General features: G+C 55.6%; 4 protein-coding genes and 1 long non-coding RNA gene across 12 annotated transcripts in view; 4 read left to right on the forward strand and 1 right to left on the reverse strand.

Annotated features, from left to right (window-relative positions):
* The first annotated feature begins 10,723 nt into the window (after window positions 1-10,723).
* Window positions 10,724-13,534, forward strand: SLAMF9 (SLAM family member 9). 2 transcript variants are annotated; one of them, XM_036922707.2, is made up of 4 exons: window positions 10,724-10,886; window positions 11,342-11,683; window positions 12,478-12,750; window positions 13,145-13,534. In XM_036922707.2, exons 1-4 carry the CDS (start codon window positions 10,841-10,843, stop codon window positions 13,342-13,344), a joined length of 861 nt encoding a protein of 286 aa, XP_036778602.2. In that variant the 5' UTR covers window positions 10,724-10,840; the 3' UTR covers window positions 13,345-13,534. The 2 variants fall into 2 exon arrangements, with proteins under 2 accessions (XP_036778602.2, XP_057350908.1); XM_057494925.1 differs by having other exon boundaries at window positions 10,884-11,001; window positions 11,346-11,683.
* Window positions 13,535-17,685: 4,151 nt separating this feature from the next.
* IGSF9 (immunoglobulin superfamily member 9) lies at window positions 17,686-35,727 on the forward strand. 3 transcript variants are annotated; one of them, XM_036922701.2, is made up of 21 exons: window positions 17,686-18,202; window positions 20,132-20,378; window positions 20,581-20,769; window positions 25,479-25,631; window positions 26,358-26,512; window positions 26,727-26,844; window positions 28,309-28,450; window positions 28,556-28,701; window positions 28,791-28,933; window positions 30,299-30,439; window positions 30,934-31,050; window positions 31,245-31,395; window positions 31,601-31,724; window positions 31,953-32,128; window positions 32,385-32,635; window positions 32,825-32,909; window positions 33,003-33,179; window positions 33,393-33,435; window positions 33,773-34,615; window positions 34,866-34,993; window positions 35,193-35,727. In XM_036922701.2, the coding sequence occupies exons 2-21, from the start codon at window positions 20,321-20,323 to the stop codon at window positions 35,372-35,374; spliced, it is 3,522 nt and encodes a 1,173-aa protein (XP_036778596.2). In that variant the 5' UTR covers window positions 17,686-18,202; window positions 20,132-20,320; the 3' UTR covers window positions 35,375-35,727. The 3 variants fall into 3 exon arrangements, with proteins under 3 accessions (XP_036778596.2, XP_036778597.2, XP_036778598.2); XM_036922702.2 differs by having other exon boundaries at window positions 17,686-17,853; XM_036922703.2 differs by lacking the exon at window positions 17,686-18,202 and adding an exon at window positions 18,485-18,501.
* On the reverse strand, window positions 30,556-37,042 carry LOC118930779 (uncharacterized). Its single transcript, XR_008994988.1, has 4 exons — window positions 36,892-37,042; window positions 33,406-33,528; window positions 32,020-32,144; window positions 30,556-30,692 (listed from the first exon to the last, which is right to left on the reverse strand). It is a non-coding gene; the product is annotated as an uncharacterized LOC118930779 (long non-coding RNA).
* Window positions 37,043-37,103: 61 nt separating this feature from the next.
* Window positions 37,104-44,585, forward strand: TAGLN2 (transgelin 2). Its single transcript, XM_036922706.2, has 5 exons — window positions 37,104-37,220; window positions 42,398-42,604; window positions 43,019-43,193; window positions 43,425-43,527; window positions 43,823-44,585. The coding sequence occupies exons 2-5, from the start codon at window positions 42,425-42,427 to the stop codon at window positions 43,962-43,964; spliced, it is 600 nt and encodes a 199-aa protein (XP_036778601.2). The 5' UTR covers window positions 37,104-37,220; window positions 42,398-42,424; the 3' UTR covers window positions 43,965-44,585.
* Window positions 44,586-57,413: 12,828 nt separating this feature from the next.
* The window catches only part of CFAP45 (cilia and flagella associated protein 45), a 24,891-nt gene continuing 15,067 nt past the window's right edge, over window positions 57,414-67,237 (forward strand). The window contains exons 1-3 of one of the 5 annotated variants that reach the window (XM_036922698.2): window positions 57,414-58,229; window positions 64,276-64,401; window positions 66,272-66,408. In XM_036922698.2, coding sequence (XP_036778593.2) covers window positions 66,392-66,408 — 17 coding nt within the window. In that variant the 5' untranslated portion in view covers window positions 57,414-58,229; window positions 64,276-64,401; window positions 66,272-66,391. The other 4 variants (XM_036922700.2, XR_008994917.1, XM_036922696.2 and 1 more) reach the window with 4 other exon arrangements.

The raw sequence follows: 67,237 nt of genomic DNA on the forward strand, positions 1-67,237 counted from the left end.
TCCAAGCCCGGCTGCACCTGGTGTTTGAAGGAGATGCCCTGACCATGCGATGCCAGGGGAGGGGGAACGCGGTCCTGTCCCACGTGAGGTTTCACAAAGACAGAAGTTACCTGCAGTCCTCTGAGGACAATCTTCCTCTGACTCTGGGGACAGCCACAGCAGCAAGCAGTGGCTGGTACAGCTGCACAGCACAGGTGACCTATGTCCTGCACGTGGGCACACTAACCTCAGGGACTACCATGGTTCAAGTCTAAGGTGAGTCACCAGCTTGGGGGCTTGGAGAGATGACTTCTAGAGGTCGGCTGTCCTCCGGCTGCGCTGGATGCTGGGCCGACCCACCAGGCCCTGAGATGCCCGCGAAGCCACCCTAATGCTCTGCCCCCACCATGAGGCACGTCTGGAGCCAGGCAGCCAGGGAGATGCCCTGGGGAGGCTGGGCAGAGCCCTGAAGCAGCCCTGCTGCCCCCACCCCTGGTGACCCAGGGACATGGTTAGGGAGTCTGGGCCTGGAGTCCTGTGTGCAGGGGGCTCAGGGGACCTTCAGGCAGCCCCACCACCCCAGCCTGGGCCCCCATTCCTCCCCTGGTCTGCGGGTGCCTCTCCTCGGAGCCGGCTGCTTTCCTTCTGCCCTTGTTGCTGGCCTGGGCCTCTCTGCAGAGGGGGCTCTGTGGCCTCACAGACAGGTGGCTGTGGGAACCGCAGGCCTCATCTCGCCCAGAACCCCTCGGAGGGCCAGAGGAGAAGCGGCAGCTGGTCAGCCAGGGCGCTGCCTGGAAACTCACGTATGAGGCCCTGGGGCTCTGGCCCCTGGGTGCCAGCTCTGACTTTGACTCAGAGTCCTTTCCAAACAGTTCTCAAAGCTGCCAGGATCCCCATCTTCTGGGCACATGTGCCTCAGTGTCCCCAGGCCTTCCTTGGTCTCAGAGGGCACCGAGAAATGTGTCTATTCTGCTCACCCAGGGCCGAGCATGACTCCTGCCCACCCCCTGTAACCCAGGGTACCATGAGCCACACAAACAGCTCCCAGAGGGGCTCAGAGGCTGCAGGCACAGTGTCCCCGCTGGAGCCCCTCTTCCTTGATTTCCCCCCCAGGGGTGCTGCTGCCAGTGAGGGCCAGCCGTCTGGGGACTGCTCACAATTCGCTTTGATTGGTTGGCTTATCCCTTCTCTCCTTCTCTCCACCTTGTTTGAAAAGTGCATTAGCATGTTGTGTAGTAAGGAATTAATTGCCCCCAAAGAGAGGTTTGGCCTTGGCTTTTGGCTCTGAGAGGTGATCTTAGACTGTTGGAATGTCATCTGAGTGGAGTGTCTGCTTGCATGGGGATGTTGGCCACCACAGTCTAACAACTGATGTGTGATGAAGTCTTTGGGCCGTGCAGTATCGTTTCTGCCTCCAGAAGGGCTAGAGACTGAAGGGATCAGCCCGCCCTTTGGAAAGGACAGACACTAGACATCGGCCGTGTGGGCCGCAGGTCATCAAGCCCTAGCAAACGCTGGACACTAAGGCGTGGGGAAGCTTTCCTGTGCTGTCACATTGACACCAGGAGCATCACACTGTCCCAGGATTCCTCAGGGAGACGACATGTTTGGTACTTTTCCTGGAAGTTCCTAGGGAACTTCTTCCCTATGCTGATTTTAATCCGTATTCTTTCCCTATAACAAAGCACAGCTGTGAGCATAGATGCTTTCAGTATTTTCTGCAAGTCCTTCTAGCAAATTATTGAAAGTGAGGGGGGTTTGGAGAACCCCTGGAACTTGCAATTGGCATCAGAAGTGAGGGTGGTTTTGTGTGGACTGTGTTCTAATTGCACCCTTGGCTGAACTCTTACATGGGGTCCACAAAATTTATGTGATGTGGGACCATTGGTTAGGTCATGAGATTAGAAGAAAGCAGGGTAGAAAATGAGCTGGGGCCAGGAGCAAGGTCAGTGTGCAAATTGCGTGAGAGAGAGCTCTGTCCTGGCTGCGAAGGGCTGCAGAGGGGGCTCTCTACGCGGCGGCAGCAACGAGGTCTGCCCTGCAGTCGCAGGGCTGCTCAGGTGGCCGGCCCAGCTCCTGCCACCACTGGGAGGAACTTTTTTCTGCAGAGGACACTGTGGTGATAGAGAGCAGTATCTTAAGCTGCACGTTTCAAAGCCCCACGACTGTTCCTACTTTCTGGCACCCTTCCACAGGCTCTGGGCCTTGCAGCAAAACACTTCAGTGGGGCAAGTTCACATGGTCGGTAAAGGACATGGCTTGGATTTCAGTTTTCTGATGATCCGGCTTATCGGGGGTTAATGATACTCGATGGGCGCGAACTCTCCCCATCCTAACTTTGAGGACCTCTGCTGGAGCAAGCCGCAATTACTTCTAGGAGCATGTGGCATTCTTTTGTGTGTTTAAGGCTACATAATGGGTAATAAACACTATTTTGTAGGGTTTTGAGTAGAGTGGGGGACTTTTATTTATGGAAAGTTTTTTCCCACAGGCAATCTTTTCAAAAGCTCAATATGTAAAGAGGAGAAATTCCAGCCATTTTGTTACAAATGGGGGTGAAAGTCCTAGAAGCCCACCCTCTCAGGGTGTCTCATTTCTTTGCCGTCTGCAACCCCCTCACCCCCCACCCTCCAGCAGAGAAACTCCATAGCACCCTTAGGGCCCCAAGGAGTTGCCTTGGGGTTTAAACTGAGAGGGGCTTCCACTAGAACAGCCCATTTTAATCTGTTTCGCATACTGGGTTTCTTGTAATATCTCCTTTGGTGAAAGGGCTGTGTGGATATTTTCTATAGTTCAGAAGCCACTGTTCTAGAGGAAGGACTAGAGTACATGGCCCTTAGGTAACACTCTCGGGGCAGGCTTTGAAAGGTAATGAGTTAGGAGCTGTACCCGTTGCTCCCCTCCCCTCTCCCAGGGCAGTGATTCACAGCCAAGCTGAGGGTCCATCCCCAGTACCAGGCCTGTCCATCCTAGGAAGACGCTCCTGTCCACCGCATCTTCCCCTACACACCAAGCAGTGGGGGTGGCTGCTTCTAGATCCTCCACTTCTCCTTCTGGCCCTCCATTTCCTCTTCTAGTAGACTGGGGGGGATCCCTGAGGCATTCCCCACTCCTTAGCTATTCATAGATTGGAAGAAAATGTCTCCAGGTCTGCTGTTCTGTCACCAGGCTGCCCGTCAGAGAATGGAAGCTTCTCTCTTCCAGGAGATCCTGTCCCACAATCCGATGGCCTAAACTCCAAGCCACTGTCACTGCCCTGAGGACAGCACTCCAGGCAGCCCCTCTCTCTCCTAGGAAACAGATTTGACCCAGAGAACAGAGTGATACGATGGGGTCTCATGAAACCTTTATAAGTGATAAGCTCTCTGGGAACTTGACAGGGGAGAGGGAGGGAGTCTTCCCTGGTGAGAGCATTTTGTGTCTGATGACAGAAGAGCTGCAGCCTTTACCAAGAAAAGTATTTAATGTGTGTGTGTGTATAGTGGCAGGGGGAGTAGGTAGCCCTGGAGAAGGGGAAAATGAGATTGCCTTCTGCATCCCAACGTACTAAGTCAATGCCTAGTGAATTGGAGATGAGATTTGCAAGTTATCCCCAAAGAGACAAGTGACCTTACCTTGTTAGACAAATGAGATGGAGTGGTGAGGACTCACTGCAAGGAGAGTCCCAGATAACCCTGACCGTGCCATTGAGGCTCTGCCTGGGGACTCTGCCAGCCAAAAGGCACAACCCGGGCAGCCTGGCGGGAGACTCCAGGTAGAGAGAGGAACACGATAGGCTGTCACCAAACTGTCGAATCACAGATCGTCTCCTTGCCTTGAAGACGTGCTCCCCCATCTGCCTTCTGAGAACTGCTGGCACTGGCTGTGGACGGGCGGGTGTCAGGGCAATGCCCAGCGACTGGCGTATTTCACCAGAACGCCCCCAACAAAGTAGACTTCCTGCCCCTGTCCCTCTTTATTCCCTCATCTGCTTTGTGTTTCCTCGCGGTACTTATTCCTTGATGTCATGTTGTGTATCTGCTTGTTTGTTGTGTATTGCTTATCCCCAACACCCACCCTAACTGTAGTGTAAACCCCGTGCTTTCCCATGCACCACTGCAGCCCCCATCCACAAAAGTGCCTGGCACTTATTGGAACTTCATAAATTATTTGTAGGATGAATGGCTTCTTTAATATGTCAGTTGATGACAGCTCTGATAAAATGAGGCAGCATCCCAGATTCTGATCAATGCGGGGACATTAGTGAGCTGGAGAGCTAGAGCCCCCCCAGTATGGCATCCACCTCGCTAAGGAAAACACCCCTTGCGCAGACCTGCCTGGGCGGCCTGCTGGCTTTCCTCAGGTCACTCCCCTCTGTTTCCTGCAGGCTCTTTTTAAGCAATTTTTGAGACTCTTTTTCCAGCCTCAGATACAAATTAGCAATAACAAATGAATAATAACACAAATTAGTGGTGCTTGGACATCGCCAGCTATAGTTCTGTTACTGCAAATTAGTTTGACCAAGTTAAGTCCTGCTGGCAAGATGCCAGGAGACCTGGGTTTGGGCCTCCGCTTTGCCATGAGCCTGTGTGGCCTTGAAAAAGTGCCTCCACCACCGACCTCTGGTTTTTGTTCCTGTTTTTTGTAGTTTTAATTTGTAAAATAAGAGGTTGGACAAGATCAGTGGATTCTAAACTTTTCTTCTTTTGGCAATGGCTTGATATTTTCAGACAAGTCCTGCTTCAGCACCCGTGTAGGTCCAAGAATGGAAGTGGGCGTGTCAGGTGGAAGCAGGCAGCCCAGGAGACAGTCCTTCCGAATTCCCAGGGGCCTCTGAGGAGGACACATTAACAGTGTCAGGAGAGCCTCTCGGATTCTCGGACACCCGGCCCAGGAAGGCAGCAGTCTCAGGGCTCCGCTCAGGGGAAAGACAGCTTTTGTGATTGGAGACAAAGGCATAGCCCAGAGAAACTTCCTCTCTGTCTCAGCAAAACAGAGGAGCAGACAGAGTGTGGCATTCTCAGACTTAGTGCACCATGGAATCCCCTGGGGACCCTGATAATAAGCAGGTGCATTTGCAGGCCCCGCTCCCCATGGTCCCCATCCTGAGTCAGTGGGTCTGGAGTGGGGCCAAGCGTTGTAACCAGCCCTCTGGGTGACTCTGATGCAGATAGCAAAAATGTTGCATTTTGAGAACCATAAGCATGAAGGAAGCAGAGGACACGCCACCAGGTGAGTTGCATTTAGGAAAGAAGGGTAGAGAGTCATACTCGAGAGAAGAAGAGGGAAGGGGCTGTATTTGTAGGAACCGCTCTGGGATCTGGTTTCTGGGAGACAAGGAATGAGTTGGTAGGCAGTGCATTGAGGGGGCTCTGCCTGGTTAGTCTCTGCAAACGGAACAGGCTGATCTGAGGGGACAGGGGACACAGAAAACAAGCCGGGCTGAATGTCTGGCAGCAATGCCTACTGTCTCCACAGACCAGGGGCTGATTGTTGCTGCCAGCCAATATTCTTGAATAAACCTTGTCGTGTGTCTTACATCAGAGACTTCCTGCATGTTTTCTTCAGTCGCCACAGACGCTGGCCAATCACAAGGCGGTCCCAGGTCTTCATAATGCCAAAGCCCATGATCTTTATGCTTAACCAGTCTTCAGTACCAACAGCTCACATGCGTGGAGCCCCCACCAGGTGCCAAGCTCTGAGCCCAGCACTTTGCAAGCATCTTCTCCTTTCCCACCCACACGAGCCCTACAAAGCAGGCATTGTGAGTATCCCATCCTGCAGGTGAAGGAACCCGAGGAGCCTGTTCCAGATGCACTTCCATATTCCCTGCCCCTTACCCACTGCCTGCCCCCAGATCTTCAGGGCAATTTGTGGACCAGAAAAACAAAGGGTGGTCTTGAGCTCTCGAAGCTTAGCTATCTTACCATGGTTCCTTTCATCGGACTCTGCTCCTGTGCTGGGGTAACCACGTAATTCACCCTACAAGCCAGGACACTTCCTAAGAATGAAAAGGGCCCTATCAATAAGTAGGCAAGGATAACAGGCTCAAACTGGACTATCCCAAGAAACCTGGATGCAGAGTCACTTCATCTGTTTCAAGCTTTGTCCATTGTCCTGAGATATCTGCCTTTGACTCATGCACTCAAACCTTCTGTTTCAGCAAATACCACTTCTACTTTATAGAGAAAATGGAAACCACCAGACTGGGCTCCCCTTAGCTTCTTGCCACTTACAAATCTTCCTGGGTCTCTGCCCATCTTTTCTTCCTATGAAAAGGGCCATCTTGCAGTCTAAGGCCGGTTCTTCCAGGCTCTGAATCTCAGCTCCCTCCCCTCTTCTGGGTGGGGGAGTGGAGGACACATGCTCCACAGAACATCATCTTTCTTTCTCACATCTTCCATCACACTCCTTACTTCCTTTTCCCTTCAGCATTTAAATACGTTCACATCTTTCCCATCTTAAAAAAATAAAGCAACAGCAATAAAACTTTCTCTCCACCCTCTGTTCCGCCTTCACTCCCAGCCCATATTTCTCTGCCTGTCAAAGGTAGAATATGACTTAATAACTCCTGAGCAGGTCTGTAAGGCCCCAGGGTCTGTAACAGCAGCCCCCCCAGGCAGTCCCCTCTCAGCCCCCCTCCTCCTCTCTCTGCCCCACCTGATCGGGATTCTGTCTGTGCTTCCATGTGGGCTCTGCTCTCGCCCACCTTGGGGGCCTGCCCGAGTTGGACCCTCTGCAAGGAAGCTCCTCTGTCTCCTGTTCCACAGTGGCTCCTTTGGGTGCACTCCAGCGGTTTGCAGATGGTTTCAGTTCTCTCCAGCCACCTTCATGGTTCAACTGAATAAGCACTCTTTTAACCCTGGCACTTAAAAAATAAAAAGAAAAGCAGAAGGCGAACCACAAAGATAGAACAGTAGAACAGAATAGAGGATGCAGACAGGTCTCAACTTGCTTTGTTTGGGAGGAAGCTGACTCCCTTGGAAAGTGTCTGCCGATGGCTCCTCTGGGGCCACGGCTCTGCTGGGTGGGTCCCCATCTTTCCAGACCCAAAGGGAAGCTGGGAAAAAGTCAGATCAAAGGGTTGTCCCTGTGTTATCCTGCCCTCCTGTCCATCGGAGCAAGACCAGCCTTCCCCCGCCCCTCTTTCCCAAGGCTGTCCTATCAGAATTGGGCTGGGAGGCTCATTTCTCATTCACTTCTTTGCCCCTGAAGCCCGAGGCAGAAGAGAAGGAGCGGGTCTAGATTTTACTGGCTCAACTACTTTATCATCTACAATAGTATCTTAATCTAGGTTCCTTCCAAAGAAGAGCCTTTGACAAGAACCTGGGCGGAGGAAGACTTTCCGGGAGGTGACACACAAGCCAACCTGACAGAATGAGGAAAGTGAGACCGGGAAGTGAGAAAAGCCCAGTAAAGGGTCTGTGAATGGCTGGTTCCTGCTGGGGGCGCCTGGAGAATTGTGAAGAAACCAGCCTCTGAGTTGTCCCCCGGAAGGGCAGGGGCACTGGGACCCTGACCCACCAGCTCTGTGCTCTACCGGCTGGCGTTGCCTCTGGGTCCATGCACCCGCCCGCCTCTGGCTGCGCTGCACCTGGGCTGAGGGTCTGTCTGCTGCTTCAGAGAAAGCCCTGAAGTGGAAAGCAGAGGTGCCAACGTCCGGGTGGGAGGCGCGATTAGGGAAGCGTTCACCGTGGCAGAGCAGAGATCAGCTGGGTCAGAGGCTGAGATGAGGACACCCCAAATGACGGCCGCAAGCAAGATGTTAGCTGTTAGCTGGCACCCTCCCTGCCATGGCCACACGGAGCCCTCCGTGGGACGGGCGTCAGGAGATCAAAGGCAGAGTGAGGGAGATGCCCCCTTGCGGGATTTGCCCCAGGGCAGGAGAGCCTGTGCCATGTCCTTGGATTCCCTTCATCCGGGGTGGAAAAGAGTTGAGACAGGGGGTTGGAAATAACTTTTTATTTATTTTTATTTTGTTTTATTTTATTGTGAGTCCCCATCACTTCTCCCCAAAGGATAGACAGTGTTATCTCTGACCACGGGCCAGGTGAGGGGGACTTCAAGGCAAGGACTTGCAGGCTTTGAAATGTGTGCCCTGCAGGTGAGGGTCTGCGAGGACAGCCTAAGTCAGGCCTGGGATAGTTAAAACCAGCTGTGGACTGAGATCCGACTCTCATGACGCAGGCAGGGGTGTGGGGATACGCTTAGATCTTGAAATCTGTCAGGGCCAGGAATGTGGAGAGTGGGCGACCAAAGGCCACCCATGAGATGCAGCCTGTGTGGCTGACCTGGGTGCCCTTCCGGGGGACAGTTGCAGGGGAGAGAGGAGGAGATGAGGTATCTGGCTAGATGTGCAGGAGCTGAGGAAGGACTTTCAAGGGACCATCTAGACCACATGCATCCACCCTGGCTCAAGGGTAGGAGAAATGGAACTCAAGGAGACCCCCAGAACTGCTCCTCAAGAGAGGAGCCCATCTTAACCATCTGTCTGGCCCACAGGGAGCAAAACCACCCTGCCAGGTAAGGGCAAGTTCACCACCTTCCCTCCCTGCCACCCTCCTGGTCGGGGACGGGAGTCGGGGAGGCGAGTGAGGGAAGCTGAGCGTGGGTGGGAGGGACCTTCCTACTCCCCAGCCCTGGGCTTCCAGCCGGAGACGGGCCCACGCCAGGGGACAGGGCAGCTGCTTGATTCTAATTTACGTTTGGCATCTTACCTGTGATATAGGGCAGGAGGCTCTCCACTCTGAGCTGAGACCAGACGCGGAGACCAGAGTTCTCATCCGGGGCTGGGGAAGACTAGGCCACAGGGCAGGGGCAGAGGGGCAGCGAGAGACAGAAACGGAGCTGCCACTGGATCACGATCCGTGGACCAGAAGGAAAACGAGATTTTTCAGTGCTCCTCAAAAATCATGTTCTGAGAAGTGCTTTCTCCACGTTGGACTGGGAGGGCTTAGGGTGTGGTGGGAGTGATGTTCCTCTGCTCAGAAAGCACCATGTATCGTTTATGCTTATTTATGGAGACAGGTTTAATCAATCTGAACAGTCACCTTTTGGCTGACCAGCATATTCACTGTGATCAGCCATGAAGGTGTCTGTGGATCTCCTTGCAGCTGCAAGGGGTGCAGTGAACGGACCACCCCTCAGGATCCACGTGCTTCCGGGGCAGGCCCAGCCCACGGCTGTGCACAGGGAGAGGGCTGGGTCTTTGCTCCGGAGCTTCCTGCCCTGTGGGCACAGACGGTTCTTGGCACCACGGTCCGAGGCTCTCATGCTTAATTCTGCTTCTCCTTTTCTCTTGGACAGACATTTCCTCCTCCCCTACTCGGCATTGGACCTCTTTCCCTCCTACCTCCAGCATCCGCTTTTCAGAGAACCTGATACAGACTCACCTTTAAACTCTGAACATTATGCACGTGATCTTGTTTTCCTTCCCTCCCCACCTTGCTTTAGATTTACCGAAAAAAAAGGAGGGTGGGGGTTGTTTAAAAAGTGTCCATAATCAGACCGAGAACTGATTTTCTTTTTAAGAAATCCCAGTCTCTGAGGTTTGATGCTTGTACACTGAAATTTCAGAACCAGCCACTTAGTTCTCTTCTTCACTTAGCAGTCCTACTCATTCTTGAAGTCTCAACTAAAATATCATTTCCCCTTGGAAGCTTTTTCCTCACCCTCCTGACTCAACTTTGCTAAATCCCCTTGTTATGGGCTCCCCTGATTTGTCCTTTGGTGAAACTCATCAAACTTTAGTTAATTTGTCCATGGCTGGTGTTGGCCCCTGAGCTGCATGATGTCATGATCTAAAATCCTTGTTCACTGCTAATCCCCCAGCACTTAGGTGTCTAGGCTATAAAAGCTGCTCAATAAATATCTGATCAAGTGCTGAATTTGTATCCTAAAGGTATGAAATATCGGCACAGGACAGAATGGAATAGATCAGCCCCATTGTGCCATTGGTCTGAGGACATCACCCTGCATCCTGACTGCAGCACAGACTCATGGAATTGAGTATTAGAAGGAACCTGAAGATTTTCCTGAGTACCCAGCTGATGCCAGAAATGTAGAATATCCAGGATTGTCCAGTCTTAGCTTGAATCCCAGGGACAGAAACTACCTCCCCAGGCCACCCACTGAGTCCTGGATAACTCTGACCATCAGGTTTCCTAAAGCTTTGATCCATATCATCTTCTCACAAAACAATTTAAAGTCTTTCCATAATATTAACAACCTAGGCCAACTCTTTGATCCAAATTGCTCTTTTACAGAGGGTCAAAATGTGTCTTTCTCTGAATAGTCTCTTAAGTGAGAACATAACTAGCTTGCAATAAAGACTTCATTCATTTATCCATTCCAAAAATATCAATTGGATGCTGCCTCTGTCCAGCATGGGGACCAGTAACAGTGGGACATACAGAGATGTCCCAAAGGATGGAGTCTGTTTGGGGAGATAAAGGTGTGTGTAAGATCACATTTTCACAGTGACATAGAAACTGCCAAGGAAGCATTTGCTGATAGCCAGATGACAGGGCTGGATAGGAAACTGGGGACAGGTGGTATCGTCTGGGAAAGTTTGCAAATACAGAGGGTGGAGAGTCCAGGAGGGCTTCATTTAGGAAGTGAGACCTGAGCCTAGTGTGAGGGGCAGGAATCATGAGTCAGAGGGTGAACAATCAGGCGCAGGGGGAACTCTTCCCAAGACAGGCAGGGAGGGGCGAACTGAGGCTGAAGGAAGTCAGAGGGCTGCTAGATGGGGAAATAACCATTTCCCTCTCCTCTGGACTGTCCGTCAGCCACTCTGTCTCCAGCAGCCTCCGGGCACCCTGTCTTCTGCACAGCCTCGGGGGCTGACCACGCCAACCCCCTGGGGCACGCGGCTGCAGACATGGGCACCTTTCTGTGGCTGCTCCTCCTCCTGCTGCTCCGGGAAGGTGAGAGAGACTGCAGCTGGCGGCAGCCGGGGCTCCCTCCCTGCCCTGTTCTGCTGGACCCCCGCTAGCAAGCCATGTCCTTTAGGGTGGAATGCTTCAGCTCTTCTGGAGATCAGTGTGGCCTATTCCTCCCTATTCTGGAGGAATAGGGTGTGGCTTCTGCGCAGGACTGAGAGATGAGGAGGACTGGGGCTTTGGAAGGGGGAGCCGTCCCACAATGGCAAGTGGAGAAGGTGAAATTTGGATGGGGAGAACACAGATGGAAGCCAGCCCCTGGCAGGTGCTCAAGTCAGGGGCAGCACAAAGCTGGGGCCGGAGAGGCAGCCAGGGCACGAGACTGAGTGTGGGGCCATAGGAGTTGCCCCACTGAGACTGAGACCCCAGCCCCACCGCCAGGCTCAGCAGCCCAGAGACACCAGCTGAGCTGTTCCCGTCTCTTCTCCTTTTATCTGCAGCCAGAGGGGATTCCGGAGACAGGGTGGACCCCGTGAAAGTGGTTGCGGTCCTTCAGGAGTCCATCAGCCTCCCCCTGGAAATACCGTCTGACGAAGAGGTTGAGAACATCGTCTGGTCCTCCCACCTGAGGCTTGCCACTGTGGTGCCAGGGAAAGAGGCAGGTCCAGCTACCGTCATGGTGACCAACCCTCGCTACCAGGGCCGTGTGAGCTTCCTGGAGCCTGGCTACTCCTTGTGCATCAGCAATCTGAGCTGGGAGGACTCGGGCCTGTACCAAGCTCAAGTCAACCTGAGGACATCCCAGATGTCCATCATGCAGCAATACAACCTCCTCGTCTACCGTGAGTTTAGGCTGCAAATGCTAACGCCGCCTTTTCTGGCACTCCTGAGCGTTCCATGCAAAGGAGTAGGGGTCTCAGGACTCGGGGTTCTGGTTTGAGGGGCTGGGACCGGAAGGCAGACTGCCTCCAGCGTGCCCACTCCCAGTGTCTGAGCGGGACTCTCGGGTGGGGAGAGCTGGAGCAGCGAGGCCCCCCGCCCACAGGCCCTTCCCGTGCACGTGCCCGACGTGGTGAGAGGGGGCAGGGGCTTCATGTACAGACTTCAAGGGGTCCTTTCTCTCCCAGAGAGATTTTGCATCCTAGGATGGATGCTGCCTCCAGTCTTGAGCCTTTATCCTCCTGTGTGAGGCCTCCTTTGAGGCCACTAACCAGTTTCTCCTCTCTACCTGAACACAAGTCTCATCTTCCTGTCTGTGACATGTTTGATATTCTGCCTTGAAACTTGCAGAGACATGGATGGAAGTACAAGTGTCCCCCGAAGGGGGGTTGATGATATTTTCTGGAATCAAGGAGGCAGAATAAGGTTTGGAGGAAGAGGGGTGCAAAGGTGATAGAGGAGGTCAGGCATAAAGGGGGAGAGGGGATGTGAAAGGCATCTCTGCCTACCTTAGCAGCTGCCCTGGGGACCTTGGGCCACAGCTGTTATTGTGGCTGGGTTTTGTTAGTTTTTGCCTATTTGTTGGTTAGGTGAAGGGACTCTCAGAGGGCAGCCCCTGTACCCCCGTTCAGGAGCTTAGGAATGCAAGCCCAACCCCCGGCGACTGAGAGGGTCCTTGTGTTCCTTTCCCATCCAGGCCGGCTGTCGGAGCCTCACGTCACTGTGAACTTTGAGATCTCCGGGGTCAGTGCCTGTAATGTGTCCCTGACATGCTCTGTGGAGAGGGCAGGCCTGGACGTGACCTACAGCTGGATATCCTGGGAGCACAGTGAAGACACAGCCCACGAAGGCCCCGTCCTCAGCGCATCCTGGAGGCCCGGGGACAGCGCCCTCTCCTATGCCTGCAAGGCCAGCAACCCCCTTGGCAGTGTCAGTTCCCGGCTCATCCGTGCGGGGCTCTTCTGTGCAGGTACCAGGACCCCAGACACAGTCCCTGAGCTACTGCAGGGCCTCGGGGCTGCCACCTCCCTCCCTCAGTGCTCCCCAAGGGAACACATGGGATCTAGAACCTAACCCCTTCCTCTGAAGCTTTGACTCCTGGATTGGATAGGGGCCCCCCTTTCCTAGTGTTCACAACTTCCGAAGGTTTCTTCTGTTCTCCTGTTCAGCCTGAGTTTGCTCTCCAGATCTCAGTTCCTGGGCTTCTGTGAATAGAATGTACATTTCAGGCGGCACTTGCAGGGGAGCGCCAGGTGCCTGTGAACCCGAGACCTCCTCTGTGGGGTGTGGGGCGGTGTCTGCCCCCTACTCTGGACCTCGCCTGTCCCTCTGGTGAGCCCCTCTCTCCCTGCCTTCCGTCCCAGGCCCTGGCTATCCTGCGGAGAAGGCCTCCTTCTGCGTCCTGGCCAAGGCACTGCTCCTCCTCTTGCTCTTGGGGATTCTGGCTGCGGGGCTCTGGCTCATCCGAGCCCAGAAAAGATGCAAAATGCCACAGATGAGGGAACTCAAGAGAAGCAGAATGAGACTGACAAAGAGGGGCAAGCCCGGCCCCAGGCTGGCCTGACTGGGCCTGGGGAGCCTGCCCTGAGCACTGCTCCTTTCCAGCCTCCAGAGGGGTCCTTCCTCTTCTCCCCCAGGGGACTGAGGGGCGGGGCCCCCTCTCCCAGGGAAGACTGCCCAGTAATAAAGTCAAATTAGGTGACTGTCCTTCTGGAGGGGCTGTGTTGGTCTCTCTCGGGGTGATACGGGTAAAACCTGGGTGCCTTCTTTTCCTTCCACCCTGGGGCCCATGTCTGAGCCCACATGCTTCCCCAGCCTGCCTTTGGGAAGGAAAGTGAGTCTAAAGGATCCATTCCCAGTAGGAGTGGGTGTGTTATTACCCGCCACCTACCCCGTTCCCCACCGACACACATAACATTTGCTCTGAAACTAAGAAAAACGCGAGATTCCTTTGAACATGAGCCAATTCCTAACTGGGAGGGTTTCAGGTGCTGAGTCCTGCGGGGAGAGGTATTGGTTCAGTGAAGACTCTTCTGCCCTCACTGCCCTATTTCACCCCGGCAATGAGTTACTTAGCCACTGCCACCCACCCCAGTCTAGAGGCTGCCCGGGAGGCAGGAAGCACCCCGGTGCTGTCCTATGCTGGGGCTCAGGCTGCTGCCCTTTTATCCCCCGATGCCAGCCTCTGGTGCCCACCCCACAGGGCTGCCAGCTTGGCTGGATCAGTAGCTGAGGTCTGGACTTGTGGCGTCTGTGGTCGGTGTCACTGTCCCTTCCACCCCTTCCGTATGGATCTCCACACCTCAGACCTGCGCTCCGGACTCTCCGTCTGGGTTACTGCCCACCCCCTGCGCACAGTCCCCTCCCTGCCCTGCCCTGCCAAAGGCCCTTAAGTTTTATCTTATTCTTTCCTTAGCCTCATGCCCAGCCTGAATCATGCCACCCTTCCCCCTGCCCTCCTTAGGGCCTGGTGGGCCGCTGCCCAAGTCTTAGTCATCCTCCCCGAATCAGATCTTGTGGATGTTACTTAATGGGGCTGCCATGTCCGCAGGGTTGGGGGAGGAGGCCGGCCGGACACCAAGGGACAGGACACAGGAGGGCAGTGAGTGAACTGAGGAGATGGTGTGGGGTGTGGTAGGGAGAGCACCGAGTGAGATCTCAGGAGATCTGGGCTCGGCTCTGCCACTCGCTCTGGCCTGGGACACTGTTCACACACAGCCCTTGAGGCCCAGGCCGTTTCCACAAGGAGTGCAGTCTTTGAAGGACAGGTGGCATGGGTGCTGCTGCCCGGAGCTCCTACAGAGGTGTGGCCAAGGTAGCGCCTTGGGCCCCACAGGGCCGGGCGGGCTGGGAGCCCTGGGGAGGTTGGAAGGGGGGGTCTGGGGGCTGGGAGAAGGCGTGCCTGATACTTCTCTGGATCTCGCATCTCCTCTCAGTGAGGAGAAGGATGCTGGCTTCCAGAGTGTCTTCCACAGCAAGGAGTCTGTAGGCTGGTTAGGGCAGTGGGAGGTACTGGGGAATCCTGGAGCCCAAGGGCACTGTTTCTGGGCAAACAGGCCGTGGGCCAGGTGCTCAGACACCCAGCAGGACTCTGAGCAGCATGGGATGCCCAGATGCCAATGCCAGGGCTGCCTGGACTGGAAAGGAAGCAGAGCCAGGAGGGAAGCAGGGGCCTCCTGCCCAGGTTCTTGTGCAGGGGATGAAGACCCCTGAGGCTTGGGGACAAGGTGGTGAGGTCAGAAAACCAGTTCCCAAAGGGGCAGTGGATGCACTCCACTCCCTGAGCGCCTGAACCCTTGTCCTGCTGGAAGGCAGTCCCTGGCCTGAGGGTGGTTCTCTGCACCGTCCAGCTCAGGCAGTGCCACCTTCAAAAAGACCTACAGTTCTGGAACTAAGCCTGCAGCCCCCAGTTCCTCTGGCTTGTTTAACATCTTTCTGGAGACTGACTGGAAGAGGCCCACTGGAACCCATCTTGCACACAGGGCAGCTGGTTCCTCAAGTATTTCAGAGTCAGGTGCAAAGAAACTAAATAAAGGAATGAATGGTCCCTGTGCTCTCATGAATGGCCCAGGACTCTTCTCGCCATCCGGCAAAGTCCCTCTTCTCATAACCAGGGTCTGAGTGGAGAAAGGCTGAGGTACCCAACAGCCTGGGCACCTGGAAGAGAAAGGCTGAGACCCTCAAGGAGATGGCTAATAAGCTCCAAGAGGCCCAGGTCTCTTCCTCTGCAGGAAGCCAGGATAATAATCATCCCATAGCACCCTGCAGTTTGCAAAGTCTGCTCCTCCTTTCAAATAGGTGAAAGCGAACTGGGGCAGGGAGGGGGCGTAATTTTAAGCATCTATAAGATTCAGGCAATGGGTTAGCACTGCAGAGGCAGGAAAGACACTGTCTGCCCTCAAGGGGCTCTGCAGGGTGTGTAAAGATACAATTACAACGAGGTGTGACAAGGGCTGTGGGTGAGAGTGAGGGTGTGGAGGGAGGAGTCAGGGACAGTGCCCTGGAAGTCCAGGGAAGGGAGAGGACATTCTGTCCAGACGGAAGGTCAGCGGGGCCCCTCTGAGAGGCTAAGGGCTGTGGGGGAATCTGAAGATGCACAAGGCAATCTCCACACCCTCCCAGGGCTCTCGTCTCCCTGGGACAGAGGACAGGCATGCCAAGGTATAAGTGGCAATCGATGACACTGGGCTTCTTGTCTGATCAGATGGTAGGACCACTGCTCATGGGCATGTAGTCCACAAAGTCCCTGGAGGTGACACCACTTTCTGGCCTGCTTGTCAGCAAGTTGAAAAGAGGTGGGCTGGCTGATAGTTAGGCTAGGCAGAATCCTAGTTGGTTCTTAAACTTTCCCAAAGAGTAATGATTGTGGATGGAGGACAACCCAAAGGAAAATCTTTGGTTTCGAGCTTCAGGGATTATTATTTCTCAACTTTCACTTTTGGTTTGGTGAGGAAACAAGTGAGAAGGCCAGGTTCCTTTTCTTACCAGAAAGCCAACAAGTTACCTCTGAATCAGAGCACAGTGACAATAACACGCACAAAATAAGCTTCTAGAAAAAAAAAAAAGACCATATCGTAAACTTTTAAAAACTAAAAACCACTTTAAATTCCCAGGTCATGAAAAGTTATTTAATGCCAAATGAGATCAGCTTATCTTCAAGAAAACCCTGGAGACAGCAGAAATGAAACCTTTGGACCAGAGGCGTAGCAAGTCTATAGCAAGTCTAAAGTGGGGGAGGGAGATCTTTCGTGCTGGTTGGTGAGGAGTCAAGGTGTAAAGCAGGCTTTGTTCTTTGGCCCTCTTTTCTGGGCATTCTGCCTTGTTTGCATGCTCTGTCCACTAACTCGTCTTCATTATAGCCTTGTCAATGTTAGGTTAGTGTGCTAGGTTGTAAAGCAACGCCAAAAGCCGCCCCTTTGGGAAAATTTGCTGGAGGGATGGCGGGAGAGACCAGCCACTGCTCCTGCCTGACCTCCGCCTCCACTTCCTCCTCCTCGATTCCATCTCAGGCTGTGGCTGAAAGCACCCAGATGGTTATACCTGGAAGAACTTTCCAGCAGTCAGAGTGTCCAAAGATGGAACGGGTTACTACGTGGGGCGATGAACCTCCTGGCCCACGATGTGTTCAGATGGGGCTGGCTGACCGACTGGTGGGAGGACATGGCCAGGATACCGGTGTGGGCAGCGGTCAGACCCGCCCTGCAGGGTCTCTCCTGAGACAGTGAGGGTATGAGGCCATGACTCAATGCCTGATGCACTCAGTTTGAGTTGTAGGGGTTCAGACTAGGGTGACCTCAGTGTGCTGGTTACAGGGGGATGCTTCCTGAATGGGAACACGACCAGGACAGGGCAATGCCCAAGCCTGGAGGGGTAGGTGTCAGCCCCTGCAGTCTGAAGGTGGCCCCGAGCTGAGGACATGCAGGTGTCTTTTTGTCTGAGGACTCCAAAGAAGTGGGTTTGGGGAAGTCTGGGTGAGGTCTGGGCCCAAGATGGGAAGTCTGGGGCAGGATCTGTCAGTTCATCTCGGTTGAGCCTCTGCTCTCTCATTAGTCACGCAGAGCTGCACCTAGTCCCAGGGCTTTTGTGCAGTTACAGGAAGAGTTATAGAGCATGTGGTTCAGGGTCTGGCTCCCCGCAGGGGTTCGATAAATGGTCATTTATTTCACTCCTCCCCTTTCTTTCTCAGGTCAGGATGCCCCCTCCCTCCCCTCTGGGCCTGCATCCCTAGGTGGCTGGCGCTGGGAGCTGCAGCGGGCGCTGACTTGGCAACCTCAGGCTGGACTGTGGGAGGCGCCTGGGCAGGATTTGGGAACTCGCCAGCGCAGACAGGTATTTCCAGTCCTGCCGGAGAAGAAACGGGTGGAGGTGGGGCTGGGAATAGGGGAGGAGATCCGAGGAGCCCCAGAGCTGGGTGGATCCCCCGGGAGGAGGCGCGGAGCTGCTCCCCGCCGGGTGCTCCTGCCCCCAGGCTCGGATTTCAGCCCTCGCTGCCGCCTCTGCGGCTTTCAGCCCGTCAGGCTGCAGGAGAGAGTCGACGGCAGCTTACGCACGAAGGAGGCCGTGCAAGGAGCCGGTGAGGGCAGCTCCTGCGACCCCTGGGGCACGCCCCTGGACGCCAGTCCCCCGAGCTGGAGGCGCGAAGTGGCCCACCTGCCTCTTTGCGCTTGGCTGTCCTGAGCTCCACCAGGGGGCGGCCTGAGCCCACGTGCCCCGAGTCCTGTACTCCCGAAACTACATCTCCCAGGCCGCTCGGGGGTCGCGCCCGCCTCGCCTCGCCTCGGCGTGCTCCGATTGGCCGCCGCAGGAGGGGGGGGACCGGCGGTCTCCAGGGCGACGCGAGGCGCTCGGGGCATCCGAGGCGGGGAGGCGGGTCCGCCCCCTATTGTGTAGCCGGGAGAGCTGAGCCAGGCGGAGCGGAGCAGGTGAGGGCGGGGGCGCTCCGGGGGCAACGGAATGGGGGTGCTGGCGGGGGTGGCGGGCCATGCGGGAGTTCGGGGGACAGGAGGAAGCGGGGGACTTGTGGAGAGAAGTGGAATTGCTTGGGGAGTAGAGCTAGGGGAGTTCTGGGGAGTAAAGTGGGATTCTCGGGGGGAGGTGGGTGTTCCCGGAGAACTGGAGTTCTGGGGGGAGTCTGTGGAGGGTGGGAGTGGTTCTTGTTGGGTCCCAAAAGCAAGGAGCACTTCCAGGGGTCCAGCGCGGGCGAGGCAGAAGGGAACTGCAGGTGAGGTATTAGAAGTGCATCGTGGGCCGAGGCAGGAGGATTCTGGGGAGGGAAATTCCAGGCGGGAGAGGATGGGAGAAGTGAGGGGGTGTGGGGTTCTGAAGGAGACAGAAGGGAGTTCCTTGAAGTGCAAAGGACCTGGTGCAGTGGGAGACCAGATGGGGAAGAGGGGAGTTGGGGAGGCCTGGGAGAAGTGGGGGGATGACTGGAGTGGGAGCACGGGAGGAGCATGTGCTGGGTGGGGCGGGCTCCACAGAGCAGTTGGAAGATCTTAGGAAAAGCAGAGGAACCCTGGGGGAAACCCGGGACACTAAGGTTCTCAGAAAGCTGAGCCAGGAGTTTTCCTAGCCAGGAACTGGGGCTTCCTAGCCACTTGGTAAAAGATCTGTCAGTGAAGCATGCGACAGCTGGCTGGGGCAGTGGGAAGCAAGGCGGGTGTCTGCTGGGGCGCTGTCGGGAGTTAGACATACTCGGCCTTTAAGAAGAGGTGGGATCAGGCCGAGACATGGGGGACATTTTACAGCTAGGTCCCAACCTTGAGGCCAGAGTGGGGTGGGGGTGGGGGCCCCTGGGCAGAGGCCACTTGGATTTGCCTACCCAAGGCGGCACCCCCACCCCCCACCCTAGTCCCCTGCGACTACCTCTAGGTGCTCTGGGGCTGGGGCTGTCCCTTCGTATACCCGAGGGACAGCAGGCTGTTTTGGCTGTGGACCATGCCCCTAGGGTTGGGGAGGGGAGAGTCTGGCAAACCCTGGGGCCCAAGGGTACCGGAGGGGAGAGAGTGGGAGGAGCTGGGGTGCGGCACTTGGGTCCCCGCGTCTGGCAGAGGGAGGCCTGCCTGGCAGCATCAGGAGAAGGCAGTGGTGCCCGCTGCCCGCCCCGGGGCCTGCCCAGGCCTGGAGGATGCTGCCTGGGCCCTCCCATGCCAGCAGGTGGGGGAGGCAGCTCCCCCCATCCCAAGTGCCTGACTCACCCCTGCTAAGGCAGTGTTGAGAGGCTGAGTGGAGAAAGAGGTACAGGCTTCACAGAGGTTGGGGAATTGGGGCAAGGAATTGTGTGTGGGTGTCTTTGGGCTCACTTTCTGGGGTTCTTTTCCAGGGATTGCCCTTGACTGTGGCAATCAAGTGTCCCTGAGCTGGGCTCTCTGAGATCCTAAGGCCCTTACTTGTCGCGGTGGGGTGGAGGTGATAATGCTGGTCCCACCTTGCTATCTGCTGCCTTGTAGTTAGCATCAGGACTGAGGAAAGAGAAGGGAGAGGAGGCCGGGGGAAGGGGCTCTTCATCCCTGGGCTTCCCTGACCAGTCTCTTTCCGAGTGGCCAGGAATCCCTGTGCCGTCCTGGCCCAGCTTTCTGAGAACCTTAGTAACCCAGGTTTCCCCAGAACGCCTTCCTTTCCCTAAGATCTTTTAGCTGCTCTGCCAACCCCCCATGTCCTCACCTGTGCCCCCGCCCTCCCCGGCACACTCTTGTCCTGCCGGTGCCCCCACCCCGGCCCTAATTCTGCAGGACATCAAGGTCTCTGGTCTCTGTGCTCTCCGCCTGGCTCCTGCTGGCTTTTCTCTAACTGTGGGGTTCCTTCCGGTATCCAGTACTGGCCACCTCTGCATGTTACCTGCATTTTACATTTAGGTCTGGTGGTGCTCCACAACGGCTTCGTCAGGCGTTACGTGAGCCAAGCCCTAACTGTCCACAAGAGTGAGAGCTGAGACTGTCACCTGATTAGAAGGATTGGCGGGGCTTGCCAGCCTCCGCACATCCCGGGCCCCTCCGTCTGGGCCCCTGTGGACAGGAGGGGCCGGGCGAGCGGGCAGCTGGGCTATGGTTTGGTGCCTCAGTCTGGCCATCCTCAGCCTGATCATCAGCCGGGGGGCTGACGGTGAGCTGGACTCCCTTGGGGAGATAGCCTTGGGGTGGGGGGCACTCCCCAGGAGGGTTCCTGTAAGCATGTGAGGGAAGGGCAGGAAGAGGGCTGGTTCTGGAGAAGTGAGGATTCCCAGACACTTCACAGAGGGACTGAGGGAACCTCCCTCCAGCCCCGACTCAGGAACGTGCTATGCCCTCCTGTACCCTCTGTGCAGGTCGAGGGAAGCCTGAGGCCCTGTCGGTGGTGGGCCGGGCTGGGGAGAGTGTGGTGCTGGGCTGTGACCTGCTGCCTCCGGCTGGCAGGCCCCCCCTGCACGTCATCGAGTGGCTGCGCTTTGGATTCCTGCTCCCCATCTTCATCCAGTTTGGCCTCTACACTCCCCGAGTCGACCCTGGTTTCGCAGGTAAGACTTATCCTCAGGTGGGAGCTTGGGGGGTGCACCAACATAGGGGGGCTGGGTCGGGTAGGGACAAGGCCTCTTCCTAACTGCTCTGTCGCTGCCATCCTCATCTCCAGCTCCATGGCCTCACCCCTGCTTAATAAGCGTGGCTCTGCTCCCAAGCAGCGTTAATTCAGGGAAGGATTCACTCATACACGCACGGTAGAGCTGTGCTCTTTAGAACCCCTGGAGGTCTGCTCTGGAGGAGACCCTGCAGCCCTATCCCAAGAATCCATCCCAATTCTCTAACTGCTCTTTCTAGGCCTCAGGTGAAGCCTCCCCGACCCCGTCCTGGTCTTTCCCTACGTCTCCATCCTTTCTGTTCATGCCTCTGCCCTCTGCTCCCCCCACTGCCTTAAATGCTAGTTCGGGGGTTCTAGGCTTCTAGGGAGTGGGCTGATGGGGCCGCAGGGAGGGGAGGGAGGGTCTGTGACCTGTGTGCCTCTCCCGTGGGGGCTCAGCCTGATTCTGAGTACAGAAGAGTGTGCCCAGAGAGGGTGGGCTGCTGAGGGCCGTGTTCGCTGATCAGCGAATGGATGGGGTTGTGCGAGGCTCTTGCTTCAGATGGCCCCCGTAGGGCCTTAAAACAGTGTGGAGGCCTCCCTGGGGAGCTTCTGCAACCCAGCTGGCTCCCTGGCAGGCTCAGCTTCCTCCTAATCGCAGATGGAGCCCTAATCTGAGCGGTTTAGTGCCAGTCTCCGAGGGCAGTGCACAGGAGGTCCCCAGGCGGGGTCCAGAGCTGCCGGCTGGCAGTCTTGGTGCCTCCTCTTCAGAGGGAGAGCCGGGAAAGGCCACCCAGGAAGACCGTGATGAAGAGAGTGGGCCCCATCTTCTCCCTCTTTAGTTTGAATCCTGGGAGAAGCCCTGGGATTGGCTGGGCTCTCGGGCAGGCAGGCTGAGCGAAGCGGGAGGGGCTCAGGCAGGTGCTGCCTGAGGGGAGAGTTTATTTTCAAACCGGGGACAGTTGTTGGCACACAGCCTGGAGGGAGCTCCTGTGTCTACACAGGTCTGTTGAGAATTGATGAAGGCGGCCCCCAACCAGGACAAGTGGAGGAAAAATGGGCTGTGCCCGTGAGCCTCCTCCCTGCCACCACCTGCTGCCCTCTGGGGGAGGGTTTGGGCTGCGGGGCTGAGGCTGGGCAGGTGCGGGAAGGTTGCTGTCCACCAAGGGCAGGGCAGGCGAGGTGGAGGAGCAGAGAGGACTTTTCCTGAGCTTCCCCCAGGCACAGGCAGAACCCCTTCCCTCTGCTGGCTGTCCTGCCTTGAGGTCCTCAGGCAGACAAGCCTCTGGACGGCCAGCCACTTGGCCACCTGTGGGTTTTCCTTCTGCCTCCGTGTTGCTCCTTTGAGCTCAAAGGGCTGAGCAGTCACCCTGGGGCTTTCTTCCTAGCCCTCCCTTTGTACACAGCCGACCCCCCCACCCCCCACCTCACCCCCCCGCCTGTCTAGAGCCTGGTCTGCCCAGGGCTAGTCTGGGGAGTCAGGGTCCTGGGGGGAGGTCCCTGCACCCATTAACCCTTTTCCTGACTCCCAGTGTGGAAGGGGCCTCTCAGCCTTTGTGTAGGGACTCTGAACTGCAGTTGCTAGGCAACAGGAGATGGATGTTGCTAAAGACAATGCTGTCCTGTCATAAACCCTCTGGGCAAGCGAAGGGGAGATGGCCTGGGCCTGTGAGTGAGCCCGGTGGCCTAGGATGTGGGAGGGACCATGAGAGAGACTGTCGGCAGCTTTAGGGATGACCAGAGGGAAGCTTCCAGTCTCCGAGGACTCGCATCTAGAAGGAGCCTAGCATAGGAGACTGGATTTATAGACTAGATTTAGATATACACTGGATTTATAGTGCAAAAGTAGTAAAAAGCAGTACAAACTAAGCTAGGACCAAATCCTAGGATTAAGTCAGCCCCTGTACGTATACTGCCTGCAGAGTGCCTGCGTGGAATGGAACCGGGACCCAGACGAAAGGAGGCTGAGCTTTACCCCAGCTTTCCTGGGGTGAATCTTAGACCAACTCTTCTAATCCATGGGGACCGGCTTTTGGTTTGGCTCTTGGGACGTGAGTTTTCTCTCTGTCCTGAGCTGTTTGATAGAGATCAGTTCTCTCCTTCACTTCGAACGCCCCTGTTCCCTCTAGTCGTCTCCCCTTACTGTCTTTATCCTTCAAAACCCTCTGTATACTCATGGCTTCCTGGAAGTCTTCTGTATTCCTCTTGCTTCATAATCTGTTGGAATATCTGGGCACAGTTAGCATCATTTCTTGAACCGTGTGTATGTGAACTTGTACACGTATGTGAGTGTGGGTTCCCTGTCTTCCGAGAGCTTGAGAGAGCAGAGTGTGTGTCTCCTGCTTCCTTTATACACCCCTGCACACAGAGAAGTCTGAAGTCCATCAGGCTGTGGCCCAGCAGGCAGAGAGAGGGCCTCCAGGAGGTGGGCTCAGTGCTCAGGAGGACTCAGTACTGCCTGCCCCTGGCTATCTTCCTGTTCTGCTGTGTAGTACAGGTCTAGCAGGCCATATCTTACAGAAAAGTTAGGATCTACCGTGTGCTTCATTGGATGTTCTGATCAACAGTCATTTGGAACTGTCACCCATTGGTCACCAGCCTCCCTCGAGGGGACAGCACCCTGAATGTGCTCAGGGCTGAGTGCCTTGAACATCTCTTGATCCAAACAGCAGCATGCAATGGGAAGTCATAGCACCTGGAGAAAGAAGGCCTGGCTTTGTTGCTTACTAGCCATGTGATTTTGGAAAGAAGTTTAATTCGTCAGTTCCTTCCTCTATAATGGAATTTGGGGGAGGATTCAATATGGTGACAGTGCCTAATATTACATAGTCCATAGCCAACCCTCAGTCTCCCTGTCCTCCTCCTCCTTTTGTGGAGCTTGAAGGTCACCATAATGAAAAGCTACTGTCATCATACGGGACTTAGGAGAGGCTGCAGTCTGGGTGGGCCAGCTCGCCGGGGCCAGGCAGATAGGGTTACTGAGGAATCCGGTGGTGGGTGGAGGGGTGTGATTATGTTAAATATTTACCTGCAGGGCCTGGGCTTATCTTCTAGGTGGGGATTTAAACACCTAGCCCTTAAGCAGGTCCACCCGTCCTGGAGATTCCACACCCCTGGACCTCACTGGAAGGAAAAGAGTCGCTTGGCTAGATCGCAAAGCCGGCCTCAGCTTGACCGTCCTCCTCTTGTTCCCTGCAGCACTGGGCACTGTATGCTTAGGTTATATTTCAGGGAGGTCATCCTAAAGGTGGAAGGGGAGCAGACTGAAGACGTGAGTGCACGAACAGCTCCAGAATTAGGAAGAGCTAACGAGGGGCACAGTCTGGATGGTTGGAGTGGGCACCATGCTAAGGGATCTTTACAGCTGCCGTTGTCCTGCATAACCCCAAGGGCTTAGAAAATGTCATTTGTCCATGTCAAAAGTCAAGGTGGGGTGGGCAGCTGGTAAATGCAGAGGGAGGTAGGCTGGAAGCAGGGAGAATTCTTAGTGGGCAGTGGGAGTGACTCGGGTGAGGGCTGTTACAGGACTAAGCTAAGGTGCAGATGTAGAAAAGGAAAAAATATTTAGGGGGTGGAATTTCAAAGGTTTCCTGAACAGGTTGACATAGGAGGTAAAGGAGAGAGGAATCTAGGATGACACCAGGCTTCTGGTAGGATGACTAGGTGCATGCATTGTGCTACTATTCACTGATGCAGGGGGAGAAAAGGGAGGTGATATTATCAGGCAGGGACAGGGCCAAGATCACATGCAGCCTTCTGATGTCCAATCCTGAGCTCATTCATTTGTTTGGCCCTCTGAGCACCTGCTGATGCCAGGCACCCTGCTGCCCATCTTCCCTACCTTCCCCGGCCCCTCTGCGCCAGCCACATGCTTTTTCTTCTCTCTCATTTTACAGCTAAGAAAACTGTAGATGAGGGAGATGTTAAGTGACTTGCCTGGAGGAGTGCACAGCAGAGCTGGACTCTAGGTCTCGGACTCCCAAGTGCCTTCCTCTCTAGGCTGCTCTGCTGGGGCCCCTCAGAACTGCCTGGGGTGCATGGCTTCGTGGGGGTTGGGTGTCGAGGGATTTGGGGGCACCCTCAGTCTGAGCCTGGTGGCGGAGTGCGGTGCTGTGGCTGGTGTTTTTGTGGAACCTGCTGTGGTCAGGCAGCCGGGCCTGGGTGCCCTGGGCCACAGGAGATGGTGTGGAGGCTGCTGACCTTGCTGCCTGCCCGGGCTGGGCTCTCGCCACGCTAAAGCTCTTAGGCTGTTGATAATAGCCCTGAGGGATTAGGAGCTTTGGGAGGGGAGTTCTGGGTCCCTGCTCAGGCCCCAGACACTGCTGAGGTTTCCAGGGACAGTCCTCTGGCAGAGGAGTACTCTGTCCCTACACAAACAGCACCCCCGCAACAGCAGGGTGTGGAAGTGGGGTGTGGCTCAGGGAGGCATCTTGTCCCCCTGCTGCTGCTCTGGGCTTCCTTTTGTCTGAACTAGTCCCAGCTGCGGGAGGCAGGAGCAATCAGAGGGCTGGACAGAGGGATCTGCCCTTAGTGACCCCAACCCCATCTGTGCCTCTTTGGACCTCACTCTGTCAGGTAGCTGGGAGAGAATGAGCGTCTTCTTGACCTCTGAGAAGAACTGCTGTGGCCAGGGGTCCCTTCAGCACCCTTGATTCAGGGTTCCTCTCCCAGGGCGAGTCCGGCTGCAGAAGGGGGCATCTCTCCAGATCGAGGGGCTCCGAGCGGAAGACCAGGGCTGGTACGAGTGCCGAGTGCTCTTCCTGGACCAGCACAGCCCCGAAGACGATTCTGCTAATGGCTCCTGGGTGCACCTCACAGTCAATTGTATGAAGCTGGGAGCAGGTGGTGAAGGGAGGGACACAGCATGATGGGGACCTGTGGCTGTGGGGAGGGAGAAGGGGGCCGTTCGATGGCCCACCCTTGCTGACACCCTTGGTCCATCACTCACTGTTTGCATTTTACCCCTCCCACCCCCACTCCTGCTCTGTTCTTTCTTGAAATCTAAATCTAATTGGCCTCCTAGGCTCTGTGTTAGGAACTTCTTCCTTTCTCTTGCCTGCTCCTGCATCCCTGACCCAGATGGTGGGAGGCTGTTGGGCCCTGAGTGAAACATAGCTCATGTATATATAGCATTTTGTTTTTGCAAAACACCTTTTGATCTAGTACCTCATGAATTCTCTCTGAACCCTGAGAAGGAAGGAGGTCATAATAATTCCCATTTCACAGATGAGGACACTGGGTCATGCCATGAATTAGGGGCAAAGCAGCATCTAAAACCCAGGCCTCCTGACTCCAGAGGCCACTAGCCCTCCCCCAGCTCTGAGCTCCCAGCCTGTGGTCAGCCCTGGTCGCCTACTCTGCAGGCCAGTGTGGGGAGGGACTGGTGCAGTCTTGGCTCTGGGTGCAGGAGGCAGGGTGACCCTGGGCTGGGGATGCCTATGTAGCCGGATGGGCTGCTGGGCTGAGGGCTGCAGCCCCGATCTGTCTACCGATCTGTGCTCTTTGGCCTGCCAGCCCCTCTGGCAGCCACTGATGCCTCTCTCTCTGCAGCACCCCCTCAGTTCCTGCAGACACCTCCCCAGGTGCTGGAAGTTCAGGAACTGGAGCCCGTGACCCTGCGTTGTGTGGCCCGTGGCAGCCCACAGCCTCATGTGACTTGGAAGCTCCGAGGACAGGACCTTGGCCGGGGCCAGGGTCAGGTGCAAGTGAGTCCTGGGGCTGGGCAGGATGGACCAGATAGAGAGTGAGGGGCATGTGGAGGCCTGAGAGCGGGGCTGGAGGACGGGGATGCGAAGGCCAGGCTGAGAGGTGGCCCTGAGCGGGGCTTTTCGTGGGCTTCCTGAGCCTGGGGCGCTGCCTCCCTCTGCTGGCCAGCCTCGGAAGTGCAGGGTCTGAGTCCCTCACTGACTCCTCCCCTAGGTGCGGAACGGGACGCTGTGGATCCGGCGAGCGGTGCGAGGAAGCTCCGGGGTCTACACCTGCCAAGCCTCCAGCACTGAGGGCAGCGCCACCCACGCCACCCAGCTGCTGGTGCTAGGTGCTCTCTGCGGGGAGGCCCGGGAACCGGGACACCGATGTGAGGGGGCTGTGGCCTGTGGCTGGGGCGCACACAGCAGGAGTGGGCGGGGCTTGTTCCCGAGCCCTGGGCGGTGGAGAGAGAGAGCTCCCAACACAGGCTGTTGTTGTAAACCTGCATCTTAATTTTAAAAGGATCAGTGAAATAGATATTAGTGCCCAGCAGTGGGTGGAAAGGACTTGGCTGCTGGTGTTAGGGATGAGCTGCACAGCCCCCCAACCCCCAGTTTCCTCACCTGTACATAAGGGCGTTCGTATACACCTGTGGGGACTGGTGCAGAGTTTAATTAGGTTCGGCTGCACTCAGTGATCAGCTCTTAGCAATTCCTGGTCACGTCCATCCCTTTGGAAGGAAAGCAGGAGAAACAGAAGGCCTGGACTGCCTTCAGAGAGCCTCTTTTCTCTGGGCAGCAGGGCGGTGCCAGGTGGTGGTTAAGGCGAGTCTCTGGTGTCCTGAAGGCCTGTATATGAATCTTGTCTTCCCTGCTGACCTTGGACAAGTCACCTCACAGTCCCTCTGCCTCTGAGCCTTCATCTGTGACGTGGAGACAGTAATTCCCACCCCAAGAGGCTCTCATGAAAATTAAATGAGGTGTTGCAGCCAGCGCGCCTCATGTGCCTATAGGATCACGTGCCAGGTTGTACCATTCGTCTTATTCCTGACTGGCTGCTGGCGCAGTAGGAGCCCAGAGGGGAGGGAGCAGGGGACCTGCAGGCTTTACAGGCGGGTTTGCAGGGACTGTGTGGCTTGGCCAGACTGAGGGAAGCGTGTCCCAGACTGGGGGCTCAGGAGCAAAGGCCTGGGGATGGGAGTGAGCCTGGCAGGGGCATGGCGAGCTGCTGCTCCTGCTGGGAAGAGCGTGTAAGGGTTGACATATGGAAGGACCCTTGGCCAGGCAGGGATGGGTTGGGCCAAGAGGTTTGAGCTCAGTGTGGCAGGAGCCAGGAGCTGTGGTGGGTTCCTGTTCTGTGGCCAGGGTGGGACATTCCTGCCCAAGTGGCCATCAGAGTACAGAGATGGGGGAGACTAGAGTCAGGGAAGTCGGTGCAGTACCTTGGATAAGGTACTGGGTACCTGGATCAGGGAGGAGGACAGTCATTTAAGATGTGACAGATGGACAGAAAGGGTGAATGAGCAGAAAGTTAAAAGTGATTCCGTCTCCCCAACACACACACACACACACACACACACTTCCAGGCAGGGGACACTGGGTCAATGGGGTTGTCCCTGATGGAATGGGGAGAATCTGGGAGGGGGAGCTGGTCTGGGGGACAGGAGGAAGCTTTGTTAGGGCCTGTTTCAGTTCCCCAAGGCCCTGGGAGAGCCTGTGCTGTCCCTGAGGGCAGAGGGCATGATGGCAGCAGTGACCTCGGGGTGCTGGGAAGGCTGTGGGCTGAGGCCCCTGTCCTCCGTGCTCTCCCACAGGCCCCCCGCTCATCGTGGTGCCCCCCAGGAACAGCACGGTCAATGCCTCCCAGGATGTGTCTTTGGCCTGCCAGGCAGAGGCCTACCCAACAAACCTCACCTACAGCTGGTTCTGGGGCAGTGCCAATGTCTTCCATGTTAGGTGGGGCTCTGGGGGGTGGGGCAGGGTGGGCACTGGGGGGCAGGCTTTGGGGAGCCTGTTGGCTAAGCAAGGCCTGTGCCTCTCCCCACACACGGTGTATCGCAGCCACCTGCAGGCCCGGGTGCGGATCCTGGTGGATGGGAGCCTGCGGCTCCAGGCCGCCCAGCCTGACGATGCTGGCCGCTACACCTGTGTGCCCAGCAACGGCCTCCTGCACCCACCCTCGGCCTCTGCCTACCTCACTGTGCTCTGTAAGCCTGACCCCAGCTGCCTCCCCAGCCTGGTTCCCTCGTCTGGGCCAGGCCATCCTGCCCCACAGCCCGCCCCTGCTTTCTCCCAGACCCAGCCCAGGTGACCACGATGCCTCCTGAGACACCCCTGCCTATCGGCATGCGGGGGGTGATCCGGTGCCCAGTCCGTGCCAACCCTCCACTGCTCTTTGTCAGCTGGACCAAGGATGGGCAGGCTCTACAGCTGGACAAGGTGCAGACTTGGGGAGGGGGAAGGAAGGTCTTAGTTAGCTTGGTGTCATTCTAGTCAGGACAAGTGGAGTTAGTGCAGTTTGATTTAGTTCAGTGCCTGGGGCACATACACTTCTTACTAGGTGCTGTGCGGGGTGTTTCGGGGTATAGGACAGAGACACCCATCCTTAAGGAGGGCACAGCCTAGATGGGGTAGGACAGCAACACAGATACTCTTCTGGAAGGCCAGGGGTGGAATAAGGTCCTCCCAGGACTGGTTGAAGATAGATTGGCAACAACTTCTGGGACTTAAGTGACAGCAGCTTAGGGACTTAGGGACTTAGAAGGGCCTTGAAGGGTGAATAGAACATTCCATGCAGAAACCAGACCCAGAGGCAGAAAACAGTATAGTTTACAGCATAATGAACTGTCCAGGTTGGTGGGAGTCACAGTGTCCGTGGGGACATGCATGGTGCAGAGAAAGCTGGAAAGAGAGGTTGGGGCCAAAGTGAAGAACGGTGGCTGTCATGTTACTGGTGCCTTTATTCCAGTGTGATTGGGATCTTTTGTCTGTAAAGACTATAAATTCCTTGGGAGCTAGTATTGCATCTTTTCATCCTAGTGTCCCCAGGGCTTCTGCAATAGTAGGACTCAATACATTTTTGTTGAATAGTAAAAAAAAAAAAAAAAAAAGTCTCCAGGCAGTGAAGCCAGTGAAGCTGTTTGAGCAATGGTGTGATAGTGTCAGAGCGGGAGCGGGAGCTGAGCTCGTCAGATGGAATGGAGGGGAGAGGCTGACGGGAAGAGGGCTTCAGAGGCTGCTGGAGTGGCCCAGGTGAGAGGCCGTGAGGCCTGACTTAGGACCCAAGCTGGCCTGGCTGAGTTATGGCCTCCCACCTGGACAAAAGGCCCCCCGGGGAAGACAGAACTGATAGGGATTTAGGTGGGGACCGAGGAACAGGGAGGAGTCAACTGTTGGCAAGACCGTGGGGCCTGTAACCTAGACATAGGAAGCCAGGAAAAGGAATGGATTTGGGGTGGGAGATGCTGGATTTCATCATGGAGTGCTGGGAAGACAGCCAGGCCGGGTCACAGGCGGGGAGCCCCACACGGCTCAACCCTGGGGGCACTGTCCACCCTGTGCTGCCAGTGAGTGGCCCCTGGAGCTGTGCAGCCCTGGCCTTCACACCCCTCGGTAGTGGCTCCTCTATGCCTGAAAGGAAAGCAGGGCTGGCATTGAGAGAGCCGCCGGGCCTAGAGTCCTCTACATGGATGTGGGTTTCTCGGATCCAGCCCCTCCCTGCGTTGCCCTTCTCCGTATCTCCCACCCCAAATCCATTCCTTTGCCAAGTCTGTTTCTCTAGCTGTCTTGTCCTCTTCCTTCCAGTTCCCCGGCTGGTCCCAGGGCCCAGATGGCTCACTGATCATTGCCCTGGGGAATGAGGATGTCCTGGGAGAATATTCCTGCACCCCCTACAACAGTCTGGGTACAGCAGGGCCCTCCCCGGTGACCCGTGTGCTGCTCAAGGTGAGGCTCTGGGTGGGCCAGCAGTGGTGGGTCAGATGGCTGAAGGTGCAGACCCTGGTGGTGACACCAGGCTGATGGAGGGGTGTGGGCAGTCACGCGCAGGGAGCGGCTTCCAAGTCGGAGTTTCCCACGGTGGCCACAGCAGTGGCTGTCAGACCCCATCCCACGGTTTTTTGCAGAGATGGTGCTGGGAGGTGGGACCTGAGGCACACACCACATCCACAGAGTAAGATACCCACTGTGCTGCCTCTGTCTGGGGGAAAGGAGGGCAGGAAGGAAAAGAGAGCGTGAAAGGGTGTCTGCAGAGGTTTGTACATCTTCAGAGAGGCCCCCGTTTCCCTCCGGCAGTCCTGCTGGGGAACAGCACAGAGCTAGGAGGCACTGAGAGGTGCAGACCGAGGTGTGGTTTGACACGGAGCCCCTGCGAGGGGAACTAACAACCTGTAGGTGGCAGTGTGAGAGAGGCCCCTCCCAATGCCAGAACTGGCTTGCAGGCTCCCCCAGGTTTTCTAGAGCGGCCCAAGGAAGAGTATTTCCAAGAAGTAGGGCGGGAGCTACTCATCCCCTGCTCTGCCCGAGGAGACCCCCCTCCTACTATCTCTTGGGCCAAGGTAAGGCCCGACCCCACTCTTTCTGTATTCGTGCCCGCTATCCCCCGCCTCTCCCTCTGTGCCCCTGGTGCCTCTGTGGGAAGGAGGGGGCTGTCAGGCAGGGTGGGGAGGACACTGGAGCTGCCCAGAGATGAGTGGTGCCCTTGGTGAGGGGTGGATGCGTGTGTCCTCAGGGCTGACCAGTGGTTCTGTAGGTGGGCCGGGGGCTGCAGGGCCAGGCCCAGGTGGACAGCAACAGGAGCCTCGTCCTGCGACCACTGACGAAGGAGGCCCACGGGCGCTGGGAGTGCACCGCCAGCAACGCTGTGGCCCAAGTAGCCACCTCCACAAATGTCTATGTGCTGGGTTAGTGGCTCGAGAGCCAGCTGGGGACTGGAGGAAGCCGTGTGGGACAGGACACGGGGAATCATATTTGGAGGCCCAGACAGGGATGGTGGGTGGGAGACCCTGGGACGATAGGTGGATGGCAGAGGCCCTGGGACTCCCATTAGCTCTTCACCTTCCCCCAGGGCCCTGCCCATCATTCCTCCCTCCATCCCTCCCCTCCCAGGCACCAGCCCCCACGGAGTCACCAATGTGTCTGTGGTGCCTTTGCCCAAGGGTGCCAATGTCTCCTGGGAGCCTGGCTTTGATGGTGGCTACCTGCAGAGATTCAGTGTCTGGTATACCCCCCTGTGAGTGACCTGCCCCTGCTCCCCACGCTGATTCTGCCTGGCCCTCTGCCCCTTCTCCCATCCCTCTGTCCCAGCCCTGCCCTGTTTCCAGAGAATCTCAAGCATTCAGGATCCAGGTCCTGAGACCCTGGATGGTTGAGGGGGAGGGAAGAGGTCAGATCTCTAGGACTTGAACCCTTTCTGGTCTTCCCCGTTCGTGAGGTGCCCCCACTTCCTCCTGTCCTCCAGAGCCAAGCGGCCTGACCGAGCCCACCACGACTGGGTGTCCCTGGTGGTACCCGTTGGGGCTGCTCACCTCCTAGTGCCCGGGCTGCAGCCCCACACCCAGTACCAGTTCAGCGTCCTAGCTCAGAACAGGCTGGGGAGCGGGCCGTTCAGTGAGATCGTCTTGTCTGCCCCTGAAGGTGAGAGACCACTGCCCTGAGGACAGACACGGATGGAGAAGGGCTGGTGGGGAAATTCTGGACATGGGAGGACCTGGGTGGGAGCGGGCAGAGGTGCTGGGCAGCTTGGGGTCCGGAGGGGTTTGTGGGAGACGATCCAGGCTGGTCTTTAAGGGCTCTGGGAGAATGGCTGTGAGCATTGGGGAATGTGGAAGTCTGGGGGGGTGGGGAGGACGCTGGAAATCCTATCTCCATCATGCCTATCTGTCCCATACAGGGCTTCCTACCACACCAGCAGCCCCCAGGCTTCCCCCGACCGACCTGCCGCCTCCCCTCTCACCTCCCCGAGGTCTAGTGGCAGTGAGAACGCCCCGGGGGGTACTCCTGCATTGGGATCCCCCGGAATTAGTCCCTAGGAGATTAGATGGCTATGTGCTGGAGGGTCGGCAAGGCCCCCAGGGCTGGGAGGTGCTGGACCGGACTGTGGCAGGCACGGAAATGCAGCTGCTGGTGCCAGGACTCATCAAGGTACGTGTGGGAGCGTCCTGCCCGCTGCCCTCTAGGCCGCAGCTCCGTTCCCTGACCCTGAGCCTCTCACCTGATTTCACAATCTTCCCGGCTTCCCATTTCACCCTGACCTCCCAACTGCAGTGTCCGAACAGGGCTGGGGTGGGCTGTGCTGGGCCCTGACCCCCTTCCTGGGCCCCCGCCCCCCAGGATGCTCTCTACGAGTTTCGCCTGGTGGCCCTCGCCGGGAGCTATGTCAGCGATCCCAGCAACGTGGCCAACGTCTCCACTTCCGGTAAGAACCTGGCGGGGGGCAGTGCCTGGGGACTGGGGGGCTCCAGCCCACCAAATCTCGGACACCGACCCTCTCTCGCGGCCCCTCGCCCAGGCCTGGAGGTCTACCCCTCACGCACGCAGCTGCAGGGCCTCCTGCCCCAGCCCGTGCTGGCCGGCGTGGTGGGCGGGGTCTGCTTCCTGGGCGTGGCTGTGCTCGTGAGCGTCCTGGCCGCCTGCCTCACGAACCGGCGCAGGGCCGCCCGCCGCCGCCGCAAGCGCCTCCGCCAAGGTAGGCCGCCGAGGCCCCGCCCACCGGGGGAACGCCCCTCCCTCCCGGGCCAGGTGCATTCCTCCCGCCCGCGACTCTGCTTCGGGTCTGGCGACCTACACTGTTCGCAGCCCGATGGCGTGGGGCGCCGGGTGTCGGGGGGAGGGTCTGTGCCTGGGGCCCTAGAGAGTCTTGGCTTTGCCTGTGTCACCTCTGGTTCTCCTGCCCACACAGATCCACCCCTTACCTTCTCTCCGCCCGGGAAGCCAGCTCCACAGTAAGGCCCTCTACCACCTGGCCTGTCTTCTGCCTTCCCACTGTCGGGGAGGCTCAGACGGGGATGGTGGGTCACTGCTCCCTTCTCTGCATCCTGGGGAGGTGGGTGGGGGTACAGAAGTGAGACGGAGGTGAGGATGGGAGTGCAGAGGCCCCGGCCTTGGGGCGGTTCAGTGCTGGCCACACCTTCCCTTCACCTGCCCGCCACGTGGGCCCTTTTCTAGCTTGCTCTCCCTAGCTCTGCCCGGTTGTGGGCCAAACCTCTCAAGGCCTGACGCTGGTTCCTGGGAGGGGGACTGGCCCCCTGCCACGGACTCTGATCTCCTGTCCTTCTCCAGCTCTGCTCCTGGCTCAGGCAGTCCTGACAGCGTGGCGAAGCTGAAGCTCCAGGGTTCCCCAGTCCCCAGTCTGCGCCAGAGTCTGCTCTGGGGGGAGCCTGCTGGGGCCCCCAGCCCCCCTCCGGATCCTCCACCTAGCCGGGGGCCCTTGCCCCTGGAGCCCATTTGCCGGGGGCCAGATGGGCGCTTTGTGATGGGGACCCCTCAAGGAAAGTCAGGCCCTGAGCCGGCCGCACCTCGGACCCCTGCCGGGCGTCAAGCGGGGCCCCGTGACTGCTGCAGTAGTAGCCCCAGCGGGATGCCCCAACCCCTCCGCATTGCAGACATCAGCCCTGTGGGGCCCCCTCCCAGAGCTCCGCGCAGTCCTCTGCCGGGACCAGCACCCCTTCTCCAGTACCTGAGCCTGCCCTTCTTCCGGGAGATGAATGTGGATGGGGACTGGCCCCCTTTCCAGGAGCCCAGGCCTGTTCCTCCCCCCAATTACATGGATACACGGCCCTGCCCCACGTCATCTTTCCTTCTCCCCCTGGACTCCCCTTCTGTGTCTCCTAGGGCAGTGCTTCCTGGGGCCAGGGCTGGGGCCGCCCCAGAGCCCCTGGACACAGCACTGGCCGACTGGACGCTGAGGGAGCGGCTTCTGCCAAGCCTTCTTCCTCCTGCCCCTCGGGGCAGCCTCACAAGCCAGAGCAGTGGGCGGGGCAGTGCCTCATTCCTCCGGCCCCCCTCCACAGCCCCCTCTGCAGGAGGCAGCTACCTCAGCCCTGCTCCAGGGGACACCAGCAGCTGGGCCAGTGGCCCTGAGAGGTGGCCTCGAAGGGAGCATGTGGTGACAGTCAGCAAGAGGTGAGGGTGGTCCCTGCAGATCTCTGCCCTGGCCCCCGGTCTTGCCTACCATCTCGGACTTTCTCCCCACCCTTCTTGTAATACCTTCTGCCTTCTTGGCTCCACTGCCACCCTGGAGACCTTGTGTCATTTTATGAGCTTTGCTGAGGTCCAGGGATCTTCATGGGAAACCCATGGCCCATCCCAGTTTGGCGGCCCTGGGTTTAGGCTTTTCTATTCCACCCACACCACACATTCGTCCTTTCCATAGGAGGAACACATCTGTAGACGAGAACTATGAATGGGACTCCGAATTCCCTGGGGACATGGAATTGCTGGAGACTCTGCACCTGGGCTTGGCAGGCTCTAGGCCCCGACCCGAAGCTGAGCCATTGCTGGGTGAGTGAACCCTCCACAAAGGCAGGCACTCCTGGCCTCACTGTCCCACATCCCCCATAGCCTCAGGACCCGGACTGTTCCCAGTCAGGCCTGTGCGCAGGCTCCCTCTGTTGGTCTGCACTGGCTGCTCCTAGAGGACTTGACGGTACCAGGGAACCTCAAGACTTCCTCCTTCCACTGCTCTGCCTTTGTCTTGCAGATGCAAAGACTCCAGAGGAGGGCTGCCTCCTCAACACTACCAGTGCTCCTGGCCCTGAGGCCCGCTGTGCTGCCCTTCGGGAGGAATTCCTGGCCTTCCGCCGTCGCCGAGATGCCACTAGGTCCCGGCTACCAGTGTATCGACAGCCAGCCCCCCACCCTGAACAGGCCACTCTACTGTGAATGCCCCTACTCTGAGGCTGGTGAAGGCACATGATTCTGCAGGGCCCCAACAAGACCTAGCTCCAGCCTGGGACACTGTCCCTGCCCTTTGGGTACCCAGGCACAGACCATGATGGTGGGTCTGGGTGGTCTTGGTGTGGGACGGACATGTGGGCTTGGTGTGGGACGGACATACGTGCTGAGGCCCTGGAGTCTGGGACTGGAACAGGGATCTCAGGTCTGCCTGCTTGTGCGTGCGTGCGTGCGTGTGTGCGTGTGTGTGTGTGTAGCGGTGGTGGTGGTGGTGGTGGTGTTTGTGGTGTGGGTGAGGTTTTTTACAGGTGAATAAAGAAAGTCTGAAAAATGTTTCTGTGTGTCCTCTGGCTTTGAATGTGAGAGGGAGAGAGGAAAATTACTGAATCCTTAAAAAGAGGAATGAATAGAGGCACCTTTCCCATCTATTCAAAAAGCACTTATTGAGCGCCTGCTGAGGTCAGCTACTGAAGAACAGCCCTTGAGCTAGAGTCGCTGAGAAAACACAAAGTTCACTAAGACATGCCTTTGCCCTCAGGGAGTTCTTTCTAGTCAGTGAAGCAGGCAAGGAAAGAAATAGTTACAGGGTGATGTGATAAGTTCTGTGATAAAACTTAGTTGGTTGTTATGGGAGCACTAAGGAAAGAGTCGGCAAACTGATTCTTACGTGTGTGCTAGGACAATGCTACATATGGGGGAAATGGAGGGAAAATGGTAATTGCTAACAGCCGAGCACCCACCATGTGCCAGCTGCTGCTCTAAGTGCTTTAAAGGTATCATTTAATTCTCTACCACCCTATTGTACTATTAGTTCTATTTTATAGACTAGGGAACTAAAGTACAGAGGCTTTTATTAATTTGCCCAAAAGTGATATAGTGGTAAGTGGAAGAGCAGGCCAGAAGTGACAGGAGGGAAGCACCTCAGGCAGAGGAACAGCCTACCTAAAGGCACAGAGTGGAAACGCTCGGCCCCCCAGGGAATCACTCCGAGGCCTAGGGGGAGAGAATGGAAAGGTGGTTTAGGTCCTTGAAAACCGGGCTACACTGGGGCTTTGGCCAAACCGGAAGAACTGCACCCCAGGGGACCGCTCAACTGAAGCCTGAAAGGGGGTCCCCTCCAACCCCTACACCACACTCCCCTCCACCCTCGGAGAGAGGACTGCCAGCACCTCCTCCACTGAGGCCTCCTCTTCTGATCCCTCCAGGACTGAGACGCCAGGCCAGGTCACAGAGGAGGAGACAAAGGTGAAAGAAGTCGGATCCGAACTCTAGGTCTCGACACTGATCACGCCCCCTTGGGCCCCAGGCCAGGAATGACCTCAGGGGCCATTCCTGCCCAGGCTTGAAGTAGGTGGTGAGCAAGACAACGTGCGCGTCTGCCCAGGCCTGCAAGCCCCAGTCCCAGCACACCCTAGTCGTGTCTTCCTGCGCCTGCGTTTATCTAACCACCCTTTTGAAAGCAAGAGGCTTCTTCCCACATAAACACGTCCGTAGTCTGAGCTAACCTTCTAGGCAATAAAGTTTCCCCTTGGGCACAAGTGTTGGGGATCTGGGTGAAGGGTGAGGTGCTCACGGGTGGAGACCACTGTCATTACCAGCGCAGGTCCAGACGCCCCAGACCCTTTTAACCAGGGCCTGGCCCACGGTCTCTCTCAGGTATGGTGGTCGTCCGCGGCTGCGCAGCGGCGCCTTTAAACCCTCTCGGCCCTTGCCCCGCCCCCGGTCCGCCCCGTCTGAGGCGGGAGCCTGCTGAAAACCCCCGGCCGGGCCCAGGCGCAGCACTCGCCGCTGCAGCCCCCGTTGTGAGTGCGCCTGTCTCCGGCCAGCGCGTACGGTGAGCCGGAGGGAGGGTCGGGGCGCGGGAAGGGGGCATGTGCGCGGTCTCCAGGAAGCCAGAAGCCCGTGCCTGGGAATTGCTCCTGTGACCTGGCGGATCCAGGGCTGGGACGCAAGGGTCCGATGACTGCTGTGCCCCGCCCCGTGCTGTCAGGTCCTGTCCCCCAGCGCTGCCCGGGCATTGTTGGGCGATGAGGTCAGGCGGCGTTGTGGGTGCACAGACGGGGTGTCCGTCCTAGCCCGGCACTCGGGAATTGCGCCCCGCCCGCCGGCACGGCCCCGTCCTTGCTGGGCTGCGGAAAGGCGGGCGTCGGCGAGCCGGCTGGCCCCGAGTGACCGCGTGAACAGGAACCCGGCTTCCGCCCTGGCCCGGCCCCGCGCCGCCAGGTGTCCCGCGCGACCCTTCACTTCCTGGTTACAGGAGCACGTGTGGGTGCTACCTAACGTCTGCGCCCCCGACGCCGCCCTTTCTGTTCCTGCTCGTCCTGCCAGTTCGTTTTCCTGGGGACTTGGGATCACGGGACTGGGGTCTCGGGCCCGAGCCAGGGGGCTTCGTGCACGCGTCCCGCAGTGGCCTCGCCCTCCGGGGTTCCGCCCGGTTGTTGGAGCTGCGTTGCCGCCAGGAGAGTCCCCCGCGCAGGCATCTGGGGCTGCAGCCCTGACTGCGCCCCCGGGCGCCCTGCCTGTGAGGGGTTATCGGGAGGGGCTGGCTGCTTTCCAGAACCTTCCTACCTCCCCTCTAGCCGACCCCCCCACCCCACCCCGTGCCCCCTGCTGCTGGGAAAGCCGGTGGCGGCCGCGGGCGGGCTGCCCAGACCACTGCGTCACCCAGCGGCGGGCGCTGGGTGACTCATTCCGCAGTAACGGCCCAGGGTGTGGCGAGGCGGGGCGGTCGCGGGGGCCGGGCCAGCAGGGCCGGAAGTGGACTGCCGCCTTCCCCGCGCCGCGGGCCACCAGGATCCTCCTGGAGCCCAGGCCAGGAAGGTTCTGGGGGAAGCTGGGTTGAGCTCAGAGAAGTGGGTGGAAGCGAGGGTGGGCCGGGGTGGAGACCCGGTGCCCGAGGAGACCTGCGCTTGGATGGGCTCTCCCTGGTCCTCTCTAGAGCGCCAGGCCGAGGGACAGCTGCCCCTCTCCACTCCCGCCCCCAGTGTCTCCTTGCCGGTCCGCAGGGAGGGCTGAAACTGCATAGGCTGCCAAGGTGTGGTGGGGCCAGCCCGGCCCTGCCTTTGCAGCGCCCGCAGGTAGTCACTGTCCAGCTGCAGCGCTCTGTCAGTCCTCAGTCCCCATCTCTTTGCAACCTTCGAGGACTGAGCTCGGCCGCTTTCTTCACCCTGTCCCTTCTCCCTCCAGGATTTTCAGGATGGGGCTCGCTGGCTCAGAACATACCTTCTGCATTGCTTCTCCTGAACTATTTCCTCAAGTCTACTTCTCTACTCCAAAGGTGCTTCCCACCGCCCCCTCGCCCCGCCCCGCAGGAATCCCGGGCTCCTGGCTCTACCTGAAGCTGCGGAGAGGGCTCCTTTCCCAAGGGTCCCACCTGTGGGTCCCTGACGCTCAGAGCCTCCTCACGGCCCTGGCTGTGTTGAGTGCATCTTAACGCTTGGTGCCCCGACCCTGCCCGTTGCTGTGTTTGGTACACCAAAGCCATGGCAACGGCCCCCACCTCACCCCTCCTCCTGGGCAAGCCTTGTGGCTTCCTGTTTGTGTAGCTTCAGCTTTCCCTTCTGCTCTCTGGCTTGATGGTGAGGGGCTGCCTCACGGTGGCCCCTTAAGCATGGCTCTCCCGCCTGCCTGCTCCCTGTGGCCCTCCCTTTGGAGGCAGGGACTCCCGTTACACCCTTTCAGAACAGGCAATCCCAGTTTTGGCTGGGAAGTTCCCCCTGACTCCTATCTGCAGAATGGATGGAGGGTCCCTTTGTCTTCCCAGTAAACCGCCCAGCCAGGAACTCTGCTATCCTCCCCTCCCCCCAACCCGCATCCGTCTTTTCTTTGGCGTTGGCGTGGGGTGGGGTGAGGTAAGCTCCCAGCCCGGGTCTGGGTGGGGCCGAGAGCCGGAGCGCCTAGTGCAGCCCCTCCCCGTTCCCCGACTATTGTAACCTTGTGGGTGGGGTGAGGGCGGTTCCCACAGCTGTAGGCTGCAGTGGAGTTTAGATTACTAACAGCCAGCCCACCCCCAAGTTGTCAGCTGCCCACCCCTGCTCTGGGCATCTCCCACCCCCGCAGGCAGCTCGGGGTCTTCATTGCCTTTGAGGGAGGGCAGGGGCAGGTCCCCTGGGTGCCTCCAGGGTGGGCCACTCCTGCTCCAGCAGCCGCAGCCCGTCAGCTCGCGCCTGGTGTTTGGGGGTGGGGAGCAGAAACAGCTGCCGGCTTGCCAGCCCGCCCCTTCCCAGAGCTCCGCCCCCCGTGGCTCTGGCACCTCTGGGCTCAGGGCAAGGGCCTCAGTGGAGTGGAGACACTGCAGCTGGAGGCTGTGACGCTGCCAGCTGTGTCCAGGCGCCAGGGCGGGCCACCAGCACCCACCCCAAGCCCAGGACTGGGTCTGGGAGTGTGGGTAAAATTGCAGTATTTCCAGAATATCTCTTGCCTGGTCTTAGTCCATCGCCGTATAAATAGGTGCTTAAAAGAGGGCGGAGAAGAGGCGCACACGCCGTAACCAGAGGTTTTTGTTCTTTGTTTTTTGTTTTGTCTTCTCAGGACGGGGAGAAGCGGGGGGGTGGGGGGTAGTAGCGACTCTTTGTAAGCAATAAATGGATTTCTCCCACTTTATTTTTCCCTTTGACCGATTTTGGCTTCAAAGGTTTATTTGCCTCCGGCTGGGAACACATTCTCCCCCTACCCCCCACCCCTGAGTTATGGGAGACTGAGGCTGTCCTGCCCGTGGGTGACTCAGGAAGGGTCTGCCCTGCCTCTGGGGGGACCTGGAGGGGCCAGACTTTAGGTCTGCTCTCTCCGTAACTCTGGCTGGCATCCTGGTTAATCATTCCCCTGCCCTTTCTTTCCCTTACCATAGTGATCCCTGGGCCCCGGGCCACTTGGCTGCATGCAGACACAGCCTTGAGGCCAAGGTGACCACAGGAGCTGCCCAGAAGAGAGGTCTGGGCACTGGGCTAGGAGAGGGGCGCCTGCCAGTGATGGCAGCCCCTAGCCCCGTCTCCTTCCTTCCACGTCTGAGCAGTTCTCGTCTGCCTCCCTCCACAGCCCTTAGCCACGCACCGCCTGCCTGTGGCTGGTGGTGTGGGTCACGGCCCACACCGACATTTATCTGGCCCAGCTTTCAGACTGGGGGAAGTGGGGGTTGGGTGGCTCTTAAAGAGGTTTAAAAATAACTGATTTATAGGGAGGATCTTTGCCGGAAATGTGCTTGATAAGCTGGTGGAAAGAGGGCTCCGTTGGGCACATGGGGGTGGAGCCTGGCTCCAGACCTCTGACTGCTGGGGCCCAGAGGGGCTTCGAGGCGACTGCTGGGGCCCAGAGGGGCTTCGAGGTAGCTGCTGCTCTTTCCCCTGGGGTGCGCGGGAGAGAGGTAGCCCCAGTGCCTTCATCCCTGAGGCCTGGCCTGGCGGGGAACCAGGTGTGACAGGAAGGGGTGTCTCCCTTTCCTCTCCTTGAGCGCAGGTGCCTGTCCTCAGGGCTCCCTGTTCTTGAGCAGCTGGGCACCTAACTCTGTTCCATAGCAGAAAGAGAACCCCGTATGGGTAGGGGATGGGGACAGGAAATGGGGTCCTTTCCTTTCCCTGGTCCCAGCTCCCCCTTGGCATCAGGAGCATTCCGGGGTCTTGCTCAACAGGACAGGCCCCTGAGTGTGGGACCCTGGCGGTGAAGTGGGGGTGGGGACGGGCTCTCCACAGTGAGGTGCTGCCAGCTCAGGCCGGTGGTCAGCCACTAGTTCTCCCAAACCAAGGCCCTCCAGCTGAGTTAAAGAAACGCTCCTGCCTATTTCCCCATCCCTCCCTCTCTTCCCAGGCTTCCCTAAAAATACCACCTAAGGCTGCTGTGTTACTTCCCTATTGCTTATCAACTTAGTGACTTAAAGCAACACACATTTAGTATCTTGAAGTTTCAGAGACCCCAACAGAGGCCTCACTGCTGAAATCAAAGTGTTGGCAGGCTGTGTTCCTCTGGAGAGCTCCTGGGAGAATCCATTTGCTTGCCATTTCCAGCTTCTGGAGGCCCCCCCACATCGCTTGGTCCTTGGCCCTGCGTCACTGCATTCTTGTTTCTGCCTGCCTCCCTCTTTCCCGTTTCAGGCCCCTCGTGAGCACATTGGTCCCTCTGGGTCATCCAGGATATGCTCCCTGTCTCAAGGTCACATCTGCAAAGCCCCTTTTTGCCGCATAAGGCAACATTCACAGGTTCTGGGAATTAGAACATAGGCACCTTTGGGGGCCATTAATCTGCCTACCACAGCTTCTAGAAAGGAAAGTAGAGTTTGTTTTTATTGCCGTGTTTCTGATGGCAAGTTCCTTTTGCCTGCTGAAATCTGTTGAGGGACTACTAAGACCTGCCTCTTCCAGGAAGCCCCCCAGGCTGCTTCTGCCTGTACCTGCATCTGAATTACTACAATATATGGTGTGACTGTGCAGTTTAGTACATGCTGTATACAACCTTTCCCTTTTCATATGTGCTCACTTTGTCTCCCTGGTGGCCCTGTGGGTGTGTGTCTCCCACAGTCCCTAGTACCAATGGTGGGTGCTCAGTTAAAACCCCGTGGCTGATGGCGGGTCAGTCCATCTGGTCTTCTGGTTCCTGCCATGGGTTTCCTGAGCTGCTCCATATTCTTCCTCCTCTGCCCAAATCATTCTCCTTCCCAGGGCTGTAAAAGCAGGTTTGGAGTTAGAATGACCAGTTTGCCTTTGCTAAGTTGACCGTCCAAATGAGGGGCTAACCTCCCAGTCTTGGTCTGATTTACCTCCTATTTTCCCATGGGCTTTATGCTTCATTTGAGTAGTGGAACCATTCAAATGAAATCGAATGGGAAGCTTCAATATAATAAACAGACTGCCTATCAGAGGCAGAAGAACCCAGAGACGGTCTGCTTGGCCCCTGAACATCTGCTAGAGGTCTAAGCGGTGATCTGCTAGCCCGTGTCCGGGGGATATGGTGTGTCCCTGCAGGCAGATCCCCCACCCGTAGCCTGCAGAGTGCTCACTGCAGATCCGGGTGTGTCCTCCCCAGTTCCCCTAGCTACCATCGCCTGTCGGAATGGCCAACAGGGGACCTGCCTACGGCCTGAGCCGGGAGGTGCAGCAGAAGATTGAGAAACAATACGATGTGGACCTGGAGCAGATCCTGATCCAGTGGATCAGCACCCAGTGCCGCAAGGACGTGGGCCGGCCCCAGCCTGGGCGCGAGAACTTCCAGAACTGGCTCAAGGACGGCACGGTGAGAGCCGGGTCCCTTCCACTGCAAGTACCAGGAAGGCGGAGCTGGGGCTGGGGGACCTGGGATTGCTGCCCTGCAGAACTGAGCGCACGCCTGCCCTAACCTCCCCACGCCGGGATGTCTTCTCGTGAACGGGACCCTGCCTCCCTCCTGCCATTGAGTGAATGGGTGGGGGGACATGCCGCCCCTGCAGCAGAGGACCCTGAGTGACACTGGGGAGAACAGCTCTAAGGAAGGAACAAGGGGAGGTGTGCTGTAGTCGGTGGTACTCGAATAGCAAGGTCGGCACTCTGGCCTCGGGGGCAGGGGCTGCGCAGGAAGGAGGCTGAGGCCGACGCCAGGTGGGGCCCAAGCTTCTTCAGGTAGGAGAGGTCCCTGCTCACCTCTGCACATCATCTTACTGTCCTTACCCAGGTGCTGTGTGAGCTCATTAACGGATTGTACCCCGAGGGGCAGGCCCCAGTGAAGAAGATCCAGGCCTCCACCATGGCCTTCAAGCAGATGGAGCAGATCTCTCAGTTCCTGCAGGCGGCCGAGCGCTACGGCATCAACACCACTGACATCTTCCAGACCGTGGACCTCTGGGAAGGTGGGCCAGGGCGCTGCCAGCCCGAAGGCCAGAGACGGCTGAGCTGTCCTGACCAGGGAGAGGGGCACTTTCCTGGCACCCTGAGGATAAAGAGGAGTGTGTGTGTGTGTGTGTGTGTGTGTGTGTTTCGGAGGGTTGGGATGGAGAATGGTAAGGGATGGGGGCAAAGGGTAAAAGGATACGGAGGCCCCCCACCTTGCTGAGGCCAACACACCCCCTTCTCCTTCCCAGGAAAGAACATGGCCTGTGTACAGCGGACGCTGATGAACCTGGGTGGGCTGGCAGTGGCCCGGGATGACGGGCTTTTCTCTGGGGATCCCAACTGGTTTCCCAAGTGAGTACTGCTGGGGCAGCCCGGCCTGAGCAGGTGCGATGACCCTGTCCCTAGGAAATGAGTGACGCCGCCAGGGCAGCTGGCCTATCACCAAGTCCACCCGCAGCACGTTCCTCACGTCCGTCCTCACAACTCCCTTGGGGTGGTGAGGACGTGAGGAGGTGGCTGCAGGGAGCTCATGCCCTCAAGGGTACCACGAGCACCACCGCTGGAGCCACAGTGAAGCTGGCTCTGTCCAGGGAACCTTCCGGGGCGGCCCCAAACTCCTCCTGACCAGCACTCCCTTCCCACTCAGGAAATCCAAGGAGAACCCCCGGAGCTTCTCGGACAACCAGCTTCAGGAGGGCAAGAATGTGATCGGGTTGCAGATGGGCACCAACCGCGGGGCGTCGCAGGCAGGCATGACGGGCTACGGGATGCCCCGCCAGATCCTCTGATCCTGCCCCCCAGGCCTGCCCCTGCCCTCCCGTGAATGGTTAATATATATATATATTTTAGCAGTGACATTCCCTGAGCCCCTGGAGCCTTCAAGCTCCCCTCTGCCAGGGTGGCGGCCTGGCCTGTCTCCTCTGGGGGTGCCCGGCAGCAGCCTCCCCCCCCACCCCCCTGCTTACTAATACATTCCTTTTTCCAAACCCACCACAACTGGACCAAGTGGCCTCCTCTTCTCCCCTGGGACCAAACTTTGGGGCCTCTCTCCTGCCATTCCTCTTCTCTTTCCCCCTGAGCTCTGTGCCTCAATCCATTCCTTGGCTGGGGGCCAGGGAGGCTGCCTTCTGGCCTCTTCTTTCCACAAATAGGCCTAGCCCACAGCTGTGGCTGCAGGGACTTAATTTATAGGGAAGGGCCTGTGGTGGCTGCCCCCCAAGCCACAGCTGGACTGCGCTTGCCACACATCTGGGGCGGCCTGCCCCCGCAGCAGCCCTCATGGCTTCTCATTTTCCATTCCCCTCGCTGTGGCTAAGGGGCGGGGGCGAGGGGACAGGGAGGGAGGGCTGCCACTCTGGGCTGGGGCTTGAAGAATCTGAGTTTGCTGATCTAAATAAAGAATCTCCGTCCATTTTGGATGGCCTCTGGCTGTGTTGGGCCACTGAGCCCTCTGTTGGAGAGGGAGGAACATGGGGAGCGTGGTGACTGGTACAGGGGAGAGGGTTCCAGATGAAAGGTTGTGATTCTTACCCCTTCCTCAGTTGCCTTCCCTATCTTCTTCCTCCCTTGGTGCAAGTGAGGGCAGGTTGGGGTGAGAAGGGCAGGCACCTCCGCTGCCTCTGGCCGGGAGCCATCATGCAGGGTATGTAGGCAGTGTCCACAGGGGTGGGGCCCTCGCCCACCCGAGGAATCGGGCAGTTCTGCCAGGTGCCGGAGCAGCTCTCTGTGGCTGCAGGAGGGTGGGGCTGGCTGCTGGCCCAGCCCCGAGTCGGGAAGGTCTCTGGGTGGGAGGCCTCTGTTGGAGGTGGCACAGGAGCTTGGGGGCCAGGGCAGGGCTTGTGGTGGTGAGGACCCGGCAGGCTGGGGACTGAGCAGGAAGGGGTTGGTGGCCCGAAGGAGGAAGCTTTGTGACAGACCCCCTGTACTTGTCAGCCGCATGCTGCGGAGAGCCTAGCAGCAAGCTTCCCTTCCATGTGGGTGGCTTTGGACCTAGATAATGAATGTTGGGGTCAGGCCCTTGGGTCCTAGCCCCTGACCCCAGCAGGAATGTTTCACCCTTAGCTAACAACCCCTAGGTGTCACCTTTACCCTACAGCCTCCCCATCAGACCTACATCTTCCTAGGGAGAACCTGAGAGACCCTGGACCAGCTCCCCCCTGGCCTCCCTTATCCGTCTCCCGCTTTCTGCTATGTGGGCATCTCTTTGCTTAAGAGGGGGAAGCTACAAAGTTGTGCCTGAAGGTGACAGTGCAGTTGGTGATAACCAGAGTTTCTTCTCTCCCACCACTCCTCTGCCCCACTGAGGCCTCCTCTGCCCAGAAGCACCTACTGTGTGCCAGGGCCCATGACAACACTATGCACCGGCTGTCAGCACAGCGGCACTCAGCCTGGTCCTCACACCTGGCCACAGATATTTGCTTGCTTGCTGCACTCCCTGGGGCTGTGGCCCAGGTAAGATAGTCTGCTGCCGATGCAAATTCCAGGGGAGGAGCTGTCACTTCACCCCTTTATTTCCCATTCAGAAGGCTCTGTTGAATGCCAGTGAGGGAGAGTGATGGCTGCAGAGGAAACATTGAACTCACTGATACTCAAACTAAAACACCATTCTCACCTTTCTCTTGTTGAACTATTCGTAGCTACAGATGATTGGCCACATGCCTCATGACTTTAAGACAGGCAGCGTGTCTCAGAACCGAGGCAGAGCAAGGCTCCTCCCATCAGATTCCCGCAGTGGTGCAGGAGGTGGCTATTAACTGCCTCTTTCCCCACGTCCCCAGGTGAGCATGCTGGGTGTCACAGCCAGACAGTTCCCCGAGACCTCCTAAGGAGTTAGAGGGACAGGGAGTTGATCTCAGCTCCACCTGGCTGTGGGCCTGGCTTAACCTGTGCTGTTCAGGCTCAGAAGTGGGGCTGTAAAGGGACAAGGGGGACAAATGGTGGTGAAGGGATGGTGGGTGCTCATCTGGTAAGAGATGGTCCTTCCCCTGCGGGACTGCTGTTAGATTCGTGCGGAAGGCACTTTGCGCAGCCCCTGGCACAGAGCAAGCGCTCAGGAAATCCAAGTGTGTGGAGGAAGAGGAGGGGGCTGTGCAGGCATCGCTTGGGGAGAGAGGATGCCAGAGGCACCACTGTGCTGGTGAACACGGTCCGAGGTGGTCAAGCAGCCTCCTGCCCCACTCCCTGAAGTAACGGAAGGCAAACATGCACACGGTTGGAGCGGTGCGCAGTCATGGGGCTGGCCGCCCTGTGGCTGGGACCGTCACCCACCCACAAACTCTGTGAGGACACCGAGGCTCTCCTTGATCCGTCTCTGCAGGTTCAGTTATTTCCTTCTGGAAATGGCCTGCACCGACACCTCGAAATTTTGTTTTCTGTTTGCTTTATAGTATTGTGTGCCATCTTTTTGTTTCATCCCTCATTTGGCCTCCCACCTCTCCTCGCACGCCGGGCCCTGGGGTCGAGGAAGAGCTCTTCCTGGCACCTCCTTGTCTTGCCATCTGCCAGCAGGGTGTTCTCGGCCCTCTACACTGGCCTTCCCTAACACTACCTGCCGACCGCCCCCACGGCCCAGGACGGGGGCCTCCCAGGCCTCCCCACAGCTTGCTCCCTTCCTTTTTTCAGGTCTTTTTCCAAATGCCACCGTCCAAGTAAGGCCTTGCATGGTCACCCTATTTTAAAATTGCACACTCCACCCCCAGCCTGCATTCCATCTTCTGCCTTCTGGTTCCACCTGACACCTAGTACATTGTACTTGTTTTCTGTCTCCACCTATAGAATGTACAGGCTGTTAGGGCAGGTTTGTGTTGGCTTTGTTAATGTAGAACAGTGCGTACCATGTTGAGGGTGCTGGATAAATATTTGTTGAATGAATGAACAACTACTCTCATGTCCCTGAATCCCCTGGCCTGGTGACGGGGTGCCCGGCAACCTGGCCTGTCCTTGAAATCTGAGATGGAACCAGCCATCTGTGGTTTCCAAAGCTCCTCCATTGTTCCTGTTCAAAAGGTAAATGCCCGAGAGTCCTGTGCTCTCAGAAGCCAGAAGAATGGAGGTTGGGAGGGGGATGGAGGGGATGGTGATCTTGGCAAGTGGAAGGTGCTTTGAGGATTTGGGGAGCAGGGAAATGGGAGGAGGGCAGGAAGAGGAGAGAAGAGCCCAGGTGGGTTCATTTATTCCTAACCTTTAGTCTTGAGGTAGAAAATCACTGTGGGGATGGAGAGAAAGTAGGCTTGGCCTGCTGTGGCCATTGGGAAGGAGAGCTGGGAAGGGAGGCAGGGAGGAGAAGGAGGAGGTCGGAGAGGATAAGGAAGAGGGCTTCCAATGCTCTGCCTAGTTTTCGGCTCTGTGGGGAAAAAGCATAGCTCTGAGAGGCGTCTGCACGCAGGAGTGTGCGTCCAAGTGTGTGAGAATTCACAGGACCAGGGCCCCAGGGGTGCAGGAGGAGATGAACCGGTGACTGGGTGGAGGCCATGTGACAGCATGTGTTTCCCGAAGACGGGATTGTGCAGGGAGGTGTGTGTCCTGTGTGGGTAGGCAGGAGTGTGAGCATCTGTACATGTGTATGGCTCCAAGGAGAGCGGTAGGCCCCAGTCCTGCCTGTACAGCCAAGGCAGGCCGGTGAGAGCTTGGCAAAAGGCCCAAGGAGCAGCAGAACAGGGAAAGGGCTGGACAATAGGGCCCCAGGGAGTGAACGATAAAGGGCTTGGGATTAGCCTGTCAGAGAGAAGGCTAAAGGGTAAATTAGTAACTGTCTCCTTGCAAAGAAATGAATTTTAGTCCCAGTGGCTATGGAGGGAGATTAAAAGAAAATGCACTGAAGTTGCATCTAGAGTAATTTAGGTTGGACAAAGAAAAATGATCCTCTTGACTCTGAAGGTTATTAGCCTCTGGAATCTCATAAGGGACAAGAGGGATGTCTTCAAAAATAGGACAGAGCCCATCTTAACGTGGAAAATGGCAATTCTGCCTGGGAATGCTCATCCACACACCCCTTTTTTCATTCATGTATTTATTCATTCAACAATCATTGGGGTTCCATGTCAGGCCCTATGGGGGACACGAACATTATCAATACATGATCTCTGTTCAAAGTGTGAGTAATCCTGTAGGGAAGATAAAACATGGACTCAAGCCACGACAGCGGGGAGCCAATGATGTGTGTCTTCATAGAAATGCCAATGGGGCTCTTGGGGAGAATCACTAGCCAAACTCCCAGGGCCCCTGATCTTGGTGGAGGCTGGTGGGGACGTCATGGTGAGCTGAGGCTACATATCTCAGGGATCCTCTCCTCTGATCTGCCCAGGAGAGCGCTGCTGTGGTTAGGGGGCTCTGGGGTCAGAGGTCAAGTTGGGGGTGAAGTGCTGTTCCTTTCCCGCTTGGAGAATGGGTAGGAAAAGCATGAGTCTGGTTGAGAACCAGGGAAAAGGTAGGACAGATCCACATCTCAGGGGACAGGGGCCTCATCGATACATCTCTGCAGACACTGGAGCTCACCCACCATTTCACCTGACAGTTGGCAGGGCCTGAATTCTGACTTATGTTTCCATTAGAGAAATGTGGCTCAGTGTGGGAATGAGCCATACGATGAGGGTGGCGGCGATGTCCATTACCATTTCTCTGCCCATCACTGTACTAGGAGCTTTACCTGTATTTTGTATCTGTTCTTTCATTATTTCAAAAAATATCTCGAGCACCTATGTAGGGCAAGGTGTCTCTCCGCTGGGTGCTGGGGAATATAGCAGTGAGCAAGACAAAAAGGTGTCGCTGCCCTCCTGGGAGGAGCTAAAATAGTAAAGAGTCGATTACAATATAACGTACATAATGTGTGGTGTGACAAGGGGTCTCTGTGCAGAGGACCCGCAGGAGGGGACCTCACCCAGCCTTCTGGGGAGGGCTGCCAACGGAGATTTCTGGAAGATGGTGATGTCTGACTGCGCATTCAAGGGTGATTAGAAGCATGGAAGAGGCCATGAGGCGTGGCAGGGGTGTGGCACGTGCACGGACTGGAGGGGAGGATGGGCCAACATCAGGACTGTAGAATCTATCTGTGGAGAGGTCTGAAGGCGGGATGCGAGAAATGCAATTGAAAAGGGGTGTCAGGGCCAGACTTCAAAGGAGTTGCAACACCAGGTTACTGATTTTGGACATTTCCTTAAAGCATGGGGAGCTGCTGAAGGATTTAGCAGGGGATCGCAGGGGAAGGAACAAAAGGAGGAGATTTGTGTTATTGTTTCCTTGGGCTGGTGGCCCCAGAGTGGCCTAGGGCTGGGGGAGACTCCTGCAGCCAGCGGACTTCAGGAGGTGACTGCAGCCGTCCAGGCTGAAGTGAGAGTGGCCTAGATCAAGGGGCCAGTGGGGATGGAAAGACGAGAATGGGTTTCAGAGTCGGATGGCACTCCCCTGAAGGGTGCACAGTGCAAAGGGCTTCCAGAGCAGTAAATTTCTTGTGTTAAGCTAACTTTGCAGAATAACCCAGAGGACTGATAAGAAACTTAATGTCTCTTCAAAAATCAACATTCTGGGACCATTTAGCAGGTCTGCATCCCTAGCCCTTTGTCTCTCAACTGCCTATACATCTCCTAGACAACGCACCACCCTGGACTCTCTTGTCCTCTTCCCATGTCCTCTTACTTTATCTCCAAATAAAAGCCTCTCACTTGCTCTCCTACTTTGAGTGTTTGTGAAGTTCATTCTTCGACCCCGTGAACAAGAACCCCGGCATCGGCTTCAGCAACTAAGCAAATGGTGGTGTCATGGCTGGATGGGAAATCCAGGAGGAGGCACTCAACACCACCACAAAATAGTCTTCTCTCCCATTTTAGAGATGAGGAAACTGAGGCTAAGAGACCAAAAGTAACTTCAGGACCCAGCTGGTGGCTGACCTGGGGTTTAAACTTAGGACAAAGGGGTCCAGGCCAATTGCTCTCCCCATCATGGGGCTCCGCGTGAGCTGGCTGAGCGGTTAGCCAGCAGCCAGCATGAAGCGCAGTTTTTCTGTGGGTGGACGCCAGGGCCACAGCGAGGAAGGGAGAGGTCAGGCCTGTGAGGCGGCGCAGGAAGTTCCGTTCTGCAGCAGCCACCTCTCCTAAGGCAAATGAAGATCTGGCAGCTTCAGAGGGGAACAAATGGGGGGACGTGGAGGCGCAGTCCCTGAATCCTGCAACTTGCAGTTTCTGTCCCCAAGGCTCCCTGACCTCTTTGGAGCCCCTGACAGACCAACTTTTATTTCCAGCAATAAAAGCCCACAACCCCCAGGACAATACCAAGATTTGCACGGTTAGGTCACTTCCATATCAATCCCAGGGACACTTGTCCCCCCTTGGTAAGGCATTAGCATTCCCATGCCCTCTGGAAAGAAGCAAGAAATTGAAACCGAGGGACTGTAGGTGATATGCCCGGGGGGTCCCAGGCTTCTTGAGAGGAGCTGGCTCACCTTCTGTATCTTCATATGGCTCATGGTTCTCAGAATAGTAGTACCTGGCCCAGAAGGGGCTCAGTCAAAGTTTATGGTTTTGAATAGGTTCTGCCTGTACTAGAATCCAAGTCTCTGGACTCCTGGTCACTCACTGGATGCTTAAATGGCCAGTCAAGCGTCCATGGCAATGGGGCTGGCTGTGGGCTCCAGTGGTCACCATTATGGTGGGGGCGCCCCAGGCTCCATCCTGTAGCTCCCCCAGGCCAGCTACCAGGAGCGCCAGCTTGGTGAAACTCTGTCCTCTAAGTGACACGGGTCCTCACTGCCAGTAACACAATGACCAGGGTGCTGTTTATAAGTGCAGATTCTAGTTCGTCCTAGATACCCACGGGACCGGAGCCCTGGTGGGGAGGCCAGCCTGCACTTCAGGAGGTGAAATCAGGAGGTGCTGTCCTAATGCTGCTTTGTGAACTGGCTTCCCCCCTAAGTCACAGGCAGCGCTGTCCTAGGAGATTCAGGGCAGCCTCCCCAACCCAACCCGGAGGTCTGGGGGGGCCCTGGTGGCCTCCGGAGCTGCCCCTGCCCCCCACCCTCTGCACTGTTTGGCAACTGCGGCTGTGTTACCAGAGGAACCAGGCCGCGCGCTTCCTGGCTTCTGCAGTACCCGCCCCCCCGCCATCCCCCACTTGGCCTTATCTCAGCATCCGCCACCCAGTCCAGGGTACGTGCTGGTCACGTAGGAGGGGAGCTGGTGCCAGGCGTGTGAAGGCGTGTCCAGGGCGCTAGAGAAACGCTGGCCCAGGGACGGGGCGGGCAGCAGGGTGCAGCTGAGGTTTCGAGGAGCAGGGGGTGCTGCAGATTCACTAGTCTTTCCCCTTGGCCTGGGGGCTATCTGCCCAGTGAAGACTGTGTGTGTTGGTGGGTGACGAGCATGGGCTTTCTGGGCCATTACCCCGGAGGTCCAGTTCCTCCTCCATTGCTCCAAGCCCACCACCCCGAATGGGAAGGTGACACTGCCCTTCTGGCCTGTGCCCTCTCTCCCCCTACCGCGCCCTGCCCCCCAGACCCAGGGTCTCCCATCATCTGGTGTAGCCTCCACCTCCACCCTCCTCCCACCCCACCGGGCTTCCCTTCCCCTCTGCTCTTTGCCTGGTGCTCAGCATCCTCCTCAGCCCCTCATTTCCTCCTGCTCCCCAAAGTCTCTCCCTGCTCCCTGGCCTCTGAGGCTGGAGCAGGGAGGCCCCACAGTTTGTAAGAACGGGAAAGACAAAGAGAGTTTTCAAGAAAGAGGGAAGGCAGCAAATACTTGGAGTAAAACAATTCATACATTTAAGTAATTATTTATGTTTTAAGCTGCACTTTGTTTTAGAAAGGATTAAGTGAAGGCAGTTTTGAGAACTCAAGTGTTCCAGGAAGAAGGGGGTAGTGAAAAAGGCTCTCCGTTGACCTTGCAGCTTAGAGGATTTACAGGCTGATCCTTGATTGTGTTTACACTACACTGAGGGCAAAGACACCCCCATCCTCCCAACCCCTCTGGTGGGGTGGGGGTTAGGAAGAGGGCAGAAAACCACCAGGAATTGTGCACATTGATTTTTGAGCCTGGTCTTCTCTTCACTGTGTCTGTCTCTTGGGCTATTACCCCTCCCATATCCCACCCGGGAGGAAACAAGGCCCAGGCTGCCAGGCAGGATGCCCAAGCTCTCCCAGCTGTGAGGGGTGTTCTGCCCCAGCTAGTCTGCTTCCCAAATCAGTCACCTCTCGCCTTCTCCACTGTGCTGCAGCCATGGCTAGCTTCTTCCAGGCTATCCTGTTTGGAATTCTGGGCTATGAACCAGCCCAGCAGAAACCGTGCTTTACTGAGAACTGAATGGGCATCCCAGGATTCCCTTCCCGGGCAGTCGGTCCCTTAGCCTGGGAGTAGAAGCTGCCTGCGGCAATGGAGGCAGGTCCAGAACCTTGGAGAACTCCCAGGATGTGGGTAGCAAAGGAGTTCAGAGAAAACATGGGCGACAGAGGCCATCACTAACAAAGAGCTACTTGCACTTAACACAAACTCTTCCACGGTTAGTGTGGAAGCCCAGCTCGTTTGCCGGCTCTGCATATGCGGCCCTGCTACCCCCTTTGCACACCGAGCTTCAGCATCTCTGATCCCTGTGCCTGGAAGGGCAAGTTCCTAAATGCATTTCAAGGAAAGGGCGAGAAGCAGGGAATCCATCTCCTTTCTCATTGCTCTTAGGCAGAAGACATGCTCAAGTGAGAAGCCAGACTTTTCATTTTATCCAAATGGCTCGTCTGGGTTTTGTTGCACAGGCTCCTCCCATTGAAATGTGCTTATTCATCACAGGGTCAAAATTCTTATCCCTCTGGGTGGGGAGCACCTCGGGAGGCCAGCAGGGTGGGGCTAGCACCTCCTTGACAAGCACGCTGGGAGGCTCCAAGGCCCAGTGGGTGAGGAGGAGCCTCGTGACCCAGCCCAGGCCTGGGGTTGCTGGGCTCTGCTCTCAGCTCCTGGCACCCAGCTGCCCTCTGGGCTTGGGGCTCCTGGCCACGAGCTGGCAATCCAGGGTTTATTCAGAGACATCTCTGGAAGAGGTGACTTGGAAGGAAGGGTCAGGCAGAGACTCCAGCCCGGCTCTCTGCCTCTTAAGCCCTCCCCAATGTCCTCCCCTCTGGCTTGCTGGGCAGCTGAGCCTGCAGAGTGTGGGGAAAAGCAGAGGAGGGGAGGGAAATGATTGCTTGGGGATTGGGGTCAAAGGGAGTCGACTCCAAAGATGCACAGCAGGGAGGAAGGAGAGGAAGAAGAGGGGCCCAGGGGAGAAGGTGGAAGGCGAGGCGGGGGATGGAGGGGGTGGATTGGACCTGCAGTTAGGAGATGAGGGTGAGGGCACCCAGCCCAGCCCCACCAGAGAGGCTGCATTTCTGAGCCAAGTTGTGCTGAGAAGGAAAAGATTGGCTCCTCACTTATCAGGGGGCGGAACCGGGCTTTGCTGGCCTGAAGCTTGTACAATTTGGGAAGGCCCCTTTAAGACAAGCATTACAAAATTAATTACAGGGGTAAACATTTATTTACAATAATAAATCACAATAAATTAGAAAATTAAAAAAATCTGGCATATACTATTCATAACACCCAGAACATAGGATTTGCATGAACTCACTGCCTGCAAAAACACACAGTGGTTTTTATTTACCCTTACCTTTTTTGGCCACCTATTGTCTTTCAGATGACAATGATTTTTTTATTACTTTATAGAGAAAGAATAGAGCCATAATTCAGTCTTCCCTCTGGCATGGATTGAGTGACACTTCCATTATTATTGATAGATTAGAATGTTTCTTTCATTTCACAGTTTGCTGTCGGTAAAACTGCATAAATTTTTATGAACTTGTCAAATATGGGAAAATATGTGCTAGACGTCTTTCTTATATGAATTGTAGGATTTCAGGATGTTGTTCAGTAGCTAATCTGAAAAGTTTTTTGAGTTAATGCACTCATTCACCAGGCTGTTATAAATCCTTTTTAGTGCACTAATAGGAGTTTTATGCAGTGTCTATCAATGTCAATGTTTTAGGTCAAATCAACAAGAAATTTAATATTTTCCCAGCGTGTTCGTCTGGTTTTCTTCTCCTTGTGCATTGGATTATAAAACAATCCAACTGCCTGATTATTCTATTCAAAATATGCCTCTTCCTCTTATTGAATTACCTCTTCGGGTACGATCTGAAAATCTGTATTACAATTTGCTTCTCAATTACAAAACAATTTCTACTGATTTCCTGGTTCATTTTTATCACTTTTGTTTCATAAACCTAATAATTTATTCTATTGAGCTATAATGGATGTATAACATTATGTTAGTTTCCCCTGTAAACATAATGATTCAATATTTGTATATATTGCAAAATGAAGTCTAGCCAACATTTGTCACAGCACATAGTTACAAAAAAATTTTTTTTTCTTGTGAAGAGAACTTTTAAGATTGACTCTCCTAGCAATTTTCAAATGTATAATATAGTATTATGACTACACTGTACATACAACCCATGACTTAATTGTCTTATACCTGGAAGTTTGTACCTTTTGACCTTCTTTACCCATTTTGCCCACTTCTCACCCCACCACCTCTGGCAACCACCAATCTGTTCTATCTATGAGCTCAGTTTTGCTTTATTTTGGTTTCAGATTCCACACATAAGTCAGATCAGATGGTATTCATCTTTCTTTGTCTGATTTATTTACTCAGCCTAACGGTCTCAAGGTCCATCCATGTTGTCGCAAACGGCAAGATTTCCTTCATTTTTTGTGTCTGAAGAATATTCCATTGTACCTATATGTGTGTGTGTGTGTGTGTGTGTGTGTGTGTGTGTGTGTGTATATATAAAGGGACTTTGAAGGTATGATAAAGATATATATATATACACACGTACATATATATATATATATATATATATATATATATATATATATATTCCTTTATCCATTCATTCACTGATAGACACTTAAGGTTCTTTCCCTGTTTTGGCTATTGTAAATAATGCTGCAATGAACACAGGGGTGCATCAATCTTTTTGAGTTAGTGTTGTCATTTCCATTGGATAAATACCCAGAAGTGGAATTGCTGGATCATATAATAGTTCTATTTTAATTTTTTGAGGAACCTCCGTACTGTTTTCCATAGTGGCTGCACCAATTTACATTCCCACCAACAGTGCACAAGGGTTCCTTTTTCTCTACATCCTCTTGTCTTTTTGGTAATAGCCATTCTAACAGGTGTGAGGTCATATCCATTTTGGTTTTGATTTGCATTTCCCTGATGATTAGTGATGATATTGCGTGCCTTTTCATGTACCTGTTGGCCGTATGTACATCTTCTCTGGAAAAATGTCTATTCAGATCCCTTGCCTATTTTTGATATCAGATTTTTTTTTTGCTATTGAGTTTTATGAGCACTTTTTATATTACAGATATTAATCTCTCTGCAAATATATGATTTGCAAATATTTTCTCCCATTCGGTGGGTTGCCCTTAATTTTGTAGATGGTTTCCTTTGCCATGCAGAATAAACCCACTGATTTTTGAAAAATACATTTTCTGTTCCTTAATACATACATTTAAAGTTGACAACAGAATATACTTTTGCTATATGTCCAAATCTGTTAAGTCTCATTTGTATTATTTAAATCTTTAAAGCGACTTCTCAAATGAAGTTTAGAAAGACATATTCAAGTTGCTTCAACTTTCGGAACAATTTTTTTTTCATTTTGTGTGTTTCTCTTCCTACCCATTAAAAAGTATATTACAGACCCTTAAAATATCATTGTTACCTAGCAAGGTGTGGTAGGCCGAATAATGCATCTCTCTTCCTCCAAATGCCTACCTCTTAATTCCTAGAATCTGTGAATGTTTACTTTACATAGCAAAAGGGACTTTGAAGGTATGATTAAGTACTGGGAGGTGGGGAGATAATCTTGGATTATCTGGGTAAGCCCAACCTAACCACATGAGTTCTTAAAATCCTAGAACCTTTCCCAGGAGGAGATGTGACTTGTGTAAAGTGCTCAGAGAGATGCAATGTTATTGGCTTTCAAGACAGAGGACAGGGGCAATGAGCTGAGGAATATGAGTGGTCTTTAGGAACTGGATAAAGGATTCATGTTCGAGCGTTCATTAGGAACGCAGCCTTCTGAACACCTCAATTTTAGCCCAGGGAGACCCATGTCAAACTCCAGAACTGTAACAATAAATTTGTGTTGTTTTAAGTTGTGGTGATTTGTTGGCAGCAGTAGAAAACTGTACACAAGGTTTGAATAGTTTTTAATGCAAAGACTGTCTCATTATGCTTAGAAAAATTCAAGGAGGCATGTGTGTTTAAAATTATGCGAAGAATGCCAAAAGAAAATGTATCACTATTGGAAAAACAGAAGTAGTCACCAAGTTCAAAGCCTCTGGAGGCAGCTCTTTCTCTAATGAGACATATAATATATTTATAATTATATATGCTGCATCACTGGGTCTCTTCCTTGCCAGGGAGAACTTCCATTTTGACCAGTAATTGATAAGAACAGAATCCCTGCTTACAATTTTACACAATGGAGTGTTAGAATTTTTCCATAGACTGGCTTCTGGCTTTATTTCAAGCCTTATTTTTCCTCCACTTTGCAAATAAATACTTTCGGTGTTGGACATTATTGCACACATTCACATGGAGAATACGGCCAACACTTTCCTGTCCTGACATCAGATGAGGTGGCATATGGACCAGTGGAAGGAGCATTCCAGACAGTCATCCCTACACCCAGACAGTGGGCAGCAATTTAACATACAGGTAAATGATGGAGAGCCACACAAACATGTTTCACTGAAGCCAAAATAAATGTATTCTTAACTCACTGCTGCAAATTTACAAGACTACATGGCCAAGGAGACATACTGCCAAGAGCTCCGATGTGAGCCTGGCAAGGGCTCATGCAAATTGGAAGCCTGAAGCTTACCTGTTGATAACTTTGAGGTGAATTCAACCCAATTGAATTGAGACGGCAATTCCCTTACACTGCTGTCACCCATATCCTTCCTGCCTCAACTTTACACCTTTCCTTCAGAGAGACAGCCTGGGTTGAGAAAAGGGCACAGACTTTTAAGTATGGACAGTTAACCTTTCTTGGAGGCAGTCCTGTCCGTGGTGATGGGGATAGTTAGTTACTACCCTAGAGAGGAGTGGCTGTGAGGATTGGGTGGAAAACGTAGTAGAACTTGGGATCCGCAGTGGGCTTCAATTTTTTTGTTTTGTTTTGTTTTTCATTTTCTTTATTTCTGTGCTGTTTAAATTTACAAAATGCACTTAATAGAAATGAAATAAATACAAATACTAAATAAAATCATGGAACACCTGAGTTATGCCAATATGAAAAGAAATAAGGGTTTTAAAATTAAAGATTAAAAATGAAACATTAAAAGGATTATGAAATGTAAGCAGATTGTTTAAGTGAGTATTACTAAAAACCTCACCATTTATGAACAAATACAAAACGACAATAAAACAAAAACCTACATATATATTAAATTACCCGGGTCACAGAGTATCCAACGTAGACAACGGGCTTCCGGCTTCGTCTTCCCTCCTCCCGGCCGCAGGGAAGAGGCTGGGGAAGGCAGGGCGCCCGGAACAGAAAGGCCCTTCCCTCACCCCCAAGCAAGGAGCAGAGTGCTCCCCCTTCAGGCCCGCCGCTGTACAGTGGCTGCTCTTGCCCCCCACCCGCTCTGATCCCACCGCCAGCACCGTGTGGGGCCCCGCCATCCGGGCCGCTGCCGGATCCTAAAGGAGATAAGGCTGGGAAATCGAGGGGCAGAGTGTGAAGGCTTGGAGTAAGTCCTTTGAGAAGCAGCTGGGGGTGGCCCGGCTCCCTGCCTGCATTCCCCTGGGGCGTGTCGCCAGCCCCCGGGGCCCCCAGCTCTGCGGCCAATCCTCCCTCAGCCCAGAGTGCGTTCTCAGGACGCAGAGGTTGGCTCTGAAGCATAAAAGCTGGGAAGCTTCAGAAGGCGCTGTGACGGCCTGGGAGTGGGGAAGCCACTCCCAGAGTCCCCGAGTCCTCACTTCTTCTGGCCCAAGAGTTCAGCTCATCAGTCCTGGAGGAAAGAAAGGTCCCTGGTCGGGCGGGTAGGCTTTGTGAGGCGCGGGGCAGGCAAGGCTGGGGGGTTCAGTTTTCAAAATCAGTTCGCTGTTGTCCCTCAGGGTGGGAGGTGTAGGAGCCAAACCAAACTGGGGAAATTATAAAACTCCGAACGAGCCTTCCAGAACGTTACAAACTGGGAAGCGTTAAAAAGCAGGCTCTGTAAAGCCAGTTCCTTAGATTTCTATTCAGACAGTGTCCGAGGGCCTACATTTTATTTTTAATAAAGTCTCCCAGGAGATGCCGAGCTGGACGCCCGAGGAAGCTGGACGCCCGCATTTTAAGGAACTGCGCCAGGAACTACACGCGAATCCTCAAGGCTGGAAGTTCTTCCTTGGTCTAACCACACTCTCCTGTTGAGAAACCCTCTCGCCTCATTCTGCAGAACACCCTCATCAGGGTGGGGCTTGGCACTGGGGCAACGGTAACCGCGGTGACCTACGAGGTGTCTGGGGAAATCGGGGCCCTGGCTCAGCTCTTGGAGGGGCTGCCGGCGATGAGACAATCGGGCCCATCTAGGCTCTTGAGGGTTCGGGTTCTGTCCCAGGAGTGCAGCCAACGCCCAAGTGAGGAGCCGAAGAGGCGCGCCGGGCCGGGTCAGCGTCTCAGAGCCGTGGTTCCGCTCGGAGGCCGGGCGGGAATTGGAGAGAGGAGTACGGGGGCCCCAAGCCCCGCGGTCACGGCGGCCGGCGAAGCGCGGGGCGGGGCGGGGCCGGGGCGCGGGCTCTTGGTTGCTATGGTAACGCGTAAACACCCAGCGAGGGCGGCGTTGTGGGCGGCGGCGGCGGCGGTGCGAGCGCCGTCAGGCTTGCGGCCGAGATGGTGAGACCCCGGTGGTGGGGAGACCTTGGATGGGGGCCGCGTGTGTCCGAATGGGGTTGGGGTTTGAGCAGGCAAAGCGAGGCGCTGGGAAGGACAGAAGTTGAGTCTGGGTCTGGGGTCAGGAAGGCCCGGGAGCAGGCAGGACACCCTTAGAAGAAGCCAGGGAAGGTCTGAGGCGGGTCCAAAGGTGGAATCGGGTGGGGTCGATAGGTTTTGAAGATCTAGAGGGCTGCTGAGCTCAGGACTGGGAGACGAGATGTCCAGCCCGTTCCTCCCGCGTCAGGCCTGGGCCTCTGGGGGCTGGCGACTGGGGGATGCGATGTGAAAAGGCCACTGGTGAGGAGGCCAGACAACGGGATGCAGTGCTGGTTCTGCCACTGGCTGGCAGAGTGACGATGCTGAAGTCACCCACTGTCCCCGAGCCTCAGTTTTCTCTTTTGTTGGTGGGGCCTTGGGTCACTCAGGAGGTACAAGTATTTGCACGTGGGTGAAGGAATGAGGGAGAGGGCACCAGGAGAGGGACTGGGACTGGTTTTGCAGGCCGCATGCTCCTGGGATGGGAGGGACCAGAGGGTCATGCGGGGTGAGAAGGGCACCGGGCCTGGGAGGAGCTGCGGAGAGGACGTCTGGCTCCAGTGAGGAGTGTGTTGGTCCCGGAGGGATAAGGGAGAGGGCCAGGGGACAGGGAATGGGGCCTTGGGGTATTGGAAATAATCTCAGAATTTCTGGGAACACACCAGGTGGCGAAGGTGGCTCCTTGGGTGCACTTGTGGGCACACTTCATGCCCACAGTTCACGCACGCTGGTTTTTCTGGGACTCAGTGGTTCAAATTCAGGATTCCCAAGTTGGGATGTCAAAAGAACTTTGTTAATTATAAAAGAAACAAGACTCCAAAAATAGAGCAGTTCCCAGCTTCGCAGGACTCCCTGCGGTGTTGCGCTGGGACTCCCCTTTCTCTCAGGCGTTTTATTATGCATATTTCTTCCTAGCTTTCCTCAGCGCTTCACAGCGGGGTATGTCCGCTTGTGAGGGCCTAGCCATGCCCCTGGCCCCTAAGGGCGTGCAGTAAACCTTGGTTCCTTTCTTTCCTGCTTAAAAAATTTCTTATTTCCAAGCCCAAATTAATCAGTGAGTTGTACCTGGGCTAGACTTGTAGGCTTTAGCGTACCCAGATCAGGGGTTCCCCACCCAACGGCCTCTCAGGGCAGGGGTTTGCCCTGCTGACTGAGCCCTTCTGAGCTCCTGTGGACAGGACCCGGCCTGTGAGCACCTTTGAGAAGCAGTGGGTCAGATTAGTGATCTCTGTGCTCTTCTGTTAGGCCCAGGGTGTGGGGTGTGTGTGTGTGTGTGTGTGTGTGTGTGTGTGTGTGTGTGTGTGTGTGTTGCTGTTCAACTAGCTTTTGAGTGTGTGGAGAAATGGGAGAGGTGGGGGTGAGCCGGGGGTGGGAGCGTACAATTAGGCAGATCTCCAGGACTCTCACAAAAACAACCAATAACAACATCCTGCAGAAGGAGGGACAGGACCTCAGTACCCGAGGTCACAATCAGATAACATCTGGCAGATAGACAGCCTGGTGCATTGGAGAAAAGAGGTGTGACCTGAGTGAATCACTCAGTAAAAGGCCAGGTGCCTCGTGCGTTGGCCTCTGCTCCTTCTTAGTAGCCAAAGCCTGCAGAAAGAGAAACAGAATCAGGCCAAGAGCTCAAAGCCTGAATTTGCCAGCCTGCACTGGAAACCTGTGTGCAGCCGAGCAACTAGATCCCAGGGTGGAAAGGACATCAGGGAAGGACGGGCCTTGGTCTTTGTTCATGAGACAGGTGTACAGCTGTGGCAGGGAAACTCCACCCCGACCTGTTCCAGCCCTATGCCAGTTCCATCTTGGGGGATTTAGGCTGAATATCCTGGACCCCGGGACGTACAATGCTACAGTTTTTTTTTTTTTTTTTTAATGCTACAGTTTTTTAAGGGCCACCGTCTTCTGTGTTCAAAGTCAGGGCACCAGGCCCACTGTTATGTTTTGTTTTCAAATAAAAATGGTGATTTCTTTTCCTGGTCATAAAAAGAGTTACCTACTCATTGCGGAAAATTATTTGATACCAGAACATCTTAAGATGGTGATACTCACCTGAAATCACTGTTTATCATTTTTGTGAGTTTTTTTAGTAATGCATTCTGCGTGCATAGCCTTCATAACAGAGTTTTACAGGAACACTTAGGTGTTTCTTAGTCTGCTTTTTTTAAAACTTGCTGTGTTATGGAGTAACAGTATCAGTGATGAAGTAAAAATCATTTGAATGATCAGCTAATCTTTCTGCCTCAGAGTCTCTCCCAGAGCCCCTAGCGGTGGCCAAATTTTTAGGTTCCTGGGGTGAGATGGCATTTGAAGAAGGAAGGGGTCAGCTAGGTCACCAAGAAGAAAATACCAAAGCAGCGCTGGCTTTTCTTTATCTGTCCCCAAACCCCATCTTCCAGGGGCCCTTGCCTCTTCAGCTGTCACAACTAGTTTTTATCAGTCTCTCTTCCTTCCCCTCAAGAGCTGCCTCCCCACGGGGAGGACTAGACAGGCTTCTCTCTAGGCACTGCTCAGCTTCTTGGGGGATATTTTCTTGGTCACGCAAGAAATAAAACCAGCCCTTCCTCTCCTGAAAGAACCTCTTGGCTACTGGCTCTGGCCCAGAGGGATCTAACTTTCCATTTCTGCTTGGTTCTTCATTTTTTTGAGGACCTTTACATAGTGACCTCTCTAATCCTTGTTGCTCTTGGCAAAACTGGTTATTCTAACTGGTGTATGGCTTGTGGCTTCAGAGTCAGCATTTTCCCAATGAGGCTTCTCAGCCACCCAGCCCTGGGGCTTAGAGCTTCCCTCTGCCCTGCCCAGCGGCCACTTCTCTGTGGTCCTCTCTTGTCCTTCCTCTATTCTGACTTCTAAGCCCAGGCAGTTGAGTGTCTTCTGTGTGATTTCCTCTTTGCCTGGCTACCAAGGGCCTAGGAAAGAGGCGATGCAGCCCCAGCCTCCGAGGGATCTAGAGTCTGGTGGGCACCCGAGCACAAGGAAAGGGTTGTTGCAGGAGCCCTCGAAGCGAAACAGGAAAACAAATGCAAAACAGTAATAATACCTTCCATCTGTACCCCAAAGCCCTTTCCCATGCATGGTTTTCCACAGTGCAGACCACATACGTACTACGGAAAATGTGGGGTGGTGGAGTGACCTGGAGTCAGGCAGACGTGTTCTGGGAAGCCTTCCGTCTCAGTCTGGTCTGCAGCCCTTGAGAGGTCGTCATGCTTGGTTTCATTCATTCATTCTTCATCAAATGCACATCAAGCCCCTACTCTGTGCCAGACACCACACCTTTTCCCTTAATTCTATCCAGAACCCCCACCGTCCCTCAGATTGGAACCAATGCCTTCTAACTTCTCCAGGTATTTTAATGCTTAGCCTCCATTCACCTGTGGCAGTTTCTGTTCATTTCCTCTTATTCCATTTTCAGGGAAAGGGGGAGCAGTTGCTCACCATTTACCATGTAAAAACCCTTCAGAGTGTGTTAGTAGGCATCCTCAGGGCTGATATGTTTACTTTCTAATGAATCCAAGCTTTTCTGCTCAGCTGTACAGGGGCTGCCTGAGGCTGTATGGGGAGGCTCCCCCTGGAAGCCCTTTGCTGGCTGCGCCAGGCAGTGAGGGAGAGGCCACACATGGCAGTGTGCGTGGTATGAAACAGAACCAGCTGGAAAATGCCTTATTTAATGTGAAACCCTAACACAGGTGGGACAGCTGCTGGGGCATGTGTGCCTGGCTGGACATGGCAGATCAGAGAGAGTTTTCAAAACACTGCCCTGGGTGTAGTGACCTGGAATGCACAGTCCACATCCCTGTCCATCCTCTCCCCTGGACTGGTGCCGATTGCCAGGTGTGGGAGATCCGATGCCTGCCCATTCCCCCAAGATACCTCAGCTTAGAGAACCGTGGGCTATGTGTGCACCTCTAAAGTGAGCTTTGTGTCACCTTTACATTCAGCACGGGGTTGACCCATGGTTCAAGGAAACCGCCTTCTGGAGGCAGACTTCTCCCCCTGGGGCTGAGTGAAGCTGCCCTCAGCTCTGGGAGTGGAGGCTGTATTTGTCAGGGTTCTCAGTTATAGCATCAGCACCAGAACTCTAATTTAAGTAGGAGGGAGGTATTGAGAGGATTTGGAGAGCTTGCCGACTTTACACCATGGCTGGGAAAGTAGGCTTGGAAAACGGGAACAAAGGGAGACTTTGTAGCCGGAATGTGGCCAGAAGTCACAACCCAGAACAGGTCTGACCCTTGAAACTGTTACAGCCCCAACGCCGGCAGCTTTGGACATGGGGCGCTGTGGCTGGTGTCCTTACCAGCACGGGCCCAGACACAGGTCCGGCAGCCACCGTGGCCTTGGTCAGAGGACGTTCCTTGTTTTCTCCCTCTTCTTATCAGGCTGGGAGGGTCCAATTGGCTCAGCCTTGTCCTGTGACTGGGGTTGGAAGGCAAATATCTGGTGTTTTCAGATTCTGTAGCTGGAGATGAACCTTGTGTCCTGCATCTCATTAGGTGGAGAATTATCTAAACCCTCATTATCCAAACTAGGTCCTGGCAGTGAAAGCCACATGGCAGACATTATGAACCGATTTGCTTGCTCATTGCTTGCGATCCTTCATTATTCCCCACTACAGTTTACTAGGTCCCCACCATGTGCCAAGCAGCGGGTGAGGTGCTTTTCCCTCCTTTATGTCCTGTGCTGCACCCTGTAACCTTGTGAGATTGTGGAGACTGAAGGAGGGCAAATAGTGGTGTCAGCTGAGAAGGGGGCTCAGATTCAGGCTCTGATTTCATGTGGAGACACTATACATTTCCGGGGAGGCAAGCCCGAGTGGCCCCACAAGACAGTGTCCTTGGGGACAATGAGGTCGTGCTCCTGCTGTGCCGGTTTCCCCTCCTTTCTGTACTGCATGCTGACCTGTCTCCTTCAGCCCTGGGGCCACAGAGGTGCTCCTTCTATGCAGCGAGTGTGCTTGGCCCCTGCTTCTGTGGGGGTGTCCCCTACATTTCAGAGTTTTACCCAGGCACTTCTCCCAGTGGCTTTTTCCACATGCCATCTCCCCACCTCCAGCTCAGGCTCGCAAAGTGTTTATTTACCTCTCTGTACCGATGACCCCCAATTTCTGCCTCTCCCTGCAGCCTTTAAGCACCACTGGCTTCCAGAGCCCATCTTCTGCCGCTTCCAACAGGTCGAGGACTAGAACTCGCTACCGGACCAGAGCCGTGAGCTCCCAGGTGGATGAGAACCTCTTTGGAGGTATCAAGGTAACCCTCACTGAGCCTCCCCTGGGGGCAGTTGCTCCGGACAAATCTAGCATTGCGCAAGCCACCCCCCAGGTGACTCTCAGATGGAAGGCAGAGGGAAGTTCCGAGAACTGTGCTGTTGAACTCTGACATCTAGTGGGACCCATGTCAACAGGGGTACCTGGCTTCCTCTATCCCTGTAATCCTCAGGTCTGCATAGCATGTGAACTCTGAGCCCCAGGATGAAAACGTCTGAGGGCCACTGGACCAGACTTACAGACAACAGAGCAATATATTTGCCCCTCCGTCCAAGACTAGTGTCGGAGTGAAACACAAAATCAGCCTCCTTTCCCAGCTGCTGAATTAAAACCGTCACTTAGCTCTGGGAAACGAGCTCGTCTTTGCTTGCAGACGTCGTCCAGACTATGAAGCTGAAACCCCTTGAGTCTAGAGAAGGAGGGGCAGGAGCATCACTGGGAATAATCTGGGTACACAGGAGGCTCAGTAGGTGGCAAGGAGGAGACGCAAGGAGAGACGGAATGAGACGTGGGAAGAGGCAGTGAGATTAAGGGAAAGAGGAGCGAGGGGGAAAGCTGCTAGTGGTGTGACCGCAGGTGTGAATGCCTCGGGCCTTGGGTGAGTGGGGAGAGGAGACGTGATGTCTACCTCTGCCCCTTGCTGTCCTCACGGTGAATCAGAAAGTACTTTCCAGAGGGTTCGAGACGGGCGTCTAGTCCATTAGAAGACCCCCACTCTGCGCAGTTCTCCTATTGACAAGGGAAAGAATCAAAGGGATGCAGTTTCACTTAACGGTTCTTTGTTTTGGGCCCATGGGGAACCTTCTAGTTACAGTGAAGACAGATTGGGAAATGGCGGAGTCCTCCGGCAGTCCAGCTGGCTGGCTAATGGGGGTAGCCAGAAAATGCCTGCTCCGGGCCCCGTTTCCTTGGGCCTTGTTGCCGGGGAGAGTCCAGAAGTCTCCCACCTGGCAGCAGGGGGCAGAAGTGGCGTGTGGCACGCCTGAGTGGGACGGCGGGGAAGCAGGGATGGCACCAGGTGGCAGCAGCGCTCCGGGGACGGTCTGCACAGCGAGGGCCCCGGCCCGGAAGGACCTCCGTCAAGGCCACCCGTGCCTCCACTCAGGATCCCAGTTACTACATTCATGACAAATGAGAATCTCTCCTGTGTTCAACATTTTCCTGAAATAAGTCATTTCAGTTGCTTATCATCTAACTCCTTCATGTTCAGAACATTTTGCAAAAAAAAAATCATATGTGGAATGTGTGTTCTTGCAAATTCTCACTCGCTCACCTCCTCACCACGTTAGTTACACACAGGTCTCCACCAGGTCATTTGGCCATTTCTAACTCCCTCCACATGGCCGTTTTTGGGGGATCAAAGTAAATTGGTCATTAGAGAGAATTAAACATTACGAATATCATAGATTGGATGAGTGTATAATAAATTGTATTGCTTCAAATCCATTGTGTGGCCCAAGAGACATCATTATTTCTTCCTTCATAAATCATGGAGGAAAGAGACCCCAGAGACCCCAAATATTCACTCCTGATGGTTTTAGGTTAGGGATGGACGCACACTAGCAACGTTCACCCCCCACACCCGTTCGGGAGGGCATACACGAGGTACAGAGGGGCCTTGTTCTCGGAAGAGCCCGTCGGTACAGAACACATCTGGCCATGGTCAAGGGCAGAGCCCCGAGGAAGTGCTTCCCGGTGCCCTGGCTACTCTCGCTGGTCCTGCAGTCCGGGCCCCACCAGCCTGCCCCGACAGGATAGGGTGGGAGCTCCAGCAGAGGAGAAGGCACACTTGAAGTTAGGGCACCAGCAGAAGTGGGGTGACCAGCCTCTAAGTGGTCCTTGTGGCCCCACAGCCCCTGACCCAGAGCGACAACCCCATCGTGCTGCTCCGAGAAAAGCATGCCACTCAGAAAGCTCTCGCTGCCCCGGGCTTGGACCACAAGCCAGAGACCATCCAGCTCATCACCCGGGACATGGTCCGGGAGCTCATGTGAGTACCCAGGGCGCAGTGCCCGCCCGTGCCAGCCTGCACTCCTGCCGAGCACCTGTGCCCGGACACGGGGCCACCTGGAGTCACTGGCGGCCAGGCCCACGTCTTCCCTGGGCCTTTCCCCGTTTGTTCCATGGTTCTGCTTTCCTCCCCGTCCGGGCCTCTCTTGTCTCCCCCTCTCTCGAGTCTATTATTGCCATTGCCCTTGATGCCGGCTTCTTCTCTTCCCTTTCTTCTGGCTGCTGTGGGACTCGGGCTGGGGAAGGGGAGGTACTTGGGGGGTCCTCTCTGAGCCTCCCCCACTTGGTAAGAGGAACTAGTCCACATGAGTCATTTCCTTTTGGCTGCACCAGGGATCTGAAGCCAAGGGAAACTGACCAGATGCCTAATTAGCCCCCCTGGCTTCCTCTCAGGCTCTGAGGCCTAGAGAGGAAATTCCCGAGGGCTCTTGGGTTCCTTTGGGATTAGCTCAGCTCTGCTTCCTGACTGCAGCCACCCCCTTGCTCGGGCCCCTCCTGTGGGGTTCAGGCCCAGCTCAGCAGTGTGAGCTGAGTCAACCCCCAGCGGTTCGGCTCTGGCACTCACCCTCCACACTCCGAAGCCCTTCTCCCAACTCTGGCTCCTCCCACTGGAAACCAAACCCCAGGAAATGCCGCCTGTGTCATGAGCTGGGGAGGCACAGCGGGGCCACAGCTCCAGGGGGGCTGTCGCGTCAGCCCCAGCCCCAGAGGGTCAGACACGGTCCGCAGCCCAGCCGCTCCTGGGCCGGAGACTGGGCCCCTTCTTGGTCTAGTCCTGAAAACACGCTGGAGGTGAAGTTCCTGGTTGC

Source organism: Manis pentadactyla, chromosome 19 (genome assembly GCF_030020395.1).
Source record: "Manis pentadactyla isolate mManPen7 chromosome 19, mManPen7.hap1, whole genome shotgun sequence".
Classification (NCBI taxonomy): domain Eukaryota; kingdom Metazoa; phylum Chordata; class Mammalia; order Pholidota; family Manidae; genus Manis; species Manis pentadactyla.

Coding starts and splice junctions, on each gene's coding strand:
- SLAMF9 (XM_036922707.2), top strand. CDS start 10,841: ATGGGCACCTTTCTGTGGCTGCTCCTCCTCCTGCTGCTCCGGGAAG. Junction 11,684..12,477: donor ATACAACCTCCTCGTCTACC/GTGAGTTTAGGC, acceptor TTTCCCATCCAG/GCCGGCTGTCGGAGCCTCAC. Junction 12,751..13,144: donor TGCGGGGCTCTTCTGTGCAG/GTACCAGGACCC, acceptor CTTCCGTCCCAG/GCCCTGGCTATCCTGCGGAG.
- IGSF9 (XM_036922701.2), top strand. CDS start 20,321: ATGGTTTGGTGCCTCAGTCTGGCCATCCTCAGCCTGATCATCAGCCGG. Junction 28,702..28,790: donor TGCCTACCTCACTGTGCTCT/GTAAGCCTGACC, acceptor GCTTTCTCCCAG/ACCCAGCCCAGGTGACCACG. Junction 32,129..32,384: donor CGTCTTGTCTGCCCCTGAAG/GTGAGAGACCAC, acceptor TGTCCCATACAG/GGCTTCCTACCACACCAGCA.
- TAGLN2 (XM_036922706.2), top strand. CDS start 42,425: ATGGCCAACAGGGGACCTGCCTACGGCCTGAGCCGGGAGGTGCAGCAG. Junction 42,605..43,018: donor ACTGGCTCAAGGACGGCACG/GTGAGAGCCGGG, acceptor GTCCTTACCCAG/GTGCTGTGTGAGCTCATTAA. Junction 43,528..43,822: donor GATCCCAACTGGTTTCCCAA/GTGAGTACTGCT, acceptor CTTCCCACTCAG/GAAATCCAAGGAGAACCCCC.